Here is a 72,089-nt window from a genome sequence, read left to right as displayed (position 1 = left end):
ACAATTAATCTTATTCATATACTGAATATGGGGGAGTTATAAACACTTCTGAGTAAATACTTTGGTTTTCCTCTTGTCTGCACCCTTTAATGCTATTTTTCTATATATAAATAGAAGTAAAAATAGCAATTATTATTATCATAATTAGTAGCACATTTCTTAAATTGAGGGTACTTTGAACTATAAAAAAAAAAACCTTGAAACAGATGAAATTTTCTTTAAAAATCACAAAACAAGTGAATCTCATTTCTTAAAATGTTTGCTTTTGAGCTAAAAGCATAGTCAAGTTTAACTCAGAGCAAATCTCTACGGATGAGTTATATATCTCTAAATAACAATGTTTTTGATGAAAACAAGGCTAACTCAATGTGAACTGTAGCAGAGCAAATTGTGTCACTGTAACTGTAACTTAATGGAACACTGCAGAATACTGACAATCTTTTCTGATCATTGCTTAATTTATCAAAATCATATCATTTACAAGCACACTCTAAATGAGGAAAAAGAATTTGCAAGAATGTTGCAGAGATAATTATAAAAAGCACCAGCAGCAATGAGTAGGTAGAAGACTAAGTCGCAAGAGGAGAAAGCATTATTAGTCCCACTATAAATCTTGGATTTCAATGATTTTATCACCTATCTGCGTGATGGGAGATGGTGAAGAGAAGTGAGGATGGGGGTGGTTAGGTGAAGAGAAGGATACAAAACATGAGTGGAAATGGCTTTGTAACTGGTGGGTTAATAACATTATCTGCGTTGTTTCCTCCCTGGGTTATGGTACAATTACTGTATATGTAGGCATTTTTAATTGGAAGCTTGAGAGGCAATTAAGCAAATGAACAGCTAAAACCAAAGGGTCCAAAAATAAAAGGAAGGTTAACAAATTGTCTCTGAAGTAAATAGCACTCATCATTTGTGCAGTATTTTACATTTTCGAGGCATTGTACAAACATTGGCTAATGAAGCGTGGGTGTTTGTTGTTTTTGGTTTTTTTTTATTCTCTCTCGAGTTATAGAAATTAAGGTATCTACAAATAAGCAGGACCAAAGTGAATAGTGCATCTACCAAAGGTTATACTATGCCATAGCTAACTGCTAGATAGATGCATGGACAATACAAACCTACAGGGCCCCATTTGTCCGGGGCATTACCTGCTGCATTAACACTGTTTTTCTGCAGGTTCTCCCTCTCAAACAGGCACAGCACTGTGCTGGGACTAGAAATGTGCCTGAATCACCACACAGTGCACCAAGATGACTGCAGACCAAGGGATGGCATCCAAGAGGAGTTCACATAGGCTACAGGAAGTACCCATAACCACCACACTGACAGCATTGTTCTTTCCTCTACCTGAACTCAAACACAGTCCAGGCAAGAAGAGCAGATTCATGAAGTGAAAATCACTCTGAAGCCTAAGGCTGATGGAGTTCACCTGCTAAGGGAACATCCATGTTCTTGGATGTTAATTTTATGTTAAAAAGTCTTAGAATAAAAATGCATAAGCTACAGTGAGAATGGGGAAAGAAGCATTTGCTGGTGAATGCCCTTAACATAAGATGATATTTCAAGGGTTCCTTCCAGTCTCACAAACCAGTTTCAGCTGTAAAATGACCCAGTTTTAATCCTCCTTCTTTTTCCCTCCCAATCAAGAACCTCCCATAGTATCCAGCTTTAATGTGTCACCATCCTGTAAGCTCGATAAATGAAAATGCAGCAGTGGTTTCTCTGTTTCAAACTAAGACCAGTGTCCCATGAACTCACGGTCAGCATGAATTAAGTATGCCAAGAACAAACGTACTAAACCTGACTGCTCGGGGTTTTAGGTACAGACATGCCTTATGGATCCCAAAGGATCAGACTGATCTCACACTCAGCTGAGATGGTAGCAGCCCTGAAATGCACTTCAGTAGGACTGTCATGTCCAGGCAAAAGCACAAAGACTTACGTATTCACTTTTGCAGAGAGGTTAGGTACTTGTGGCTTTGTTCTAGAAGGTAGTGTTTGAAGCACCTAAGTGCCTTTTTAGGATCTTGGCATAAGTGCTGGAGATGGCATTCAAAGCACATAAATAAGAGTTCTACGCAGCCTGGATGGTCAAGTTCCAAGTCCTTGGTAGCAAATATGTACTGAGTCATGAAGGATGGATCACTGAAGGAGATGCTGAGAACATACAAGTCATTCTGTAACTGTGTAGAGTCTGCTGTAGCAAAGTATACATTTTCAAGTGTTTCCAGAACTACAGAAGTCTTGCAGCTGGTTCTGAGTCATTCTGAGCACTAGAAAAGGTGATGAACATTATAGGAAATGATCTCCAGTTACTTCTAAATATTATTCCGGAATGGAAACTTCTGTGAGCTATTTGCTCTGGGAGGTATTTTGCGGTTATTATGTTCATTTCTGTTCCATTTTTACGGAAATCTCCTGCCTCCTCCTGCCCAGGACTTTTCAATGACAGGCACAGCTGCATCCCATGAAGACCATCCAAACTATCTTTCAAAGGAAGCCAGTAAGCAAAGAAACAAACTGATGCTCATTCCGCAGATGTTGAAGATAGCTGCTCACGCTGGCACACAGTGGGGTTCTTGCTCCTTCTGCTACTGAGCATTCACCAAAACTCTCACAAATTAGAAACTACATCACCTCAGAGAACGAGCCCGTTATGATGAACTGAGCCAGCAGATCCACATAGCAGCATCACCACCGTTCTGCTGGTTGCTGCCAGTTCTCCTGTCTGTCTCCATGTTTCCAGAAGGATGATGACCTGTTCCTAGAGTGATGTGTTGTCTCAGCTGTTCAGCCAAGGGACAATACAATATGAACACGAGTTCTTACTGGTGTTGAAGAATGCCCTCAGATTAAGTAGCTGAGACCCACAGGCCAGCAGCTGGGACTACATGCTCACAGTAAATGCACTGAACACCAATCCTGCAAATTTTCAAACAAAATTTTCTTAACTCTGACTTCTATTCTGTTACAGCCTAGATTCTCAAAGGAAAAAGTAGAAGCTTCCTGACTTTAGTCTTTTAAGCCTTAATTGCTGAATAAAACTTAACAACATAGTCTGCAGTGAGCAGCTTTTCTTTGGCAAGAAGACAGGCTCATCATAAGGGCTTGCCCTCTTGTGCATCTATGATTTCTGACAGATTACAGTTAGCCAAGTAATTAAGGTAAAGAAAGTAGCTTAAATTGGGAACCTAAAACTGTGAGAAAGGAGAATGAATATAAACACTGCAGACTATATTAGAGGATTACAGTAAAAAGAAAAAAAAAATTCCTCTGGAGGATTAAAGTGTTAAACATTAGTTAAACTGCTGAGAGAGAGAGAATACAGTCTAATGTCTCTTTTTTCCCTTCTTCTTCTTTTTCTTTGTAATCCAGATTTAGCAGCAATTGTCAGATGTCTGATGCCCTGGTGTGTGAAAATTGGATGTATTTTCATGAGATTAATTTCCCCAGCAGGGATGGTGTCTGAGGAGGGAGTTCTGCAACTTTCCACCACCAGACAGATACTAGTACATTGGTGGAGGTCTTTCTTGATGCAGGTCTTAAGTCTTTCTTGGCTGAGAGAGAATGGTTGCAGGAGGGATGGTTGTGTTGTCTGGCTCAAGGTCAGCAGCAATGAGTACTACTGTTTACTTTGAGGGGGTAGAAGTGGCACAAAACAATGATTCCTTTCAGTATCTGGTGTCAACAGAAAAAAAAAAAAGCCATAAAAGAAAGAAACATAGAAGATTTGTCTGCAAGTGAAGCATAGATTTAACAGAGGGCACTCTATATGCCTCTGTGGAGTGGTAACCTGAAAAAAGATGGATTTCATCAGAAAGCAATTTAGGAGCACAGCTGATTTACAAGGTGAGTCACTGAAGCACATACTCCAATAGGAGGCAGAGCCCAGTAAAAATTGAGTACATGTGGCAAACCACACACTAGGCCTGCCTCGGCTTTGTCCATGCTGGCCCCACTCCCGGGTCTGGCCTACGTACCAAGCCTAACCCAGAGAAAGCTAATGCTCCTCTCAGGCTTGGCAATGGCTTAGGCAAGATTTTAGCGTAGATTCAGCTAATGTATATCAAGCTGTTTGCACTCTGTGCCTTTATCAGTTGAGTGAGGAGAAGAGACCAAGCTGAGATTCTGTGTTTAAATGTAATTTGGCCTGTCAAGCAAGAGTGCTCCCAGTTGGGGGTGTGTAAACGGGAATCAAAGCACTTGTTGTGAAACAGCAAGGTCAAAGATTCCCCTCTCCAATGTTCAGGCCCTTGCTCCAGCTCTGTTAAAGGCCTGTGGCAACAAGTGAGCCTCAGGGGGGAGACAGTGGAAGACCATAGAGCCATAGAACAAAAAATCATAGAATATCCTGAGCTGAAAGGGATCCATAAGGATCATCGAGTCCAACTCCTCGCTTCAGACAGCACCACCTAAAATTAAACTCTGTGTCTGAGAGTATCATACAAATGTTCCTTGAACTCCAGCAGCTAGTGGCCATGCCCACTGCCCTCTAGTGCAGAACCTGTCCCGAACCCCCACCTGCCCTTCCCCTGGCACAGCTCCATGCCGTTCCCTCGGGCCCTGTCACTGCCACAGAGAGCAGAGCTCAGCGCTGCCCCTCTGCTCCTTGTGAGGAGCTGCAGCCGCCTTGAGGCCTCCCCTCAGCTCCTCTGCTTTCAGCTAAGCAAAGAGGCTTCAGCTGCTCCTCACATGAGTTCCCCTGTAGACACTTCACCATCTTTGTAGCTCTCCTTTGGACGCTATCCAAAGTGTTTAGTGTCCTTCTTGTACTGAGGTGCCCAAAACTGCACACAGTACTTGAAGTGAGGCCAGCAATGTCGTGTTGATGCATCTCAAGATGGGAGGGCAGAGGATGTCCTACTATATGGCAGGAGCAGGCAGATGCCAGCTCCTGGATCTTGCTTCCATTCTTGTTCCTCCTCAGCTGCCACCTACCACCAGCAAGGTTGCCTGCCAGTTCAGGTGCATAGCTCCAAATTCAGCCACCTCCAGCAGTTTTTCTCACACTAGGACCCCATATTTGCTGCCCTGGGGAGGGAGATTTGCTCCCTTGCAGGCACAGGAAGGTCAGCAGTGCCACAGCAGCCACCTCTGCACATCCTGCTCACAGCAACCTACCTACGCTACCCCCTACAAAAAATCGTTCCAAGAAAAGCGCCTTCTTAAATTGTGGTGATATGGGTGATTTCAAGCTGTCACCACGCTGCCGCACAGATCTGCTCTCTGTGGCTGAAGTTTTCAGTACTGTCTTTCACTTCCCGTTAGTACTGATTCTTGTGGCTCCAGCTCTGTATTACTTTGAAAATTTGCCCGTATGTATCTTCTAAGATCTATCAGCTCAGTTTACTGACACAATCAAATCTTTACTGCTTTCAGTGCTGCAGAGTCAATATAGCTGAACAGCAAGTTATGTCTTCTTCTTGCTGCATCATCAAAATTGCCAGCCAAAGTTTGGTTTCTGATGCTTCATTACTGCCAGTCTGCCGGTGAAGATGTACAGGGCCAAAAAAAAAAAAAAAAAAAAAGATTTCATTTTGAGATACTCATATGATTGTCATTTAAGCAAACAAATCCCACTTCACTATCAAAAAAAAACCAAAAACAATTTTTCTTCCAGAGCAGTAAATGAGCATCTGAGAGCAAGAATGAATTGGATAAGGAAGAGCCAGCGTGACACTTTCTCACTTGAACTCCGTGATGGACTAAATTCTCAAAAACAACTGTCAGTATTATGATCATAAATTTTGGTACCCATGGCAGTTAATAGCTAGTAGTTAAGAGCAATTAAGAGCAGTTAATAGGCAGTTAAGCCCAGCATAGCCCACATTTCATCTTGCTTGCATTTAATTGAAAACACAAATAACCACAATGACACTTTTTGCTTGCAAAAGCCATGTGCACCAACAGTGGGTGCAAACTGTATGTAAACAGTGTGGGGCAACATAATGAATATCTGTTTTAAAAGTTCTGGTTTAAAAATAATTGAACAAATAAAGGAAAATGGATGTTTGATACCAAATGCACACAATACAAGAATAACCAAGAATCATAGAATATCCCAAGTTGGAAGGGACCTGTAAGGATCATCAAGTCCAACTCCTGGCTCCACACAGGACCACCCAAAAATCAGACCGTATGTCTGGGAGCATTGTCCACATGCTCCTTGAACTCCGGCAGCTTGGGACCATGTCCACTTCCTTGGGAAACTTCATGGTTAGGAAAAAGTTGATGTTTAAGGGTCACCTGTCTCTGCTGTAACCTTGGCTGGTTGACCTCAGCCTAGAAAGCAACAGCAACACAGATTTCCCCTCTGCCTGCCTGCACTGATCAACTTATCCTGCTTATGATTCAGAACAGGATGCCCTAGGCCTGTGGGAGGCTCTGGCAAGGGATAGCAGCAATAGGATTTGTCTTCCCATCTGGCCTAGTACCCTCCAATTCTATGTAGCAGCCACAAGTAGCGTAACATAGAGCTGGATGGGGAAAATGTAGACTCAAAAGCCACCATAGTCATCTGTTGTGTATTCTTCTACCTGAAGTTTGTAACTGCGGAAATGGCAGGATATCAGTGCTGGGTGAAGCGAATCCTGCACTGGGATTGCAAAGACCTTTGATTTAATAAAATAAGACATTATGGTCATTGTTGTTATTATTGTTATTATAGTCATTATTATTGTTTGTGCAGCACATCTTCCAGTTTTAAAGGCTTGGAGAAACCTGACAGCTGATATGAGGATTAATGTTGTCATTTGCTATGGTTACCAGCAAACCTTTCATTAAAGTCATTGCTGCAAGGTAAACTCTGTTTCCACATTCTCACTTGTTTTATGGCTGCAGCAAGCTGTTAAGGTAGAACTTGGCGTTTGGCAGTTGAAACAAAAATGTGGGCAACTGATTCATTGGCTGTTGTATTGTTTGGTGTATTCTTTTTCAGCACTTCAGATTAATGCATAAGCAGGTTTGCACTAACTCTTAGGGACCCTCAGTACAAAGCACTGATTCTGATCCATTTCTTGTCAATGATTCATTTTCATTTTATGTAGTTTAAGCACATTCTTCAACAACCAGATATTAAATGAAATGTATGCGGTCTAAACATATAAGTTGAAAATAAAGAGATGGAAATAAAAGGGCAACTGCATTGCAGTTATAAAATTAAGCAGTGTTGATATGCCCATTTCCACTAAAATATTGCGCGTTAAAGGTTACCAAAAAGGCCACGCTGCAGCAATAGCTTGATTTGTGCTTCTGTTCTCTATACGTTATATAAGCCCTGTCTTCATTTTGTCAGACAATATGCCAGCCTAAAAGAAGGTATGCAATTAAGAATGAAAAAAGCACAAATAAACAGTGCCATCTTTTGGGCACCGCTTAAACTCCATGATTATTAAATTCTAGACATATGTAATGTGTGAATACTATATAGGAATCCACATATACACCCTATCTTTGTGACAAGTGATTTTAGTATATTAGCGTTACCACTTCTTAAGAGGTAGCCATAGGGATTCAAACCTTAAATGCATGCATCCAGAGCTCTGCAGATGACCAGATTTCCCCCTGTGGCATCCCAGGCTCCTGCAGCACAGAGTGCAGCACGATGCCTGTTACTGAGGCTGCCTCATGGCACCTGCATGGTTTGATATAAGTTCTGTGAAGAAGTAGATGGATGAATGAGTATTTCTTGAGAATTTTTGTCTTTTGAAATTCGGGGAATTCAATATGAGAATAATGTGGAAATGTGGTGTTCTCATTTCTCATACAGGCAGAAAAGAGCTCTGTGCTCTCTTCTGCTGTAGCATGAAGCCCAGATGGATTACATGTAGTATCATACTCTGGGACAGGTTTGTGATTCAAAGCTGTGTGGGTAACTGTCCCCCTGACTATTACAGGCTTTCATGTTGTGACCCACACTACTGCTAGGCTCAAGACATCGCAGCACAACTGAGCCATGAGAAGAAGGTGGGCCTTATATGATCAAAACGAGTATCTCACCACCATCCCCATGCCCCTGGATCTGCGTTAACAGGTCAAGAGAGGTAATTCTGCCCCTCTACACTGGTGAGACCTTACCTGGTGTACTGCATCCAGATATGGAGTCCTCAGTACAGAAGAGATAAGGACCTGTTGGAGCATGTCCAGAGGAGAGCCACAAAAATGATCCAAGGGATGAAACACCTCTCCAATGAGGACAGGCTGAGAGAGCTGGGGCTGTTCAGCCTGGAGAAGAGAAGGCTGCAAGGCTGCCTAATAGCGGCCTTTCAGTATCTAAAGGGGAATTACAGGAAAGAAGGGGACATACTCTGTAGCATAATCTCTGGTGATAGAACAAAGATCCTTTGAGACACTCAAGGTCAGCCTGGAAGGGGCTCTGAGCAACCTAATTTAGCCATAGATGTCCCTGTTCTTTGCAGAGGAGTTGGACTAGACCTTTAAAAGTCCCATCCGATTCAAATTCTATGGTTCTATGAATTTCTGAATGCCACAACAAATGCCAAAACCATGTAGAGATTGTCAGGTGTACTTCTCCATTCAGTGCTCACTCAGCTAGGAGTTAGGTCATGAAAGCTCCTCTGAGAATCTAATTCTACCTTGAAAGGAAACTGAATGTTCAGTCACACTTTACTAACAAGGTAGCTATGGAAGGAGTTTATGCAAGGCTAGGGGCTAATTACAGAATGTTAGAAAAGTATTGCACTTATCAGGAAGACATGCATTACCTCAGTCACCACCATAGTATCGGACAGCATCATGGCTGATTGTAAGCAAACAATCAACACAGTGGACCATAATGAAGGACTAAGGAGTTCCTGAAATATCCAGAGGCTAAATGGCCAGGAAGGGAATATATAAGGAGATAAGGCACCAGTAGGTCTGCTCCAGTGTAAATGCAGAGTAGTAATTTGTACCTGACTTAGGTAGAGTGTATTTCTTCTCCAGCTTTGATCAAGTTTGAGTTTAGTCCTGAATAGCATAACCTTTCAGAGACTTAACACTTAGTGTTTCAGCATAACTTGTGCATGACACTGTGAAGACCAGAAGGCAGAAGTCTGACAAATTGTTCCCTGGTCTCACTCCCTGGAGATAAATCCTACAATGATGTACAGGTACTGGTGTGCACTTGAGACATATCCCAGACTCCACCAGGGTAAGTGCAGACATTAAGACACAATATTCAAAGGCAGAAGTCATCTTACATTTGAGAGAATAAATGATGCAATTAGGAGTTGCAGAAATACAGACAGGCAGACAAATCCTGAGCTCCAAAAGTGGAGAAAAACAAATTATTTTGTGGCACAGATTTTGAAAGATGTTTAGGCGCCTAAATCTTAAGAAATCAGTCAGGGTTGAGTTATCTGTAATATTCAGCTGTACAAAATTCCATGTGGCTCTTCATGTGCTGTCTCTGCACTCTCTCTTCTTTCTTTTCCTTGTACAAATCTATGATGGAAATGTGCTTGTACTCTTATATTACCAGCTAGAGGTACTATTATTTAACATCTCTCTCAGGAAGACCAACACAGAAAGAAATAGTCTGGGAGAAGGAGAATTAGACTACAAAGAACCATAACTTGGACAGGGATCCAAAACTAAAAGAGTTTCTCCGATTTTGACATCTCTAGACCCCCACTGCAATTCTTTACCTGAGCTGTGACCTGAGTGATGCGTCGCTCATCAGGATGTGGAGAACACCATAGCTTTCTCCATCTAACACTGTTCTGCTCTGGATTTTCCTTCTTAAAGTTCCCAGCTGCTGAATTTGTTAATATTTTCCCAATAATAGGGAGAATTTTGAAGACTTATGTAATGTCCTTATTTCTGTAAACTTATATGCTCTGTTTACTTGGAAGAGTTTGGCAGCAGTAGCCACAGCCCAGTTGTATGTATCACACAGTGCACGTTGTAGAGAGATCAGCATACAGATAGGACTACTCTGCTTACCAAGCATATCATTTGCTACTTTGCAAACAGCAAAAAGCTTGATTAAATTCAGATCTTGTGTGTTTGCCAACCGGGCTTGAAGTCATAGTGGTGGAATCAAAATCTCACTAGAACTGAACTGTACACTCAAGAATAAATCACTGTCTTTCTTCATCTGCAGACTCTTCATGTGGTATGTGCATTGTTTCTGTGTGCAAGGTCTTTTATTTGAATTGGTCCTCAGTAATAAAGGCTGTATCCCATTGCTTTCTGGTGACAAGAAGACATTGTTCAACACTGTATAGTTCAAATGCATTTCAGGTTGTTCTCACCTATATTGTTGTTCTGCTAAAGGCACAGGATCAGCAAGGATGCTGCAGTGGGCATCTGCTACACATTGCTTGGTCAAGAGGAGGCACCGGGTGACACCTTCGTTAAGCAAATGCATGACAAATCCTGGTGTCTGGCCCACGTTCTCAGGGGGGATTTTACCCACTCCAGCTTCTGCTGAAAGGGAAGCATGGTGGGGCTCAGGCAAGCCAAGAGATTTCTGGGATATGTTGAGGACAAATTTTGTACAGGCACTGGATACAACAACATCTTTTAGAGATTCACTCCACACAGATTTGTTGCTTCAGTTGATCATGTCAACCTTAGACCAATAACACAGAGACAGCTGGAATTATTTTAGTTGGAAAACAATGCTGTTCTCACAAAAAGGCCATTTTCCATGAGAAAATTTTCAATTTTGCTCAAAATCATTTTGATTTTCTGTCAAGCAAATGGAGCAGGCAGCAGCCCAGCTGCTGACTTGGAACGCTCTTTCAGCTGTGTTTCATGGTGGCAAAAAGTCAAATGGACAAAGGCCTGCTGAAGGGGAAACTAAAGGCCACATGCAGGCTTTCAGCTGGCTTATATCCCTTGCTTATGAGTGTCCAGCAGACCACTCCAAGATACAAGCTGTTGTCTGATCACAAGAATCCTACAGAAACTACTGAGCCCTCTCTGTGATTTTTGCCACTGTTGAAGGCAGGCTCCCATTTTCTGAGGAGTCCAGCAGCAGCCCATTTTCCCCTACCCTCAGCAACTCATCATCATGCCTGTGTTAGAAGGTTTCTGTGGGGTGGCCCCAGAAATGCAAGATCCATCCAGGATATCAAAAGCTGTTCTCATTGGGAGCAAACAAGTCCATCTGGATAGCTCTGGGTAGGTGCTTAAGTTTCCTAACTGGAAGTATCTAAAAATTTGATATCTAGCAGTTAATGCCAAACTGACTGCAGAGATTCCTTGTGCCAGCAGGAGGGATACCTCCATAGGCAGCTTCTTTCTACCTTTTACTGTGGCTTTTGTCCCCATCCAAGACACCTGTTGTCTCTATTGACCATCTGTAGAGACTAGATGGATACTTAGATTTCATGGTCTCCTTTAGACAGCTGAAAGAGAGGTGGTTTCAGTGCTAAGTTGGCATCTTACAACACTTTTCACTCTGTTAAAATACACCTTATTTTACGAGGTCAGCCCAAGGCCTTTTTGCCTCTCCACAACTCCTCTAACATCTCCTCATCTTGTTTATGCCTTTACAAAGGATTTAAACTATATTTCAGAAATCTAACCCTCATGGGAGGGGCACTCAAAAGGCCAAGGACAGTTGTGCCCTGCTGGTGGTTGTCCATTTTATCTATCCAATTAATGATAGCATTCTTCTGGCATCTATAGTGTTGAAGCCTTTATTAAGAGATCTCTCTTCTTAGATAGCACAAGAACATTATTGGACCTTTGCATTACCGTGGTTCCAGGAAACCAGAACAAACATTTAGGTTAGAAGCAAAATTTTTCATTTTCCATTATATATTTAGAAAATATGTAGAGGCATACATGTATATATGCATACATGTAAGTAGCTGTGTATATTTCATCATAAGCCTACTCTATAATTTACCTTGATACCTGTGCTTTTCAGCTCATAGATGAAAGCTAAAATGACATTTTGGAGAAATAACCCATATACGCATCTTCACATTTGCTAGAAGAATTAAAATGAATAGCTCCTCATCACAACTGAGCTGATTTCAAGGACTGGAAAGCACATGATGAATACTAGCATGTGCTGAGGTTATACCAGATAACAGCATCACTTGAAATTTTACCAGATAACCCATTTCCTGCTTTGGATTTTTATTGTGTATTTCAAGCGAAGAGGAAATTCTAGGTATTGCAGCTGCCTTGCTGTGCTGTATAACTCCAACCTGCCACTGGTTGATTTCTAGCACAGTTTTAGCCCAGCATATTTTGGCTCAGAGTGAGATAAGCAGCATAGGTCTTGGTTAATGCAGATACTTCCTTTGTTTCGGCAACTGCAGCCAAATCAGATACTGCAAATATCTCACTATCTACCCCTTGTTTGATGAGAATTAGCTGCCAGCGCATGAAGAAAGGGAAGGTCCCTAAATTTGGGCCCTTTATAACACACCAAGTTTGAAGAACATTGTATGAGTGGGAAGGAGATCAGAGGAAACAGAACAATGCTGAGATCTTGGAGGTATTCAGAGCCTGCATCCAAAATGAGTGTTGGTGGGGGTAAGTAAGATGCTCAGCAGGTGTAAAAGATGTCATTGCAGCAAAGATCATGTCTGTGCCAAATGTACGAGTGGCTCCCATGGACTGGGAAAGGGTAGGCTATAGAGAGGGTGAGCTAAGACTGTGTGGGAAAGGGGTGGAGAACAGAGGGCACATTAAGCAATGGAGCAACGGAGGTGCCACAAGGAGCAGGATATGAGGAAACAGTGCAGGGAGAGAAAACAGATGTGGCAAAAGTTGCTGGCATGCTTTCTCAAGCCTGCTGGCTGCAGAGCTTCCCCCAGACAAAAAAACAGTCTGTTGCCCTGCCATCAGAGAGGATTTCAAGTCAGGAGAGGTCCCCCCACACCAACCAGAGGCAGCAGGGACAGTACCGTTTGCAGGTGAACATGGCCCCATTTTCTCTCTTCACAGCAGCCATTCCAGTGTTGCTCAGCCTCCCTCACAGACAGCAGTTGAGATGCCTTCATTTCCACAGAGCAGGCAGGAAGATTTGGTTGAGAAAATCTTAATCTGGGTTTTTCTGAGCTACTGAAGGCATTTTAGTTCTCAGCTCTCAGCAAAATTAGCGGCTAAACCCCTGAGTTCAGGTTCAAAAACCTCAGCTAGATTGTTCATTGCTATTGCTATTCTGTACTCAGATACATTTGGCCAGGCATATTATTTATGATCCTAAACAATTAACGTCCCAGTTATTGTTTGCTACAACACCAAGGAAGGATGCAGTGGGAATGCTAAGAAGAACATGCAGATCGCAACCATTTCTTGCATGGAAATCTCTGCTCACAGGAATCAGAGATGTCAAAGTGTCAAAAGAGTTAGTTTTGGTCAATTAATTCCATGGACGTGGTAGGTATCTGAGGCTGTTTTTCCCATTAATGAGTCTGAAGAACCTATTGAGTATTCTCATTTTTGCTGTATAATTTCCCAGAGCTATCTCTTTGCTTGCTGTTGTGAGGTTTATTAGCACTAAGATGATTTGTTGATGATTTTAGAAAGTGATGTGCTAGATGTCTTCTCTGACCTCTGAGAACTCAAGTGACTTCTGAGTTTGGCACAGAAAACCTCCCCGTTACTTATGCAATTTATAGGAATGGACCCAGAAAAGACTGTGTCAAACATTCCTGCTCACAAAACTTTAAATGACTCAGTAGCAGCTCAAACCACATCAATGTTTGCACCATCAATTATTTTGAAAGGGAAATACATTTCCATTTTCATGAGGCGGAGGAAGATAAAGTGATGTTTTATGAACTTTCTCTTATGTGTCAAGCTGGCTCGGTTGAATTTTGGATAGCACTTAAACACATCGGGGCTTTTCCAGGAAATGATAATTTACAAGCTTTTGAAACTCATACTCCCCCTCTTCACTAGTCAGAAAGTATGACCTAGTTTGTGTTACAGCTTGAAGATGTGACCTAGTTTTACAGGTAGCCTGCACCCATTGTGCTCAACTCAGCATTGTAAAATTTGGAAAACTTCATGAAAAGTGAGCTGGACTGTCTCTTTGAATCATTACCCCATTTTATCTGGCCCCTGAAAAGGTAACAGTACTGCCTAATTTAGAAAGCTCATGACATAAAAAAAGAGAAAAAAAAAAGACAAATCTTTAGAAGCACTTGACCTCCTTGATTCAATTCCTCAGCAACACTTCTCGGCCTAGCTCCAATGATTGCAAAAAAAATCCAACCTGATCTCCTTCCATGATCTAGTGACCCACCTGGTGGATGAGGGAAAGGCTGTTGATGTGGTCTACCTAGACTTCAGCAAAGCTTTTAACACTGTCTCCCACAGTATTCTCCTGGAGAAGCTGGCAGCCCATGGCTTGGACAGGTGCACTCTTTGCTGGGTGAAGAACTGGCTGGAGAGCCGGGCCCAGAGAGTGGTGGTGAATGGAGTTAAATCCAGCTGGCAACTGGTCACGAGTGGTGTTGCCCAGGGGTCGGTGCTGGGGCCTGTCCTGTTCAATATCTTTATTGATGACCTGGATGAGGGCATTGAGAGCACCCTCAGTAAGTTTGCAGACAACACCAAGTTGGCCAAAGAGCTGATCTGCCTGGGGGGAGTGGGGCCCTACAGAGGGATCGGGACAGACTGGATTGCTGGGCTGAAGCCAATGGGATGAAGTTCAGCAAGACCAAGTGCCAGGTCCTGCACTTTGGCCACAACAACCCCAGGCAACGCTACAGGCTTGGGGCAGAGTGGCTGGAAGGCTGTGTAGAGGAAACAGACCTGGGGGTATTAGTCGATGCTCGGCTGAACATGAGCCAGCAGTGTGCCCAGGTGGCCAACAAGGCCATCTCCAGAAAGGATGGTCAGTGGAGGACTGCAGTTCAAGGCCACTCCAACTTTGAATGGATAGCCCGGTTGCGCAATGGGGAAGGAGCTCAGGCACAGAGAGTGGCTGGTGCTGCCAGCAAGGGGCAACATGGGAGAAACATGGTGGAACCATCAGGAAAGTACAGCAGCCATTTTTCCTTCTCACACAAAGTGTGAAATTACAGAGAAAAATGGTCCTTGTCTGTTCTCCGACTTCATGGCACCTCTAAACACAGAGTAAATGCAAAAAGAGCCTGGACTTGTTAATGGGCTTGGTATTATTATGATCCTTGGGGTCACTTCCAACCCAAGCCATTCTATGATTCTATGATTACAGTAAAACGGTAAAAGGCTTCCTTCCTGTGGGACATAAGGAAGAAGTGTGCTTTCTCTCCTCATCTATACCTGAGATAGGCAGGATTTGCTCAGGTGTGCCCAGTGCTAATCAGAAAAGTTTGCACCTTTACAAGGAAAAACAGACAGTGGCGGTATTTCTAGAACAGAAATGGTCTGGTGGGTTTTTTGAGTGCGCTTTTCCTCTCAAATGCTTTGATTCTAGTGAAGTATGTCAATTCTAGCAAAAGCATTAGAACCTTAATGAATGTTCAAATAGCAAATACCATCTGAGAGATCTCCGTAAGATCACTTACTAATTTTCCAGACTTTTCACTGCACTAAATAAGGATTTGTCCTAAAGTTCAAATAATGGAGAGCACTGTTTAGCATCACATTCAGACTGATGAACAAGAAAAGAAATAATGTTGAAGAGGAAACTTTTAAAAGTATTGCCTAACCAGGGAAAGAAATAAAATGGAGGTTTCTTTGTGTGGAAAGCTGTATGTGATCACATCCATTGTGTTAGAGCCATGAATCAGCATATTAAAAAGAAATTGCCAGCCTGGATCAGGCTCTGAGCAACCTGATCTAGCTGTAGGTGTCCCTGTTCATTGCAGGGGATTTGGACTAGATGGTCTTTAAAGGTCCCTTCCAACTGAAATGATTCTATGATTCTTTGAAATTCTTTACTCAGAGGGCAGTGAGGCACTGGCACAGGCTGCCCAGAGAAGCTGTGGGTATCCCATCCCCGGAGGCACTCAAGGCCAGGTTGGATGGGTCCCTGGGCAGCCTGAGCTAGTGGGTGACACTGCCCACAGCAGGGGATTTGGAACTGAATCAGCTTTGAGGGTCCTTCCAACCAAAACCATTCTGTGATTCTATGGTCTAATAAACAGCTCGTTTCTATGGCAGAAGACACATCAAAATGCGCTGCACTGAAGGGTAGCAGTGATGTATAACATGAGCCTTCAGAGGCATGTGCTGAGTTAATTTTCCTCCTAACAAAACATAATTGACCTACAAACATGACTGCTGGGGGGATTCATGGTGATGGTTACGCGTCATCTCCTTTGCACGCAAATAGGAACAGATGAGGTGAACGAGGTGTTGCAAGGGTTACTTGAACCACCTAAAACTAGGTCACATTAAGACATTCAAAGAAAACTTCTGAGTTTACTGATACATTTTTAGCAAGCAACACACTTCCGAGTATGCAGGAGACACAATAATATGAGAAATACCAGTATTCCATTCAGCTTGGCCTTTTCTCACTTTAAAATTACACCTGTGGTGAACTTTTGGGTAAAGATTATATAATGTGAAGCAAATAAGGAGGAAGGGCTTTGGTTGAGCCCAAACCCAGCTGCCTGTTTCCATTGCCTGAGGCAGCATGATGCTCACCTTCACCTTCGTTCCCATTTTACCCTCTGTGAAAACCCAGCTGGCATGTGCAAGGCTTGATGTCCAGCCCAAACTACTGACTCCAAACAATAGACCATGATGAAAGATAGCTCATCGGTAACCATTGGGCAGCATCAGCTATAATTACTTGGAAAGGAGGAGCTGGTATTAAACCCATGGTACATTCTTGGTGTTGGTCCTTATTTTAGTGGCTCTGACAGTCTGTTATTTTTTCCTCCCTCTAATGGCCAAGAGGGAGAGGAGATCCTGCCCTGGCAGCAGGAACTTGCTCCAGCAGACTCTTTGGTAACGGGCCCGTTCCCATTGTTGATTCAGACTGTCTCGTGTTGGGAGAAAACCCACATTCATAGATCTTTTTTTCCTCTGTCAGAACTTGAATTACTTTTCATTGAATGTGTCTGCAGCCCATAACAGCCATAAAGGCCATCTGTGCCTGGGTGTTTGGCAGAGGGCAGCAGATGCTGACCAGAGCCTCCTCTGCTCTTCATCGTTCAGTTTCACAAGTGTTAGTGATACCTGGGCAAAACCAAAGAAAATAAAACAAAAAAGCCTCCCTAACACTAACGCTGAATTTCTGCTTTGAGTCATGTCTCACAAACTTTGCACAAGTACATATGATAAGGCAAGATGAAAGCCCCTGGAAATCAGGCGTCACCTCTGTTCCCTCCAAGTTACGATGGAGCAACCAGGTACTCCTATTCCTGGCTGCCAGTCAGAGATGTTGGAAAGAGATGTGCTGTGTTGGACATTGGTAAGCAAATGCAGCATTGCCTATTCAGCTGTTAGCGATGTTGTCAAAGTCACTTGGCACCATCCTTTTAACACAGACAACAGAAATGCCAAAAAGAATTATAAACTTTGTGGCAGATCTCTCAAGAGGTACAAAGGAAAAATATGATACTACTGAGCAGACACTGAAGGGCAATATTATTCGCAGTTACATGTAGACTATATATATTATGTTTGAAATAGATACAGCTAGTGAAACCAGCTAGAAGAAACATCACTTGCATTGCTGCTACGTTTTAAAGCAGTTTACACAGCATAGAGTGACAAACACCAGTGCACATCGGAATAGCTACCTCTGAAAAAGGCTTAAAAAGAAATTGTCAAATACGAAACTATTTATAATACTAATCTTATTGCTGTCAGCAAAAAAACGTCCTTTGGTTTCAAAGTGAGAAGCTAAGCCCTTTCTTACCCGTACAATATTAACTGAGATTAATGAAACTGAATGAATTGTAACAAGCAATTTATGTATTTGGGGGGAATTTTTCGCATTCAGCAAGTCTCACAGCACAGCTGGGCCAATAGAGTTCTCAATTATCTTTTTTTATGCGAGCTGCTTTGTTTCACAATCTCACACATCAGCAGAATTCTGCAATGTACAGATGGCATATACCAGAGAACAAGAGCAAACTTGAGGAAATTTGTTTGGATGTTTTCAAATAAATCATGGGAGCATTTCTATTTGGTTTTTTTATTTGAAAAAAAAATTGTTTTTAAATGTCATTTTCAACTAAACTGAAAAAAACTAAAAAGAGCTGCTTACCAAAGCAGAAACTGAATAAAGCACTACTGATCCACAGGAAGCAAAACATGGGACTGCAATCCAAGGCAATCAATACTAATTTAATGTATTACTTTATATATTTATAACAAGGCTAATTAGGTTTCAATAAAGTGACCTTTTCTTATTCATAGTGGTATAACAGACCTTTTAGAGTTGGGATGAAATTCAGGGAAGTGGTGATTCAACAGTACAGTTATAGGTGACAAACAGACAGCTGTTTCAGGGATTAGTAAACAAATTAAAAATGTTTTCTGCTGCCACATTATTCCTGAATACATCACTCTCTGTTGAGGGTGATAAATCAAGAAGGCAGCAGGAGCTCAGGCCTGGACCTCCATTGCCCACCTGGGCTTGTTTTAGCTCTCTCACCAGGTTTTGACCTGCTCAGAGCAGCTCTCCCCACCAAGCCCCAAGGCACGCAGCACGTACTCTCAATTCCATGTAATCAGAAGATAACTTTGTGGGTTGAAACACTGCCCTTGCATTATTTCAAGCGGTTTCAGCTTAGAAACACAGAACAAAAGAGCTCAATGCAGAATCCTGTCGAGTCTTGGTAGGACTTGGTAGTATCTCTCAAGTACTAGTAGAGGCAGGCTTAAGTAGCAAGGCTGTTCTCTACTCAGTGTCTCCTAACTCTAGTCCTCGTCCAGTTAGCTGGACAGAAATCATAAATTTACAGAATGGCTTAGGTTAGAAGGGACCTTAAAACCATCCAGTTCCAACCCTTTGCTGTGTGCAGTGCCACCCACCAGCTCAGGCTGCCCAGGGCCCTCCAAACCGGCCTTGAGCGCCTTCAGGGATGGGGCATCCACAGCTCCTCTAGGCAACCTTGCCAGCACCTTACCACCCTCTGAGTAAAGAATTTCTCCATAACATGTAACCTACATCTTCCCTCTTTTAGTTTAAAGACATTTGCCCTTGTTCTATCACTATCACTCCTTCTAAAAAGTTGATGCCCTCCTGCTTATGAGCTCCCTTCAAGTACTGCAAGGCCACAGTGAGGTCTCTCCAGAGCCTTCTCTTCTCCAAGATGAACAAGCCCAGCTGCCCCAGCTTGTCCTCATAGGGAGAGATGTTCCACCCCTCAGATTGTCATGGCCCTGCTCTGGACCCACTCCAACAGCTCCGCAACCTTCTCGTACTTGGGCCCCCAGGTCCAGTTGCAGTACTCCAGATGGGGCCTCACAAGGGCAAAGCAGAGGGGGACAACCCCCTCCCTCTCCCTGCTGGCCACCCCTCTTTTGATGCAGCCCGGGGCACTGTTGGCCTTCTGGGCTGGAAGAACAACCTTACTATCCAAATTGTTTTTCCTCAGCAAAGATTTGGAGCTGTGATGAACAATCAATCATTAAATGAGAAGGACCTTATTTTCTTTAAGTTGCATTTGTGCACGTGATGTTGCACAGCAGAAAAACTTAGTGACACCAACATTGCACAATGCTGCAGGAAACCAGGAAACTGGTTAAACCCAGAAAGCAGATCATCTGGGAGATATTTATACAAAAAGGAAAGACAGTCTGCAAATGACTGGTAACTGTTTAGTGCCCAGAGAGCAAAATTATAATGGACAGGTTATGCCAGTTGCTAGACATTGGTTGCTCTGGATGTCAGCAGGTGGAGAATTTACACTGTGGCGCAGAGCAGGCAGGTGAACCTGTACCAGGCCAGCAGCAAAAATCTGCTCTACTCCATGCACTCATAGCCAGCATCTGGGGTGGACTGGTTTTAACTGTGTCCATGGAAAGTGGAGGTTCTAGGGTGCAATGCTTTTGTTGTTGTGGTGGTGGTAGTAATATTAAAGGAAAAAGAAAATAATTCCAGGCATTTCACTCAGTCCAATGACTATTAAATAGTAGGTTAAAATCTTTCAAACTGATGGGACATGATCTAAAGTCGTTCAGCACAAAGGAATATGTACACTTCCCAAATAATTACCTTCTGTGCAGGCTGTGGTTGTGTTTCAAGTGCTCCAAAATACATATCCTGTTGGGAAGGGGATGCTGTCTGTGAATCCACCCCTTACAGGGTAGGAGCCCCCCAGAATTGCCCATCAGGGCAATTACTCACACCTGGTAGTACAGTCTGGGGACTAGGGGAGCTCAGTACCTATAGAGTGAGGCAGCAGCTCCATCATGGCTATAAAGATAGGAGAGAACCTGAAACGTGAGCTCAGCTGCCAAAAAAGGATTCTGGCATCCTCTGCTAAATGGGCAACTGGGGATCTCTCACACGGTGAATGCATCGAGAACCAGAAGGTTTGAAAAATGAAAGGAATCTATCATTTTGTGGCTTGCAGCTTGTAAGGATCGGAAAGTAATTGGAGTCCGTGCTTGTCTTCTGTCACAGCCAAATGTAAACGGATTGGAGTTCGGCGATGTGCAGGCTGGGGAGAAGCAGCACCTCTCACAGGAGGGCAAAATGTTGCATGTGGTCATGTTTGTGAAGTTTCACTGGAGACTAATTTTGTAGTGGAAATGTACAAGCATGTGATAATGGTTTGGAGCCCTCTGAATCTGAGACATCAAACCAAGTTCAGTATGGACTGATCTGTGTGTCCAATCTGTCAGCTCCTAATTCCCCAACTACTTTTCTTTGTTCCCATGCAGCTCAGCCTTTGCATTAACGCCTCAAAAATCCTTTTGAGAAACATTGTTCTCATCTGCTGTCTGAAGACATAGTGAAGCCACTTGAAAGCAGGCAAAAGAGAGAGATGCTTTGATCTGACCTATAGCTGCTGCTGCTGCCAGGAAAAGAAGCCTTACGTCAGTGAGCAGGATGCTGACATCTGGAAGGAGCCAGAGAAAGGAAGAGGGATAGGCAGAAAAAGAAACACTCACTGGTTCAAGAGAGCTTGGGGAGGCTGGGGGGAGTCGTCCCCAGGTGCCAAAATATGCAGTTGTAAGCCCATGTATGAAAATCTACTTCTTCAGCAAGAATACAGTAGAAATACATGAATGATTACATACACACAAATACACAGAATTCCAAATAAAATATTTCCAAGTTAAATTTTTCTAACCTGGAATTTCAGCAAATAATCATTTTCTACCTACAGACCAAAATTACCTTTTGAAGATTATAAAGTGGGAATCATATTTACTCTTCTTAGCCAAGAAGACATCATCATCTTCTCAGTGTAACTCTCTTCATTAATTAATAAAGTCTACTTTTTGTTAACTGTGTCCCAACAAAGCAATTATTATAAATGAAGCAGACAAACTGACACATCTGGAGAAGGCTTAGTTGAGCAGGTGGTTTTGCTTTATCATCTGGGCTTTCACACACAGGCTGCCTTAAATGACCCTGCTCAAGCTTTCCAAACTGGGGCTGCTCAGTTATAAAATGCTAAATCAAACTGTACTAATAGCACTAGATTGAATTTCATGCTTCCTTTTAAATGCACACAGGAGACAGAAGGACCAAGCAAGATGTACAGATTAGGACCTCCATGCATTGCTACAGGCTTGGGAAAGTCTGGAAAGCTGCATGGAGGAAAAGCATCTGAGGCTGTTAGACAACAGCCAGATGAACATGAGCCTCCAGTGTGCCCAGGTGGCCAAGAAGGCCAATGGCATCCTGACTTGCATCAGAAATAGTGCAGCCAGCAGGAGCAGGGAGGTGATCACCCCTCTGTACTCAGAACTGGTGAGGCTGCACTTCAAGTACTGCGTTCAGTTTTGGGCTCCTCATTACAAGAAAGACATTGAGGCCCTGGAGCACGACCAGAGAAGGGCAACGAAGCTGTGAAGGATCTGGAGCACAAATCTCGTGAGGAACAGCTGCAGGAACTGGGATTGTTCAGTCTGGAGAAGAGGAGGCTCAGGGGAGACCTTATCATTCCCTACAGTGACCAGAAAGGAGGTTGTGGTGAGGCAGGAGTTGGCCTCTTCTCCCAAGTAATAATGATAGGACTAGAGGGAACAGCCTTAACTTGCGCTAGGGGAGGTTCAGGTGGGATATTAGGAAAAATTTCTTCTCAGAATGAGTGGTGATGCATTGGAACAGGCTGCCCAGGGAGGTGGTTGACTCTCCCATCCCTGGAGGCGTTCAAGAAACATGTAGCTGTGGTAACTGAGCGGGCAATACTAGTCCAACCATCCACCTACCACTAAATGATTTCAGTGGTCTTTTCCAACTTTTAATTCCACAATTTCATATTTGCTTATTATTTTGTGGAGGGCACAGCCAGAACAGTGCTTCTAATTACAATTCCAGGGTAGTCCCTGTAGCCCCTTGAGGAGTACTTTGTCACATCCTTCCCACCTGGTTCACAACATAGCTAGACAATTTGCATTCCAAGGATGCTTAGCTAAAAAAAATCATTTAGGTCCCAAAGTCATCACACAAGGGAAATTTAAAGCCCCATATTGCATTGCATTAGAAATTTCATGCACCTGCAGTATTACTAATCAGCACCAACGTGCTACGAGGAAGATTCTTGGAAAGTGACCTGTAGCTCTTGAAAATTTGTAAGAGGCCTGAATTCCTCAGCCAGTTCTGGTTTTGAACTGGTACTACATGGTGTGAAACCAAATTGAATCCATCATTTCCAGCTATATTTCCAACACCTGATCTTACCCTGCTTGAAAGTGGTAGACGCATGTGCCAAAGTTTGCAATCAGATCAAGAATCCATAAAAATTGGTGTAATTCTCAAAATAGTTGACTTGTGCTTCAGTTTTCTTAATGAGTTATACCGCACACCCAGCCTGCATATTCTGAAATATGAAGAAAACGATTGAAGCTGTATATGAACTGCAAGGGCACAGGAAAATAAAGAAACCACAAAGATGTGTTTTTTTCTTAGAAATATATTTTGTAAGAAAACAATATTAACATTAAAAAGAAATGTTTATTACACAGTATAAAATAATTGCTTGAATTCAAATCCATTAATTATAAAAAGAAGTCTGAGGATTTGTATGAAGCCTCATTGAGTCTTGTGCCTTCTGTGATTGATTCCTACTGCATCAAAGAATAGGTTTTCCCCACATCATCCTAAGAGTACCCAAACACTCCTAAAGCCTCTCCCAACGCCTCCTCAACAACTGTTGTTCCCTGCCCAGATGTACCCTAAACATCACTGGTAGTATTTGCAACTCAATCCCCATGCTCCCCATACCCACCCTCAGATTCCTACCACCTACCATTTTTAGCCAAGCAACTATACAAGAAACAACACATGTAGCGGCTAGCTAGAAGGTTCCCCATATTTATTTGTTGGCTAATACGAACAGTGGCCAGCCACTGACAAATCACGTAAAATGGCTGAGTTGTTCTCAGCTGTCAGTTCTCACAAAAAAAACTGTAAGAATACCTCTTAACACTGCCATTCATCTGCCACAGCTGGCAGAAAGGCACAGAGTTTCAAAAGCTACAAGGGGAGAAAAGGACAGGCAATGCAATGACATAAGCTTCACTTTTTTCAGGAAACTAGGCTAAAAAATGTCATTACAGAATGTATAACTTGCAGAATTTGTTGGAGGAAAATATGCCTGCATAGTAACTATAAATACCCCCAATATATTTCTGTGGCTTATGATGTTGTTGTTTTTTTTAAATGTAACACCATATTTGTAATGTTAATTACCCTCCAGGTTGGAAAGGCACCCAGTGACCAGCATTCTGGTGTGATTATTCATGACTTTGGTGTAAAATTCCCTCCCCTCCTCCCAGTAATACTGACAAGTTTAACAGAAATCTATTAAGTTAAAAAGAACAAAGATATATTACATTTGCTAATTGCAAACAACCTCTTTTAGCTGCAATTTTTCCCATTGGGATTAAAAAGTGCACTAGTTAAACGTGTCTGTACATTAAAAACAGTATAAAACATTAAATATACAAACAGCAAGAGAATTTAAATATCTCGTATCAAATACTATAGGACAATATAATTTACATTTTTTTCTTTACACGAAACATTACACCTGAAATATAACTTTAGATATTACAGAATATAAAAATACATACTTTTGTCTAAAAAATGTCTTTGCAGGTTCTGGCACAATGTAATACTTTAAAGGCATACCGTATTTTGGCAATCTGTATTTGCAATTAGCTGTGCAACAATAAGAATGACCTGTAATTAACCTTTTAGAACTGCAAGGCCAGAAGATCTTCCTCCTTCCTGGAATAGCCCTTTTAGTCAGATAAAAACTTAATTTGGACTGTTTAGGTGTTCCGTGCCAGGGCTTGAAGGCTCCAACCTTAATCCAGCAAAGCAAGAACATGCTTAACTAAACATGTGAAAAACCACATCAAATGCAATGGAATTAGTCATGCGTTCACAATCTTTGCTGTCTCAGGGTCAGAATGCTCAGCCCCAAGCAAAACTGAGCACCAAACACAATCTGGAAGCCAGTTTCTGCCCTGCCCTGTTTGTGCCAAAACTAGCAAGAGTAGCACAGGTTATGAAGTCTGGTCAGGATGTGGAAACAAATTCAGCAATATTAATTGTTCTACTTTCAGTTCAACCAATGTAAAATCAGAATGACTCTACCAAAGCCAAGGGAGACATATGAAGTAAAATCAGTCTAAGACTGAATCAGGCTATCTATATAATTATATCCTTGATTTATGGAACTGTTGCTAGAATCAGCACAGGGCAAAATGTGCCTTTGGAGATATATGTTTTATACAGATGCAATTGGGACGCAAAAGATTTTCAGCTCTGTCTTCAAGTTGTGTCTGGACTACAAACCCCCCACCCCCAAAATTTCAGCATACTAAAAGATTCAGTCTAAATCCCTTACTTTAAATGCCCCAAAGTAAGTTGCTTCTTGTGATGAATCCAGTAACAATGGGTTTGATACCTGGATACTTATCATATCACCAGATTTTAATTTTAAAAATCCTCCTATGTTTACAGAATAAAAATGAAATTCCGAATTCCCTGACCAGTATTTGGTGCTTCCTCCCTTCATCAACACATCAGAGCGCCTTATTTTAAGGTTTGTCTTAGTCATATACACCATCAGCTGAAGCCCTCTTTTAGTCAGGTTTCCTGAAGTTTCATGATGTCTAAAACAAATGTTGGCATAAAGGTAGTAAAATCCATCTTGATTAACGATCAGTTTCCCATCACTGAACGTCATATTTGATAAGTTTGCCTGGCCTTTGTCATGATGCCAGGATGTAAGGTTCACTTTGCGAGTTCCTGAAGAGAGGAGAGAAAAAAAAATAATTTATAAACATTTCACGAAAGTCAACATTTAAAAAGCTAATCTCAATTTTTTTTAAAATTAACACCAACTACTGTTATATAGGCTAAAGCAAAGTTTAAAGCTTCTGAGTATGAGTCAATTTGTGACAAAACCCCACCAGAAAATTCCTTTTTTCATCATCTGCTGCTATTTGCTATTTGCAATTGTCTGCCCTCCCATAGAACATCCACTGGAACTTGGTACAAAACATTTGCTTGGCCAGTAGTTTAATTATGTCCAGCAGTCGTACAAGCTCTGTACAGTCATAGCATGCCATCTAAAGCTTTATTCAGGTAACAAACACTTGAGAGGAATTTGAAATGAAAAACTGCTAACAAAAACAAAAGCAAATCTTGTTATGATACTTCAACTACAATTTGCAAGGAATAGCTAAACAGAACCTGAAAGGAACTTGAACTTATATTTCCCCAAATAGAAGTTTCTGAAACCTTCACAGTTCAAGTTCTTGAGACTACAGCAGTACCACTATAAGCATAGTTCCACTTGAGAACAAAAACCAATGAAACAAAAACATTTTACAACTGTGCATCTTTATAGCAAGGGGGTTGGATCTAGACGATCTTTGAAGTCCCTTCCAACCCAAACCATTCTATGATTCTATGAGTTTTAGTATACATTTGTTGGCTATACTTTATATATACTCTTATTATACTCTTTATATATACTCTTCAAGTATTTATGACAAGCGTTTCCATGCAAAAACAATGTTTGGATTTAATCTGATTTTTAGAATACACCAGAAAAAGGCTCTAAAATCTCATCTGTTCATATCTTAGTGCCCCCACAGCAGAATCCTGCTTCTGAACAAATATTTACAGTTGCCAATTACAGCTATTCAGGAGGTTTTATTCAGTTTTGTTCAGTTTTACTTTGTCTCATATCTAGAGGTAGGTCTTGGGATGACAGCTTCAGGAAGAAAAGCTTTGTTCTAGATGGTTTGCTTTTTTAAAAAAAAAAAACATATTTCAGATTCCCAACTAGAAACAATGAGCGGATATTCCACACTTGGAGAACAGTCCCCTTCAAATTATCTTAAGCTGGAGATCCACAAATTAGGAAAGAATATAACCGCTGTATTTTCTCCCTCTCTGTCCACAGAGCATCACATACATGAGAAACAAAATACACACATGGCAGTTACTGTTTGACCACCAAAAACAATTAATAGAGTACATCTAAACAAGCATTATTGAACTCCTTCTAGCAAGCACATATAACTCCTTTCTGCTCTGCCTGCATGATGAGAGGCTGGTCAACAAGTCCCTTATCTGTTAGAGTGACTGAATGTTCTGTAAAGAGAGTGAAAGAGTAGCTGAGACACTGGCAATGTTTAGATTTGTCAGCTCTGAACTGTCACAGAAAGCTAACTTCGTATACGCAGGTCCAAGTGTCTTCCCGGAACTCTGGTCTGACAGGCACTTCCTGGTTGCTGTCCTCAAGTAGCCACACTGTATCATCTTGTAAGAGGTTTCAAGTTGGTCAAGCCTCAGAGGTCATTTCATTTAGATCCTACTGTGCTAAGAGATGCCTTGATAGGAGGTCAGGCAGACTCAGAAAGAGCGTTTGAGTCTTCCTTTCAAACCTCGTCACATTTGACACCTCAGTTTGGTTTACTGTCACAGTGTTAAGCAGCAGTCTGCAACACAGCCCAGGTAGCACAGTTACTAAGGCATACCTATTATGCAGAGGTTTACCATGCTGCTCTAATGAGGAACACCTCCCATAGCACACACCTCGCATTCCCTTGCACCTCCTCATTTCCAGCACCATCCAGCACTCACCTCAGCTCTCAGAAAAACAGGAATGGGCAATAACAGGTGTAGAAGATCCAGTCAAGATCCATGAACATCTCCACACAGAGGAATATCAGCACCATTCTGAGAAAGCCACACAGGCCCTGACACTTCCTGGGATGCAGCGTGGAATGGAAGAGCCACTACAACCTACCATTTATTCACAAGACACATAATGCACTACACAACAGATGAAGGTTGGACAACTCGTTCTCCTAACCACTACCAACTTTCAAAGAAAAACCATTTCTGTTTACCCACAGCAGCAGACTTGCATAGGTACCAGAGGACCATAAATCTTTGGCTTCTAGTGCATCTACCTGCCTGATAGGAATATTTATTACTCTATCTTCTCCACATCAAACCAAAACAATCTATTCCCACTAAAGTTTCCAAGGCCACTTAGTGTCCTGTCCTCCAAGCATGTACCCAGGCATGCCCAGAGAACTGCCAGTGCTCACAAGCATCCTGGGGAACAGCCACAGGTACATTTGATTAAAGACATTTCCTGGATTTGTTTGTGCATAAATTAGAGAGTGTAAGTATGGACAGGGGAATTTGAGAGCTACGAGTCTCCCCTAATTGCCAAGGACAAGTGGCTTTTGCGTGTGAGAGGAATACTTTAATGGCAGTCCCGAACAAAAAAAAAAAAAAACAACCTTTCAGCCTTCCCACCCCTCCACAAAAACTTGTGCAAAGCACAGGCTTTAATAGCAGAACATAAATAGCTGCTCCCCTATGGCTCCAGTGTAGCCAAGTAGAAATTATCCAAGCAAATTCATACAGGAATAAGCCTTATTGTGTGTAGTACCTCTAAAAAATTCTGAAAACAGTCAACTAAGTCTCTTATCCTGGAATTATTCAACAGCAAAAGAATGCTGAGAAAGTGGTACCAAAGCACATCTCAGAAGCACTACTGGTAGCTGAAGAAGTTGTAGGACTTCTTTTACACAGTGTTAAGTCTGCCAGAAATACTGCTCCAAGAAACTTGGGCTACCCTGAAAAGGAGGAGGACAGGTGAGAAAATAGGGCCTACATTAGTGCTTGGACTGGCAAAGGACAGAGGTACATCAGAGATCTGGGCAGAAAGGTATACATATGACCAAGCAGAAAGGCATGCCAGCATACTGTGACTGACTGGTGACACACCGAGGAGTTTACAGGCAGATTTTATTCACCTGCCAATAAACTTTGTAGTTGCCAGACTCAATAACCAAGTAGCAATTCTGAAGAAATCCTCAGGAAAAATGCATGGTTTGCTGAAGGGGGGAGATGGAAAATAGGTGCCACAGTCACTTGTATTTGCGATGCTGAAAGTGACTATGGGTGAAATTTGTTCACACTTCGGTGCTGAGAGCAATACATATCATTCATCCATGGTTAGGTGGAGAGGCAGACCAAGAGATGGAGGATGATCTTATCTACTGATTTAATTAGACCTGTTTTGAGCAGGAGATTAGCCTAGATGACCTCTAGAAGCCCCTTTCAACCCAGATTATAATGCTATGACTAAGTAAACCAATGTAGATGGATGTTTTGCAACAATTCAAAGCTTGAAGAGGTTTGCCACAGCCAGTGACACAGCACAAAGATACATGCAATGTTTAAGCAGGCTCTCAGGGCTTCAGGTGGTTACACATCCAAATCTGGAGACACCAAAACAATAAATATCCCAAAAGACATGCAGAGGAGAAAGCTGGAGCACACAAGTGCAAAGTTAGCTGCGACTGAAACTCTAAAACATAATAACCCATGTTATGGGACAGTCAAAAGTGCTGTAATACAGTATCTTTTGAGAGAAAATTCATAATGGAGCCATGGAAAAAATAACATAAGGCAAGTTATGTTGACAGAAAAGGAAGAAGTCAGAGATAATGACTAAGGTAACCTTCCAGACACGGTAACAAGGATTAAAAAAGATAATTCACAGTCTTTCTGGTAACTCAAGACAAATCTAAATGTCTTAGATGTTTGCAAGCATGAACTGAGACTAATACAATTTCAGGTATTCAGGTATTTGAAGAGAGCAATTGAGTTCCAGTAAAATTAATTAGTAAGAAAGAAGATGATGGGAAGGTAACAGAAGAAAGAAACCCAGTGTTTATTACTCTTCTGCACTGCAGCAGCATTCAGGTATAAATAAAGCCTGAGGAAAGGGCTAAAGTGCTGTCTGCTCTGAAAAACCTCCACTGGAGGCAAAGGGCAGTGAAGCCAAAACTGTAGCTGTAAATAGCTCAAAATACTACAGTGTTTCTTTAGACAGTTAAAGGTACCAATTCACATCCCAAATTATATATTTAACATTTACATCTATTTCTGTTTGTGCTCTTCTCCTTTAAACTACGACAAATTTCTGTAATCAATTTATAAACCAAAATTCACTGCTTTCGTTTAAAACTTAGGTAGGGTTTAAAGTAAGCTCTTGTAAGAAGCAACCAGCAAGCATCAAGCTTAAACCTAAGGCAACAAACCTAGAAAATACACACAACAAACAAAACCACTACGGCTTCTGCAGTCAAATGATGGGTGGGACACCAAGACGTAAGAAGGGTTATTTCCACTCCCTTCCCTGCCATTCCCCAACTGCAGAAGTCCATTTGGGGTTTTTAATTATTGTGAACCAGGTGAATGGAAAATACTCGGTGTCTATTTGTGGTGGGCTTTCACTTGCAAGCTACTCAACCCTGCCCGATGGTTACAAAACTGATTCTTTTTCCTGACATTGTTTATTCTGGGTCAGTGATGACAGCAGAGAACTTGTAATGCTGACAACAAATCTGCTAAGACTCATAGATGGTATAAAATAATTTAGAAGACATGTAGGGCAAGGAAGCATGGGAAGAAAATAGAAATTTGTAGTCAAAGAAAACAGGATAGGAAAGAACAACCCCTAGTGACCCACAGGGAAATTCTTCATCCTTTATGCCTGTCATGAACCTCTATGCCTCCCAGTCAAGTGGGTAGTGCCTCACACCAGTGATAAGACAGCAAAGTGCCTTACAATCAGTAGTAGGTTCATGGTTCCAGCTATCCATAAGGATGTAGTCCCTTACTAATGCAGTGCTCACAGGATCCACAGAAGCCGTCCTTGTGATTAATGTCTGACAACACTCTTCCAATCAAGGGACATATAACCCATGTGCCAGAAATGGAAGGAATAAGCTCAACTCATTGCAATGGTAAGGGGTTGATTTGCACAAAGGAGAAACAAGGTAGTTTTACTACTTGCACTACATTTCTAAGAGCTCCTACAGTCTGTGCTGGAAAAAAAAGCCAGCGAAGAGAACAAGAGCAGTGCTTCCCCTGCTATCACCTACAGACATGCTAACTCATTCCCTAGAAAGTTAATGCAGTGATACACATCACCCAAAGTCATCAACTGCTGGTCCTGGTAAAACACATTTTACAGAGTAACATCCAGACAGCAAATCAAGACCCTAAAACTACCACAGGTAGTTTTCACAAAGTGTGACATGCTCCAGTTCTGTGGATGTATATAACCATCTCTATGACTATGAAATTATCTGAATCTTCCAAAAACAAAATGCTAAGACAAGCTTACTGGTACTTTATCCTCTATGATGGACCTATGTCAACAGCCAAAATCTGACTCAAACAGAAGGTTGTTAGGAGGCATCTGAGCTAGTAAGATAGCTTGTAGAAGTTCTGACTGCAATTTCACAAGTTGCTTAGGCTCTCTGTTTATAAAGCTCTAGATTTGGGTGGTAACAATGCACCTGGAGGGATAAAGAATCCCATCCCTCCAGGCAAAAACCTAACTCCTGGAGTGCAGAAGTGTTTTGTCCCTAGAGAAGACTGCTGAAAACCTCAGGTTTTGGATCTCAACAGAGCCTTCCCGTTTGGTTTGGTTGCATAAAGAAGAAAAGCAATGCACTTAACAACAAAAAATTGAGCACGTTTATAGTAGCGTTAGAAGTATTACTTAAAACTAAACTTACCAGTTGGAATATTCTTATCATCAATAATGAGATGGGCAAAAGGTTGCTTCTCGGGCTTATTTCTCCTGTACAGTTCCATTCCTATTGCCTCCATTGCAGCTGGAATAAAAAGACTTTCATTACCTCAGAAAAAAATAAGTTTAGAACTAAAATCTTATTTCTTATTCATAAACCAGCACCTACCTTTTTCTGGTCTTGGTGGCTCTTTTCCCAGAATACGCTGGACTTCCTAAAAGAAAAAAAGCCATTGCTTTGATGTTGACTTTTTTTTCCTCTGATGTTATGCATTGTAGATTGTACAATTAGAACATAGTGCCATAGGAATGCTGGCTTGCAAGATCACTGCACCATTTATTGGAATAGTGATTAGAGGATTGACAACTATTTCCAGTTACTGAACTTGTTTCACTAACTATAATGTAACAATGATTGCTAAGAACATATCCCATAAAACCATGGAACTTATGAATTGACTTAATTACTCGCAGTTGAAAGGTAATGAAAGAGGCAGCTCTATATCAGGACTAGTGTGTAATCACACAGCTGAGAAAAGCTAAGCACTGCATTTCATTGATGAAGTAAACGAAACCTCCACCCCTTATGCTTGACCACTAACAGGAGAGCTTTCAAGACTAGTAGGTCTTGCAGCCAAGCCTCACTTACAACAAGGTATACAGAAACTGAAGAATTTAGCATTTTCCCTTTTGTTCTGGGCCAAATGGACTGGGTGCCAGAGTCTGGAAGTGCATATTCTCCAAAACTGCAGATTAATTTTAACATGAATGAAACCCACGTAACCCAAAACGAAGAACAGCACAACTAACAGGTATCAGGCACCACAGAAAGCCTTGCTTTTAACAATCCACTCCTGTTTTCTTCATGAGAAAACTTACAGACAGCAGTTTTCAAAAATCTGAGCAACAATCTCTTGTTAGAAGCCTTGTATTGTTAGGTTTATTCCTCAGTTCTGTCCTGTTTCCCCATTACTCGCCCTATCTGTTTCTTATAAAATAACGTTCTTGCTATTGAGATTACCTCATACCATGCAACCATCATGAAGATGGTTAGTAGAAGGAAGCATTTTACTGCAGACAAAAAAAATCCTATTCTTACCACTGAAACCACTACCACTGAAGTGTGGTCCTGCGTTTTGTCTTCATGTCTCATGTATTGTTGGTTGTCTAATTCAACCACGTGTATATACAGTACACCTCAGATTTGGCCAGATCAGCAATATTCCACATATTGTCTATCGCTGTAGTGCTTTAGAATTTGAAACCTTGCTTTGAAAACATCTGAAGTTCTGCTTTTACATAATTCTGAAGCCACCGAGATATCTGTACCACCTTTGCTGTACATTTATGTACTCTCACCTTTCAGTAGGTGTCTAAATGTTAAACCAAAATGGAAAGCCACAGCAGCATGAAAGTTGTAGTATGACTATCAAAGCATAGTACCTCAGCAGAGATATGCTGATTTTGTAGATATGAATCATTAAAAATGCTTTTTACTGTAGAGACGAGAAGAAAAGCAGAAGAATCGCAACTTCAGAAGCGGCAAAACCCACATTCATCTCCACCCCACTTAGATTCACTTCCCCTCTCTGAGCTTCTTACTGAAACATCAGTTCTAGCAGCATGAAAATAAAGCTCAGTTCTAGGAGCTGTGCACCAGCATCAGCTTCTAACCACACCTGATCTCTAACTTCTAATGAAGTAGTAAGAAGAAAAATTGCAAGTGCTAGGTACTAAGGTGATAAAATCATAGAATCAAAAAATGGCTTAGGTTGGAAAGGACCTTAAAGATCATTCAGTACAAACCCCCATGCCATGAGCAGGGTTGCCACCCACTAGGTCAGGCTACCCAGAGCCCCATCCAACCTGGCTTTGGAATGCTTCCAGAGATGGGGCACCCACAGCCTCTCCAGGCAACCTGTTCCAGTGCCTCACCACTCCCTGAGTACAGAATTTCTTTCCAACATCTATCCTAAATTTCCCATCGCTTAAAGTCATTCTCCCTGATGGTCCATCTTGGGATGGTGCTCTTCAGCATCTTTATCAAGAGGACAGTGGGATCAAGTGTACCCTCAGCAAGTTTGCTGATGACACCAAGCTGAACGGTGCAGCTAACACAACAGAAGGAAGCCGTCCAGAGAGACCTGGATAGGCTCAAAAACTGGGCACATGAGAACCTAGTGAGGTTCAAGAAGGCCAAGTGCAAGGCGTTGCACTTGGGTCAGGGCAATCCTGACTGTGAGAAGAACTCCCTTGAGATCAGCCCTGCAGAGAAGGACTTGGGGATCCTCGTAGACAAGAAACTGGAAATGAGGTGACAGCATACGCTTGCAGCCTGCAAGGCCAACAGTATCCTAGGCTGCATCAAAAGAGGGGTGGCCAGCAGAGCAAGGGAGATGATTGTTCCCATCTACTGTGCCCTTTTAAGGCCTCATCTGGAGAAAAGAAAATAAAGAAGTGAAAGACTGGGAGACAGACAAGACTCTCAGAAATTACTGCTCTATAAGTGCCCCAAAACCTTCCCCAGAAAGGGATACTCCTTTGTTTCCTTCCTTTCTTTATGGAAACATTTTGGATGTGGAATCTACTTAAGGATCCTTTATTTCTGGGAGATGCGATAATACACTTGCCTGGAGAGATTGTTGTGCAGATCCAAGAATAGCTATGTACATTTGAATCTCCTAGTATCTGAAATGGTACTAAATGAAATCCCATACCTAGTAACTGCACAGCCCTTGAAGTCCCTGAACTAGCCAGTTGCTATCCTCCTTGCAACTTTTTTTTTTTTTTTTAGGAACCTAGAGTTCTGCTTCTGCATGTTTCCAAAGATGCTGTGGCTTGAACAGCTGGGTACTTCTACCTTCTGAGATCAAACAGTCTGACTCAGCATATTTTCCGTGCAGAAAGGCTGCAGTCCTCATGAAATGCAGTTTGAGCTTTCTTTCTAACTAGTGGTGGTGCTTTTCATCTGCAATGTCACTATTTGGTGAGCAGAACAGCTACCTAGGAAGATCGGAGTCCACTGTTTTCCTCATCTTAATGGTCTTCAACCTACCTATTGCTCTATCACCAAGCTGTAGACTGGACTTGATGGGAACACTCTCAGGTACTCCTCTTGAAGCTAGGCTACTATGCAATGAAAGATGCAAGAATCATCCTGGAATACAGGAAGTTCGATAAGAACATTGAAAAAAACCTTCTTTAATTTGAGGGTGATGGATCACTTGAACAAATTGCCCAGAGATGTCTTAGAGTCTCCTCTGGAGATATTACAAATCCACCTGGATGCTTTCCTGGGCAATCTACTCTAGTGACCATGCCTTAGCAGGGGGGTTGGACTAGATGATCTCCTGAGAACACTTCCAAACCCTACAACTCTGTGATTATGGCAGTAAAAGGAGAGATAAGAATGAGTTCAACACTAACACACTTAAGAAGAATCTGAGTCTGGCTCATGTTGAATGAATCTTCTGTGTGCTTGTCAGTGGATTACAAATAGTTAGCCTGTGGCCAGAAAATGAAAATCCTCCATCAGCTGAGTTCTCCAAACCCTGCACTAGTGTCAAGTTCTTTACTTGATTCTGAACACCCCCACAAAACTCTAGAATTCTTCCCAGTTGCCTAGGCATCCAAAAAGAAACTGGGAGAAATAAATGAACTAGTTTGTAAAGAACAAGGATGGAGCTGTGGGTTTCCTCATGAAGAACATGTATTTCAAAATTGTTCTTGACTTTTTTTTTTTAAAAAAAAAGACTTCACCTGTTTTTACGGTTCCGAGACACTGATACACAACCTGCCTTAGAAGAACTAAACCTGTACTTGCTTCTTGTGATCCTGAAGGGTGTAAGGACTATGCTACCTGGATGTCTAAAGATGCCCTCTTAGTGGGCTTATAACTACATTTTTAAGCACCTGAACATCTTTAAGTACCTCATACTTTCTCACAATGCACACTACCATTAAGAAAGCAGAAACAGCTCAACAGATTTTATAACTAAGACATAACTAAGACTACAAGAGCATGAGAACTCTTAACAAAATATTACCAGTGATTCCCTTTAGACTTCGAACCACACAGCAAAGCGTGCTACCAAACTTATTTTTAGAACAAGTATTTGCAAAAAAAAAATCACACCACACATTGTCTTCCAATAAGCTGCACTTGTACACCTTTGCATCATTTGCTCACTGTCCACCATGTCAACTCTGCTGGTCTGCTTCCCATATTCCAACCTTTTTCATACAATCACTGTTCAAACAACAGACATGCAGTCAGTCACAAAAATAAAAAGTACTTCTTCCTTACTTCAAAAAAATTAAAAAGCCATCAGGAAGCTGCAAAACTTCCATATTTTGAAAGCTAAAACCACGCTTCAAGTGTCTGAAGAGTTTGGAACTGCTCTTTCCTCATGCAAAGCAGGATGCAGGTTTTAACCCTTAGGCAACCATCAGACCTATTGCCACACCAGCATCTCAGGTCTTCAAAACACAAGTCCTACCCTTCAAGTTAAGTCCAACCTTGGACCAGGCCACATTAGAACAAGTAACACTTGTGAATGGTTTTTCCTCCTCTTTGATTATACAATATCTCATGATCTACTCTGAGTAGGTACAAGTAGCCTTCTGAGACTAACCACAAGAGAATCTTAATACATTCACATATTGAGGAAGTTGTGACTAAGGCTAAGGCTCCCCTAGATACGTTTCTTTTTCTTTTCTCAGTGTTTTAAATCCAGTTAATAACAAGAAGTAGTATCTTGTCAGAAACGCAGCACAAGAATGCTAATCAGAAAGGAAGTGAAATAGAAAGTACATATTCTTCAGAAGATTGAAATTAGCTCTGCAGTCTCTATTCAAATGAGAACTCTACTGCCTGCAGAAAAAAGGCATGTAAGGTTGTAGTATGGAAATGGAAGTTTTGACAATTTAAAATAGTCATCCATAAAACCTTCAGTTTGTCCCTAACCACACGCACTTAAAATGTCTGCTAAAAATATAGATCTCTTTATAAGTTCTGCCCTGGAGGTCTACCAACAAAGTACTTTGTTGCCATGTAGGGGACTAGTTTATGCCTGAACTCCCCAAGAAGCTAGAAGCTGGGAATATTGCCAAAAAAAGACACTCATGAACTGACCCAAGATATGTTTGCAGTCCTTTCTACTTCAGACTCATAACAGACTTCATAAGAAATGTGGTTAGTGCATCTGGGTTGCCAAAGGGTTTTTAGGGTTATATGCAAAAAAAATAAGCAAACAGAAAGACTAGGAAAGTATATTATTTGTCTGCTTGAAAGTTTATATACAATAATATTGCATGTGTGTTTTCTACTGAGTAAGCTGCTCCCTCAACAGTATTTTTGTTCTGGAACATGTTTTAATCAGGAGACACATGTTTCTAGATCTGACCTTGCAGCACTACTACACTGGTTTTTGTAACAGTACTGGCAACATCAATCTCTGCTTTAAATTTAAACATTCGTCTACAGGTGTGCAAAGAAAACAGATGAGAGTCAGTGTAGTAAGCTAAAAGCTGTAACCAGACTATAAAATTAAGCAAAAAAAAAAGTTGTCTGTTTTCATTTCCTGAACAGTTTGAATTGCAAAAGTCAAACAATTAAAAAAAATCACAAAACTATTTTTGAAGTGCTCCATTTCAGCCACTTAATGTACTGCCAATGCAAATAAGGACACTTAAAACACAGGTTAGATTCTCTTTTAGGAAAGTGAACTAAGTAGAGAAAATAGGAAACAACTTTCCAGTCATATAGGCTACATTCCACACGAAGGACTGGCCATACTGGAGGAAACATCCAGCTACACCTCTGTCCTTCAGTATAACAGAACCAATGAAAGAGCATAGCTTACAGAACACAACCAAGGATAATTTTACTTTAACAGTATTTCTTTCATTCCTAAGATAAAAATGGAAAAGATGCAAACGTAGCCCCAGGCAAACATTTGTCTATCTTTATTTTTCTGTCATCAGTGTGTGATGACAAAGCATCCAGAACACTGACCCAGCTACTTAATACATTATGTTGCATTCAAAAATTCCAGTCCGATTACTTTGGCAGGGGAAACGTTATTGTTCTCAAACTAATGGTCGTTGACCAAAAAAATTATCCTACTCACTACTTATCTTGGCCACTGACATTGCAGCATTTAACCTCTATGCTGAAAGGCAGGATATACAGCCTCCACTGAAGTCAATGCCTTTGTTGAGTAACCAGAATCAAATGACCAGAACACAGAGCTTCCCATTCACTTACAGTAACAAGCTCCTTACTGTCAAGAGAACTGCTTGAAAGAGCACTCTAGTACCAATGCACAGAAAACATAAGTGGGGTAGAGTCAGAGCCTAAAAAATGCTGAAAGGATGAACAAATCCTACTGAGCTAGCCCACTGTTTCTGAGTTTTTAGAGAAGGTGGGAAGCTCCCATCTTTCCTAAAGTTTTGTTCTGGGAAGGATCTGTCACTATTCAGGGTACTCTGCCATCAAGAACACACAAAGAGATCAAAGGCAGTAACTGCAGCAAGGGGCGTCTGGGTCAGCTCTTCTAGGGTTCTTCATTAAGGCAAATTTACTTTTATTATTTGAGTTTGGAAAACATGCTGTCATTCTCCTCTGCTGGGCAGAAACTGCCTAGTTATCATACTATGGCAAAGCAACTCTTCCATCACAGTGAGAATGGCCTGCACACAACAGATGATTGGACAAGTGAACAAAAAAGGAAGGAGACATCCTTCATTCTGGGTAGTCAAAACTAATATACTACAGTAAGATTAAGAAACAAGAGCAAATGAGAACAAATACTGTCCCTTCCACCTTCCAGACAACATATTGCTTGCAAATGATCTTGGCTTGGAGAATCCTCTCAGGAAGGGTCAGGAAGATCAGTTTAGGGGGAAAAAGAGTGGAACCACCCTTCTTAATGACTACCACTCAGGACCCCCCCCCCAAAAGTCAGAATGGCCAATCAACTGTGATTAGTTTTCTCAGCGTGTATTCAATACTTCCTTAAGCAGAACTAAAACCTGTTTGAATTAGTAAACCAGCAACAGTTTCATAAGCACATTAGGATCTGAGATACAATATCAGATATCACTCAAAGAACAAAACACTGTCTAGAACTTACCTCTGTACGCAGATGTTGGAAAATGTGCTACATTTAATAAGAGCACAAAATAAAGGAAAACGCTATCTGCCACTTACCTTCTGCACAGCTCTCTGGAGAGCCTGCTTCATCCTTCTGCATGATTCTGGCATTAACTTCACTTCTTGATTTTCAAAGGGCGAGTCTTCCAAGTCCATACTTTCTTGAGATCTGAAAAGCATTCTGACACAGTGTGCATCTTCTTTTGAAATTCTACTAGGATCCATCTGAAACAAGAACAGAAGCACAGCCACACTTTTAAAAGTCTGTTTAATAGACAATAAGAACATTTAAGTCAGGCAGAATTTTCAAACATCTAAAATTCTGGCAATTGGCTAAGTTTATTATCTAGAGATTCATTCTAAGAAATGAAGATAGAAAACGTTTCCCATAGGAAGGTTTACTTCATCCAACAGGTGTTAAGATAGAAGAATAAATTATATTCTGGAGCCACCTAGCTCATTAGCTTAGACTTAGACTGGATACCTGACTTTTCAAAGGTTAAAGAATAGTCCTACCTTCAGAATAAAAATTAATAATTCTGAGTTCCATGTTTAGACCACTCAACACAGTACCAAAATTACTTTAGCAGGCAACACACAGCCATCCTACCTGTAAATACTAGTTTGTAAGATGACGCACAGATGTCAAGAGCAGCACTTGCGGAATGTATGTACACCATCTAACACATCCTTTTCAACAGGAGAAACAGAAGTACAGAAACCATCTACCAAAACCTATTTTGCAGGCAAGATGTACTGCTTCATGAAACAGTTGCTGAGATGGTACAAACTCAGGAAGACCAGAAGACAAGGAAACTGTACTACAAAACACCTCTTCATTGGACAACGTTTAGTAGATCTTAAATATATGCAAGATATTTGTATCAATTAACCCTTGTAACTGAATCAAATATACTTTTAACTGTAAGCTTAATGCTCCTGGGTTTTACCAGTTAAATGATTTAGAAGGATATTCCAAGGATCAAGATTGTGCCTTGGCAGAGTTCAATTGCACAAACTATTTAAGCCATTTCACCCTTTCTCTCCCTTTCCATACACCTTACATGTAATGGATATTAAGCAATTTTGTTCAGAGCTAGCCTAAGCCTTTCAGTAACTGATCTTGGCATGTATTCTGATTTTACATCAGAAGAGTTTGCACACTTTAAACTTGCTCTGAGTTCTCTAACTGTATCTGCCAGTCTAATAAGAACATATACTTCTGCTGTTTTCCATAACGTAGGAGCAAAGCACAAGTTTACAACTAAGTATTACAATATTGCAGATAACCACGATGAGGGAATATTATCCATTAAGGATAACATCAAACCAGCAATCGCTTTCCTTTAACATACCATTGAACAAAGCAGAGCACCGAAAGGAACTTTCACAAATTCACAACAGCCACAATGAATCAGATTCGTTATATCGATTGGATGTGATGAACAGGAATTACATTTCCTAAGCCCCAAAATAAAACCAAACTGACTTAAAACCATAAGGCAGGATTACAAAGGTTAACTTGAGTCTACAGCAGGCAGCAATCAATCCAACAGGCACACGTGGTGAATAAACATTTGTTGCACAGTCAGCAGCATCAAGAGCAAGTTGCCTTCTCCATCACCATCCTCTCCCTGAAAGCTTCTCAAGAGCTGCCTCATTCATTCAAACCAACACCAGCCTCCACAAGATGGTTTAGCTGTCTCACTTATCTCTGGAGATTTGAAAATGAACAGGTCAGAAAAAGTTCCCCTGAAGATCAGCAGATGCCACAGCTTTGAGTAAAACAGCTGAAATGAGTTACAGCATGGCTTGGAGACAGTAACATCTTCCTGGGGTGGCCTGACACAGTTGAATACAAAAGGAAATCTATTTATAGCTATTACAACTCTAGCGAGCACTAAAAACTAAGAAGCCAGCTAGTGCGGCCCCATTAACTGTTTAAGTAGTTCTAAAAGAGCATCTCCGTGCCCTCACCTTCTTCACAATGAAATCCTGCTTCTGGCTCTCAATCTTCTCTTTAAACCAGTACCAGGGATGAATTCCTGCTGATCTAGTTTCCTGAAGAATGAGCACCCAGAAGCCGCCTCCTGCAAGTGTCAGACAAGCATCAGAGCCAACACAGGCACAGGCATGAAGGAGCAGGTGGGCAGCATGAGCGTCGACGACCATAAAAGCGCAACCTAAAACTATCTCTCCCTGTAGGCTCTGCAAGTATTCAGAAGCTGAGATTCAAAAGCAAATGGAGCAGGGAGGGGGGAAAAACAATGACCACTATCAGCTGTTAAAAGGCAGTCAATACAGAATGACCTGGGTTGGACAGTAACTTGGAAAGGTGCCTGGTTCAGTCCCTTGTTTGAAGCATGACCACTTGTAACTTAAGGCAGATTGCTTGAGGCCTTGCCTAGTCAAGCTTTACCGCATTTCCCCTTCAATCTCTTCAGGCAAAGTGCTCTACAATTTAACCTCTTCTATTGTGTAAAATTGTAAAATGATGAGCAGTTGGAATTCTCCTTCCTGCAGTTTATAACTGCGCCTCTTAGTTTTGCTCTGCACTTCCAGAGAGCCTGCCTCCACCTTTTATACAATCCCACTTCAGCTAGCCAGAAACAGTGATTAGACTCCATCTCAGTCTGTTCTTCATATTGAAAGAATCCAGCTCCACATTTCTGATATGCTACAGCCCCTACCTATCCCAGCAGTCATCTGATAGACGCTCTCCAGTTTGTTGATACGCCTCCTGTGTTGAGGCATCCAAATAGGATTCACACCCCAGATGTATCCTCCTCTGTTGCTGTTATCAAAGACCTGAGGGAATTAGTGTCTTCAACGTGATGTTGATAAATTTAAGTCTTCTCCCATCCACACACACCACTGGACAGTAGATAGAGAGCCATAATGGATAACTGCCAGTAGATACTCTCTTTCATCAGTAATACTACTAGTGAAAAGGTATTACACAACTTTCTGAATTTATTTAAAGACATCTTCTGAAAAGTAGACAAGAAAACTAGGTTTTAAAGCGGAGATTATGAAAGATCATTTTTCACAAGGGCATGAGCATCCAGCATGACAAACTGCACATCGAACAGACATTCAGCTATCACCCAACCGTTATCAGTCAAACACATCTCACAATGCTGCACCAGGACAGCAGCAGCAGCTTGTACAGAGGCACTTATTCAGATTACAGCTTATCTGCTGAAGGCTTAAGACAGAAAACCAACATCTCTGCACCTCCAGTTACAAGACTGAAGGTTTAATGGAAACACTGATAGCTTCAGCAACCTAAATTGAAGCTGTGTAACCCATCCTGACGAGTTATGAGTTTCCAGAGATTGTGTGCCTTGATAAGGCAAAGCTCTGATCATGGGACTAGCTAGCCTACCCTGGAGGTCCTTACCATTTTCAAAGAATACTCAAGTCTCCACAACTTAACCATGGAAATTAGCTCGCTTGTCTGAACAGATACTCTCAGCAATCCTGCCACTGAGCTGCCATAGATGTAAACAGCAATACCAAGCACCAAGACCATTGCTGTGGGCAGTAAGTAATGAACAAAAAAAACTTTCAAGGACACATTCTGAGGAGATCTTCCAAAGAGCCAAAATGAAATACCAGAATGGTCTACTGAGAGCAGCTTGCTAGCTCACAAGGCACAGAAGAGTAGCCTTTGAACAGAGACCTTCAGCACAAAGTCCTAAAGATTTCAAACTTGGAAGCATCAAGACACAATCAACAGTATTGGAGAAAGGTTTACAACACATTAAGGAAACTAAATATCCTAGACATACTATGGCCTTTTAAGAGAACATCTATTATTTTAACTGTGTTACTATTGTGTGTACTATCTACAATGTCTGACCTCGAAATGAGATCACACCATTCAATGCCCTCTGATATCAACATTTTCCAGGATCTCTCATCATTTTAGTTGCATCTCTGGACTCCTTTCAGATCAATCAGGGCAGTCAAAATAAACTCCAATACTGTGGGTGAGACCAGAGGAATTTCTAGAATTAAGAGCCAATCTTATGACAATAAAAAGTCCACTCTGATTTTAAAAGACAATACAATCCAGCCAATCTAGTAACACATTGCCTTTTTTTTTTAAACAGTATGACATTCTGTACTTCCTCCTTAAAATAAGCCATTTATACTGTACTTGTTTTCAAACCTAAACCAAATTCCAGCTTAATCATATCAGTTTACACTTCGTTATTTTTCTTAACTACCAAGAAGAGGCTCTTCCAGACTTCCAGAAAGTGCTGGTGACCTCTAGCAAGTGGTTTGCTGTTAGTCACTGCCAACAGATTTTAGATGAAGCCTGAAAGGAGACTGTTTAAAAACGCTGCAGCAAAAGTCAGAATTCCACAGATGTATGAAATGGTAATAAAAATCTGTCTTCCAGATCCCCATTTATCTAAATGTGACTGGTACAGTAGAATACTCAACACCTGTACAGACTATTTTCTCAAATGGAGAAAAATAAATAAGCTTGGAATTTCAGGTTAGACTACAAAAGCTTGACATCCAACCTCCACATCTAGCTTTGAGCGCTTCCAGCTTGTTTCAGTGCTCACTGGTTCAGACAGCATTAAACCAAATTCATAATGTTTTATGACCTGAGTACAGTAAGGAAACGGACCAGAATGAAGAATGTAAAAGGAGAGCTTCTGAAGACTGTATTTTGTCACCTAGCAATGAAAATTAAGTAAAATACTCAGCACTCCCACCTTGTGCTGTGCCTGAGTCTCCATCATCTCCAGCTGTATGGAGTATCTAACTCAATTTTGACTGCTTTTTCATCATCCATGAGCAAATATTTCCCACAAAGCATAACCAAAAAGAAATACCAAGAGCAACACATTTTGTTAGCATTTAATGTCTTGGGTTCAGAACTTTGCACAAGATGCTCCAAAAAGAAAAGCCTTTATCTTTTTACAGTTCAGAACGTCATTACTGGAATACTGAATGGTAGCATTCAACTCCTAGCTTTTTCTTTTTTAAGCAAATATACCAGCTCCTTGTCTCATTCACATTGTGCTACGTTATTTCTTGGCCACAAACATGTTTACTCATGAAAATCTGGTGTCAGCCTTAGTTTTGTGTCTTGTGAAATTCCAAATGCTCAAGCCACAAAATAAACAAAACTAAGGAAAAACCAAAACCTCAGTTATTGTCTCAGCTCATATTGTGTCATGATCCAGCCCAAATGATTTTATGCAAATGAAAATAAAGAAGCGTATGGTAAAATTGAGTCAGAGTTTACTCAGCCTCTTAAGAGTTTTAAGGAGCTTGTATAACAGTCACATTTAATTGTATAAATTCTTAGTATGAGCATACAAAGTCAAATCTTGCTAATTCACATTTGGTTGTCCAGTAGCCAATTCATATCTTGTGAAGTACTACTTCTACTATTAACTTCTCATTATTTTTTTTAATCAAAATACTCCACAGTTCTTTAGTTCTGTTATTAAAAAAGTATGAATTTAGATAATTAAATTTAAGAGCAGATAGATTAATGCAATTAAATTTGACAGCAAATTTTTCAAACAAAGCAGACATAGTGCCCCACACAAATATAACAATTTGCAAGGCAGTTAAGTAAGATTTAACTTCTAGAAGATCTACTGCATTTTTTTCTCCCATTTGTGATATTACACAATAAGAAACTGGTGAACAAATACGGATTATCATATGTTATTATTGTGAATTACCTACTTTAAAAGTATGCTTATTAGTCTATTTTTCTGTGATGGCAAAGATGACATGTTTACTATTAGAAAATTCTCAGGCAAGGTTTCAGTCAAGTCTACATCTAACTACGTCACATCTTTTAGTCCTTTCAGAACTTCACGTTTTCGAAGGACTCCATCCAACAGCACTACTCCAAAACTACAGGAACCAGAAACTGGAAAGAGACTGCCAAAAGCAGAATTACACCAGACTATGTAAATTTTAAAATAAAGGAAGCAAAACAAGAATAGCTTTTATGGTAAGAAAATTTTTTTTACACTTTGTTGGGCACATGTGAAGCACTGACATGAACCTATCAGAAAGAGCCCAGAATAAGGGAAGGGAGGGGAGAAAGAGAGTGGGAATACAGTGTTTAAAAAAGTGTACTCGTATTAACTATTTTGATTGCAATGGCTCTCTAGTACATCAATGTGCAGCTGCGCACTTCTATGAGCTGTATTTTGACAAAGATGTCTTCACTAGTTTGTGCACACCTGGAGCGAAAAGCACTTTGCCATATGTTGAAGTAGGCATTAATTTGTGACACTGTCAGGCAAACAAGTAGCTGTAAGCTACTTTACAATGAGTCTCGGGAATTAAACGTCACTCCTCTGAAGCGTATGGGATACAATCAGTTAAGTATCATACTACTGCTCCAAGAGCACATATATTTTGCTTTTGTAAAAGCAACAAATGAAGCCATCACAGGTAACAATATATGAATTACACCACAAAATAAGCGACCAGTACCATTATTGTCTATTTGACAACTGTTCAACTGTTTAAGTGAGGACGCACTTGTGCAACAGCTATTTTCAGAGTGCACTTTGTTAAGAAATCCAGCCTGCCTTTGCCACATCAAGATCAAGCACATCTACCTAGAAAGTCAACCGGAAGAAACAGGTTTCCACTCCCACTAACTTCAAACAGAAAGCACAAACAACACCAGCAATACTTCTACGAAGGCCACCAGATCTGCGTTAACAGAACTAGCGAACCATCGATAAGAAGCCAAGCAGGCAGCTACAACCTGGCCCTGAGAAGCAAACTCCCTACAGCCCCCCACTTCCTCTGGGGAGGCCAAGTAGCATAGGGCAAATGGATGCAGGCAGCCAGCCCAGCTGTTTCCAAGAAGCAGGCTCCTTTTCTCTCCAAAACCCTAGCCACTCAGCAGCTCTTCACCCTGCAGCAGCATCTCCCTGTGCCCTCCGAGGCACTGCCTACCTCTCAGATAGACCTGCAGCATGGCTGGGCTTCTCTACAGGCACACAGGAGACCCCGCTCCTAGGTGACTCAGCCCAGGATGAGGGCCACACCACCCCAGATATGGTGTTTTTCTGTTTGTTTTCCACCTCCAAGAAGCTTCTTGTGCTGGTGAAACCCATATGACAGGCGAAGACCTCAACCACGTGAAACCTCCAACCAAAAACTGATCATCAATAACCAAAGGCCCCCAAGGCTGGAGGGGAAGCCTTCACAACCAAAGTCCACTAAGGCTGGAGGGAAAGCCGCTGAGCTACCACCGGCCCTGAGGACCCCTCACACCTGGCCACGCAACCCTATGCATCCTACCTCAGGCCGAGCACCTCCAGCCACCAGGACGACACACAGCCCTCCATCCTGACGACCGCTCTAACCTGGGCCAACTTCAAAGCCAGACCAGGTCTCTGGCTTCCTTTATTATCACGCTTCTTATTCTCGGCGAGCGAGAGGCGCCGCTTACCTGAGCTCGGAAATAGAGGAAGAGGGCGACGCTGCAGACCACCTGTCCCAGCCCCAGCAGGACGAGGGCGGCCAGGAGGGAGCGGGAGGCGGTCGGCGGGTGCGGGTGTGCCGGCAGCGGCGCCACTGGCGGCGGCGGCGGGGCGCTGTCGTGGGCGGCGCCGCTGCCCACCTCCTCGGAGCCGCGCAAGTACTTGGTGTAGTCTCGGCTGGCTCGCCGCATGGCGCCGCGGGCACTCCGCTGGGTCGGCTCCACACACGGCTCCACGGAGCACCCCGGCCTCGACAAACAGCCCCGCCGCCCCGGCCGGGAGCTTCTTATAAACTGGGCGGCCAATCAGCCCCAGGCGGTGCGACCCGCCCTCCCGCCGCCGCCACCCCTCCTCACCGCCCCCTTCCCTCCCCGAGCTCGCTCTGTACCCGCCCCGAACCCGGACCCCGGCCTCCTCTGCACTATCGCTCAACTGTCTCTCTGATGGTCAGGTTGCCCAGTTCAGCGTGTGGCGCGAAGGGCTGTCAGCTTCTACAGTGTCTTAACTCACCCTTCAATCAGGCCAGGTTAAAATGAACGCAAACTCTGTTGGCTTGCTCTGTCCAAAGCAGGCAAGGAAGTCCTAAAGTTCTCCTGAATCCTGTAGAACTGCTTGTTATAAAGGGAATTCAGATATACAACGGCTGCTCCAAAAGTTATTCTATTTTGATGGCCCACAGTGTCAAATGTTGGTAGTATGAAAATAGAGGCTGAACCTTCCCACCAGTATTCCATTACACGTTGTTGCTGTGTGACAGATGGCAGCAGAGGAGCACTCTGACAGAATGGTGCCTGACATGGAAGTGTGGATGAAGAAAAGGTGTGACACTGAATTCCTCCATGCAGAAGAACTGGCACCCACTGACATTCATGAACGCTTGCTGAACATTTATGGAGACCAAGCAGTGGATGTGAACACAGTGGGGCGCTGGGTGGTACATTTCAGCTGAGGAGCATGCAAAAGTGGTGATGACTGCATTGAAAAATAACGTTTTATAGCTGAGATTTTGCTCTATCAAATAGTGTGCTCATTGTATCTGTTGTAGTTTCCATGGAAATATATAGAAGGCACGACTTTTGGAGCAAGCTACGTATATTTGCAGCCCTACGGGGAAATGCTCTGGACATAAAAGCAAGTAATTTGAAGTCCAAATCAGGCACTGGTGAACATGGAAGAATAACACAGATCCATGTAAGTCATTTGTACTGTAAAAAAAGCGGTTTATTTTTTGGCTCTTGCTACATGACAGAATATCCTGTTTAGGTCTGCATGTTAAGAAACTGAGAAACTTCACCTCCTGAAGAGGCTGATGGAAGCAGACATGATTACATGCTCCAAGAAATTAAAAGAAAACTGTCCAAAATATACTAAACCACCAAGCAACAAATTACTATCAAAATAAGCTGACATCATTTAACACTGTGTTAAATATTGCAGGAACAATTACTTCACCAACAATGAGACACATCTGAGAAATGATGGTGACAGCACCTGTTTCCCAACATCACCCCCCAGGAAGTCATGGAGCAATAGCCCAACCTTGAGTGGCCTCCTCTATCTCTTCTATCTCTTCTTTCCAAATGTTTTCACTTATGCTCAGAAACATTGCTAGCGTTGTGGTCTGTAGGACCACATGAGAAAATGTTTCTCTACATGTGTCTCAAAGAACTTCTCTGAAAACAAAAGGAACATAATCTAGCTACCATCCCCTGCAAAATGACTTTAAAAATAATCTCAAATTATACTCATCTGGACAGCCCATACTGGATGAATCTTGTCTTAGTCTACATTAACTGTTGTGTTGTTTTTTCCTTAATGAGAGAAATAACAGCGAAATATTTTTTTGAAAGTTGTACCTTTTTTTTTTTAAGAGTCTATGTTGTTTTTAAGATCCCGTTGCCAATAAGTCACTAAATGATTGATAAAGTGGAAGTTAGAAAAACATAAGTGATGGTAATAGATCATTTTTTTCATATTTTTCTATGAGAAAGAACTCAGGAAAGGTCTCTGTTCTTTTCACCTTGGAGCTCAATTCTCTTCCTAATGAAGAAGAAAAATACTAATTGCTTCTATTACAACCTTAAGACTTCCATATGGTTTTCTAGATTATTACAGAAGGAAATTCAAGGAGACTTCCACTGAGAAGATATGAGGATCTTCTGACACCATCTTTAAACAGGTTGTTGTATACGAAAACAGTTTTCTTCATAATCACTTCTCCAGGATCGCTGTGTCATAATCTTCTTTCCAGCACCACATTTTGTGTTATCATCATTAACTGTGCTACAACAGGAAGGTGACTTGTAGTGATGCCAGCCTTTTAACTGTCATAAACATTAATGTCATCTATTTCTTCATCTACGATGAGTTCATCCTCACCAAACTACAGATGCAAGTACAAGGAACCAAGTGCTTGTGTCCAAGCATGAGGATATCAGGCTATTCATGAGTCATCTCAAGAAAAAGACTTTAAATAACCATCCCACCAAAACAGTGTGGGTTCCTAGGATACACTAGAATACATAGATGACATCTGGACTGAAAACTTGATTCCCTCATTGATTTCTACCACAGATTTAACAGCCAGAATTGTCCATTAAACTATCTCTGGAAAACTCTTACATCAGCATCAACTTTCTAGACACCACGGTCAACATAAAAAATAGCAACCTACAAACTACCATATGCAGAAAATCCACAGACCAACACACCTCCTTCCACAAACCATCAGCTATCCAAAACAAAGTAGAAAAACTGTGATATAGTACCAGCCCACAAACATCACCTCATTTGCTCTGAGGAGAACGTTCATAGCACACCCTCAGAAAGCAACAGATGATGTCCATCCAATAGTGACACTCCTTTATGATCACATATTTGAAGAAGCCTCCTAAACCTTGTACAAACTTACTACAATACAGAGAAAATCCCTCACTGGTTATCATGCACCACAGTATGCAAGAAATATATACTGGAAAATATTAACAATCTGCAACTTATATTTGAAGAAAATCATACCTCTAAATCATTTTTCCTAAAACCATCCCTCTTTCCCTTCCAGCAACACTCAGCATCATTAGCTCCATCACTGAAAGCAAATTTTTGGCAGACCAGCATACATTGGCTAGAACTAGATGACTACAGAAAATCAGGTCCAAATTTTGCCACAACCTGTATAATAAATGCCTGCTATGCCAGAGCCACCAAAATCCATAGATACTGCATATGCACATCCTGTGATGCATTGTGTGATGCATTCAGTGCTCTCAGGAAACTGTGGCTGAAACCACACTACCACTGGGTACTACGTAATTAGGAAAGGACAGTGACACTAGTTGGAAAGTGATCTTCCCAAAACAACTACTCTTACTCCAAACTTGCTGGCCTGACCCTGAAAGATTAAAGGTAGGCCAGAGAACAAAAATTTGTAACTCTATGGATACCAGATACTATATCAGATGAATTCAAGACAGACCTGTGATTTTCTCCGTATCTCAAATCTTGATGATCTTCAGTAGGAATTTCCTACCATTTTCTCTGGTCATCTAGTTTCTGTCACCTCTTGAAGCCTTAGCAGAGCCAGGATTACCCTCCACATTCAAAAAAGCAAATGCTTTTCTCTCAAATGTTCAACTGATTAACAAAATTAAGTGCAATTCAGAGCAATCAGCTATAAATACCTTCACATTTTCTGTGTTTCAGACCCAACAGGTCATTCATCCACCTGAAAGTGTGTATGCTTTACCTAATATCTGCTTTACCTCACAGTATATATTGACTTAATAAAAGATATTCTCTTCCAAAAAAAAAAAAGTTGCTTTTTTTGAATAGCAACATAAGGAAAAGCTCCTGTGAGTAAAGCCCTGACTCTATAATGCAAGTTCTTGGACATCAAAAAGAAGTAGCTCTGCTATTGTCTGCAACTCCTTGAGTTGCAGGAGATTTGATTATAAATACCTGTTGTGATAAGACTGCTTAACTGTCAAGATTTCTTTATCATTTTGCTTTGAAGCAAAACAGGAAGTATAGTGTTTACATAAAAGACTGTGTTGAAAGTAGGTTCTCATTGCAAAGTTGAAAGTCTTGAAAAATCTGCAAGTCAAACAATGCAAAAATACCATGCTTTAGTTTAGTTTGTTCTCCTTCAAAATAAGGAGAACCACTAAAAAAATTCTCACAGTCTACAATTCCAGTAAGGCATCATTTATTATCTCAAGAGAGACTCTGTAACTGAAATATTCCATTTTAGTAAATCAGTAAGTACATCCTTCTGACTGCACAATTTTTTAGCAGGCATTGTTAAATAACTGTCACACTCTTCCACCAGTTAGCTTTTATTCTGCGTAAAGATGTTCACCATTCTCTTCTCTGCTGTAACTACTGGTTGGAATATTGCTGGCAAAATGTTTCATCAGCAAAACGTTGCTTTGGACATGGCACAAATGTTTCACTGAGATGTATCTGTTTTGAGCATGTTTTGGACAGTAGAGTCATAGAATGGCTTAGGTTAGAGGGGACATTAGAAATCATCTAGCTCCAACCCCCCTGCCATGGGCAGGGCTGCCATCCACCAGCTCAGGCTGTCCAGGATCCCTCCAACCTGGCCTTGAATGCCTTCAAGGATGGAGCATCCTCTACCTCTCTGGGTAACCTCCAAGCACTTCACCACCCTCTGATTAAAAAATTCCTCCCTAACATCTAACTTAAGTCTCCCCTCTTTTAGTTTAAAGTGATTCCCTCTTGTCCCATCACTGTCATACCATGTAAAAAGTTGGTCCCCTCCTACTTGTAAGCTCCCTTCGAGTACTGGAAGGCCACAGTGAGATCTCCCTAGAACCTTCTCTTCTCCCAGCTAAACAAGCCCAACTGCCAGTCTGACCAGCAGGTCCTTGCTCAGCCATGTCAGTTTCCTTCTTTGTCTGCCTGATTTCTTGTTCTGGGAGTTGGAGCGCTCTTATGCCCTCAGAAAGACATCCTTAAAGTGCAAGCCAGCTCTGTTTTTTTCCTTTGTCCCTAAGGCCTGTTTCCCAGGGGATCTCATCCAACAATTCCTTAAAGAGCCTGAAATTCACTCTCCTGAAGTTCAGGATTCTGCTGCTGCTCTTTGCCAGGCCCATGTTCCTCAAGATCACAAACTTGACCAGGGAATGGTCACTGCAGCCCAGGCTGCCTCTCATCTTAACCTCTTTAATAATCTCCTCAGCACTGGTGAGCGCCAGGCCCAGCAACGCTTCACCTCTGATGGGTCTGTCCAATACCTAAACCAGAAAGTTTTTGTCAACGGACTCCAGAAGTCTTCTTGACTGCTTGCAGCTCATCATGTTGTTTTCCCAGCACGTATCTGAGTGGTTGAAATCTCCTATCAGGATGAGAGCTTGCAAGCACAATGCCTCCTGCAGCTGAAGTGAGAAGGCCTCATCAGAAGGCTCCCCTTGATCAGGTGGCCTGTAGCAGACCCTAACCACCAGATGGCCTTTATTGGTCTGGTCCCTAATTTTAACTCACAAGCTCTTGACCTGTTCATGACTGTTTCTCAGAGGCAGCTCTTCTCAGTCTGTCTGCTTCTTAACATAGAGGGCAACTCCTCCACCCCTCCTATCTTACCTATCCTTTCTAAAAAGCTTATAGCCCTCAATCATAGTATTCCAGTTTTGTGAATCATCCCACCATGTTTCCGTGATAGTAATAAGATTGCAGTTTTCCAATTGCACCATGGTTTCCTGTTCCTCCTGCTTATTTCCCATGCTGTGTGCAGTGGTGTAGAGGGACTTCAGCTGGGCTTTCAGATGCATTACACTTTTGGAGGAGCCCTCACAAAATATTCTGGGGCAAATCTGAGGTTTTCCCCTGCTGCTTTCTGAAGTGACAGTGTTTCCTGGCTCTTCTGTCACTCAGCAGTACATTCCCTTCCCCCTTCAAATCTAGTTTAAAGCCCTGGTGATGAGCCCAGCCAGCTTGCTGCCCAGGATATTCTTGCCCCTCCTGGCCAGTTGTGTACCATCCCACATCAACCTTCCTGGTTTATCAAAGGAGCATCCTAGATCACAGAAGCCGATGTCCAGGGTGTGACGCCATCCATGTGTCCTCCTCCTGCCTGGATCTCAGTCTCCAACCAGGGAGATTGAGGAGAACATGACCTGTGCTCCCGATCCCTTCAGCAGACTCCCAAGTGACATAAAGTCTTTTTTGATATTTTTGAATTTCCTAGTTGCAGCCTCATGTGATGCAGTTTTAAGTCCAGGAGTGGATACTACTCCTCCGGCTTTATCATACCTGGTATCCTCTTCCTGATATCCCGAATGCGGGCCCCTGGCAGGCAGCAAACTTCTATAGGGAGGTTATCCAGACTGCAGATGGTGCCTCCGTGCCTCTCAGCAGTCTCCCATTACCAAGTCCCTTTGCCTTTTTTTAGTGGCACTGATTGTGACTCACATTCTCAGTTGAACGTTCTTAATGTGGTTGCCCTTTTCTGGTTTTGAACTATCACACCCTTTTCTCTTTCCATCCTCAGAGCTTCATAGGGGGACTTTGGGGCCAAGGAGGAGGTTTATTCTTCTGCCCCGAGCAGAGACGAGGCTACAGCCTCCCTCATCCTGCATGTGCTTGCCCTCTGTCAGGTTGGAAGCCTTCTTGTCTTCTTCCCCTTGCTGGGACGGAAGACAGGGCTATCGGTCTGCCTGTGCCACCGCATGGTACCAGTCATCAGTCTCTCTCTCTGACTGCTGGATACATCTCAGCCTGATGACTTCCTCTTGCCGCCTGGTCAGCTGCTCAAAAAGATCATCAAGATGGGTGCACTTGCACCCACAAAACCCCCCACTTACCTTGGACGACTTCCAGATTCTGGAGCTCCCCACAACCAGAGGTCCAGGCAGCTCTGACACTCGTCAGGAGGTCCATCTGGGTGCATGTGTCAGCCCACGGAGGTTGTGGCCCCTCTGTTGCTGCCTCAGCCCAGCTGTTGTGGCCAGTGGGCACCATGTTAGTTTCAATAGGGTGCTGCATCCCCACTTTTCTAGGTGAGAGAAGTAGCCAGCCTAATGCCTTCTCTTTGTGAACTGCTGTGCAAACCGACTTGCTACACGTTAGGAGAAAATTAAATTCCACAGACTCAGAAACTGTAATGAAATTAAGTAACTTTTTTTTTTTTTAACTTACTTCTCTATTTGCTGCATGGAGCCCTGGGCAGCCTGATCTCATGGGTGGCAAACTTGCCCATGGCAAGGGGTTGGAACTGGATTGTCTTTAAGGTCCCTTCCAACACAAGCCATTCTATGATTCTATACAGCGTTGAATATAAGTAAATGTTTAAATGTAAAAAGAAAGGTGGCAAAATGTGGCCAATGGCCTAGAATGTCTCACTGAAAACTTCTGCTTTTATTTAGAACTGTCTTCTAGAAAAGGCTGGGAAACAGCAATTGATATAACAGGAAATAATTGTTATATTTCAAAACAGTGGAAAAATGTATTAAAATGTCACTTAAGTTTCCCAGTGAATTGCTGTTCTGCTTCTTTCTAGTCCAGTAGATTTGACAAGGTCATAACAATAAAGCTGATTTTGAAATCTCATCAGAAATAGTATTAAAGTCTCATATTATTATGATAAGTCTCATATTATCACGGAAAAAAATCTCAAATTAAGGTAATGAAATACATATTTTTTCCTGTTCAGGAAAAATTACTTGAGATTAATTTAGAGCAATGGTCTTACACTGTTTTGGAAATGAAGTCAGTAAAATGGTGTTATGCAAAATACTGGGCAGTAAGTAGGAGAAGAGTTGGTGTTTGTCTACACTAGGTGAAGGCAAAAGAACACAATGGTTGCCAGTAGTTAAAGCAGAGGTTGTTAAAAAGCTCAGAGAAATTGACAAATATGTCTTCAGAATTTTCATAGGTTTTGGACCAGGCCTCCCCAGTCTTCAGGCTTGAAGTCACTTCATATTAATTTGCACCACTGTATTGCCTTTACACACAGGACTATATCATCTAAAGGCTGCTTGTGCAGAAAAGGAACCTTCTGCATATGTAAGCAGGAATGTTCTGCCAGACATGCAGAATCATTTCTGAACAGAGTCCTTTTGAATCACTTGGCTGTCATATCACATCTCTGCGTAATCCCAAAGTTCCAAATATCCTCAGTTAGAAAGGATTCATGACTGAGTTACAGGTGACGTGTGGAGCTGTGAGTCCCTGATGCTTCATGAAGTGGAGTCAGAGGGGAAGTCCATCCTGGGGTTATAATCCATCCCAGGAGAACAGGCACTGAAGCACTGTAGTCAGAGGAGCTCCATGTTGAATAAAGTCACTCTGGTTCAAACTATAGATGCTAAGTGTTTCGATTTTGATTTTCCAAATAAACAAAACAAAACAAATAGATTAAATCAAAGGAATGCAGAAAAAGTATTTTCAATTAAATCATATTGTTGGAATTAGATGAACATTCTCTTTCTAGTTTCACAGAGCAGCCTTTCCTTCTCCATGACTTTATGATGAAATGCACGTAGCCCTAAGTTTTTATTAAGATCATCTACCCAAACTTTATGATTTCAGTCAATAATCCAGTTAGGAGCTGTATAATTTTCAGTTCTTGTGGCCATCCTCCAAGCAGCAACTACTTGTCTACTGCTTTCATTACTGCCCAGAAATGCTGGAATTACATTGATGCCAAGGAAGAACCTGTGGCTGGCATTACTGTTATCAGTTCAGATTTAGTTAAGATACATGCAATTGAAAAGAAATCATTTGTTGATAGTATTAGTGCAGAGAGTCTGTTTTCTCACACAGGAGAATGAGAGCAGCAGCATTGAGTCAGATGGAGATCAATTGAGCACACAGTTGTCTGTGTGGGTGGCAGCTGCTACAGAATAGGAGCTGCAATATCCAGCTGTGGAGAGCCATGTGGCCAGCCCAAGCCCTGCTCTTTGGAAAGCAGACTGCAGTTCCCCAGGGACTGTACTCCACTTTGTTAATCAAGTGGAGTCTGGAGCTCCAACCACCACAGCAGCATTTTGTGGACTGAGACTCTTGAACTGGATGGAAAAACAGCACCCAGGATCATGTCCTAGTACCACCTTCCTTTCACCGTCCATAGTAACAGGGAGTAAAATACTTGCACAGCTCATTCAATATCCAGGCTCTCAAGAGCTGCCCAAGAAACAAACAGCTGCAAAATCAATTGTGAGTAAATCCTGCTAAGACAAGAGGATAATGTTCTGATTTCAGAAGTAATAGTGGCCAACAGCATATGCCTAGGAAAAAAATAAAAGAGCAAGGCAGGCATGTAATTAGGCTTCCCAGTGCACTTGAGCAGCTTGTGGCTCAGAGCTGTCCCAAAGCCTGTGGTGATGTTTTTTATGTTTAAGGCTGTGCCTGAAGATGCCTGAAGATTGTGATGGTGTGTGGACATGTGATGGAGCCTTGGTGGGAGCTGAGTCTTGGACGGGGCACAGGCAAGTGGCTGTGACACAAAAAGAAAAGACAAAACACAACAGTAATTACAACAGAGAATATGAGTCAGAATCTGTCAGAGACCTAGCAGGGCTTGTGGCTCACAAGAGGGACACAGAGTACCAGATGATGTAGCAAAGATCCCTCAGAGATTGTACTGAACAGAGAATACCTGGAAATATGAAGGAGTGGCTGAAGAGACATGGGACCAGAGCAAGACTAAACCACTGGAGGTCTGCAGAATGTGGAAGCTTTTTCTTAAATTGTAATATGCCACTGTTAATACAATATATAAAGTGGGATGTGAAAGGAAATCAACTGAAATAAATTAACTGTCTACTTGATGTAGACTAATTTTTATCTCACAAAGGAGGCATGGCATTCCTAGGAAATATGGGGGGAGGAGAAGAGAAAATGTTCTGCCCCTACTCTTCTCACTTTCCAGTTTAGACAGTATTCTCATCTAATCCTATCAAATTTCACAAACTATATTCTCTCTGCCCATCCCACGGGCACCAACTGCATCTGTAGGTGGTCTCTGAATACTGGACTGGGTTTGACAAGTGGTTTGCCATTTGGAGGAGATGCTGGACACTCCCACAGGTACTTGATTTATCTATCGGGTCATAGACTAGAGCACTCCACAGGATGTGGGAGATTTGCCTTCACATTCTTCTTTTGCCAGTGGGATCGAATCCCACACATATTCCAGGATCCCCAGGAAGAAATTCTAACCACATATCTGTGTGCTGCCTGAGGAATATACTCTCCCATTTTGCATGGCAGTATTAAGGATTTGGAAGAGGAAGGGAAAAGGGAGAAAGAGTATATTTGTGTGTGTATGAGTGTTCCAATATATAACATGATCTGCCTCAGAAAATATCTGTTTATCTAGGGTATCTGTCTTCATCTGTCACTTCTTCTTCTATCCATATATTTCAGTGGTTAAGGCATGAGACGGGAGCCTATGGATGCAATACTAAAGAAATGCTCAGAAGCATGTTCCACTTCCCTGGAGAAAGGCACAATCATCATGCTATTCTGGCATTTACCCTGTCTCACCTGAGCTGATCCATGTTGCTTGGAATAACTAGAAGAACATCAATTCTTTGTTAGTTGGTAACTTAGTCTTAATTACAGCTTGAAATGTTCGCTGTGTAGATGAGGGAAGAGCAGAGGATGCTGTGTACCTTGACTTTAGCAAAGCTTTTGATGCTGTCTCCCATAACATCCTTGTAGATAAGCTTAGGAAGTTTGGGATAGATGAGTAGACAGTGAGGTGGATTGAGAACTGTCTGACTGGTAAAACTCAGAGGGTTGTGATCATCAGTACAGAGACTAGTTGGAGGTCTATAGATAGCAGTGTTCCGAGTGGCCACTACTGGGTCCAGTCTTGTTCAAAATGTTCATCAGTGACCTGGATGAGGGGATGCAATGTACCCGCTTCAAGTTTGCTGATGATATGAAGCTAGAAGGAGTAGCTGACACATCTGAATACTGCCATTTACCAAGACCTGGACAGGCTGGAGAGTTGGGTGGAGAGGAACCTGGTGAGGTTCAGCAAGGGCAGTTGTAGAGTCCTACACATGAGGAAGAATAATCACATACATCAGTACAGGTTTGAGACTGACCTTCTGGAAAGGAACTTGGTGGAGAAGGATCTGGGTGTTCTGGTGGACCACAGGTTGGACATGAGCCAGCAGTGTGCCCTTGTGGCCAAGAAGGCCAGTGTTATCCTGGAGTGTATTAAATGAGCATGGCCAGCAAGTCAAGGGAGATGATCTTCCCCCTCTTCTCTGCCCTGGTGAGGCCACATGTGTAATACTGTGTCCAGTTCTGGGCTCCTCAGTTCGAGAAAGACAGAACTTTTAAAAAGTCCAGTGTAAAGCCACAAAGATGATGAGGGGCCTGGAGCATGTCCCTTATGAGGAAAGGCTGAATGACTTGGGAGACTTCAGTGTGGAGAAGACTGAGAGGGGATCTTATCAATGCTTATAAATATCAAATGTTCAGGAGTCATGAACCCAACCTGCTGTAGGGAGCTGCTTTAGCAGGCAAGTTGGACTAGATGATCCCCTGAGGTCCCTTCTACCCCCTACAGTTCTGTGATTGTGTGAATTGCAATGCTCTTGTTCTAGTTCTGCTTCCACAGGGGCAGGGTTAAGGCTCCAGTGAGATCTCACACTGTCCCACATTCAAGAAAAATAATTTCAAACTGAAAGAAGTATAGAGAAAAACTACAAGAGTGTCAGAAGGATGGAGAGCTTTCTGTCTGTAAAGTCATGGCCTGTTTGGCCTCTCAGAACCAAGGCTGGAGGGGTATAATTGCTGACCATAAATGCATTAGGGATGCCAGGAAGAAAAAGAGGTCATTTAAATTAAAAGGTTACAGATAAATAAATGAGTATAAACTGACAAGGAACATATTTAAGCAGGAAATCAGAAGAAAGGTTTTAAACAGAGAAGTTCTGAAGTAACCCATCAGAATCAAAGGAGCAGGGAACTTCTCTAGATACTTCATTAGATAGACTTTACTCAATTTGTGAAAATAATTATTTAAGTTATTTTATTTCAAAACATTCTTACAGTAGCAGGGGTTTGTCTCAGCTAGGATGTCTTTTCCAGCCCTTCAGTTGTGTTGAATTCTTCTGGATGTCAAAGACTACCTTATCCTTAAGGGGAAGATAATGCTCTGCTTATGCAAGGTGCATGTACCCTAAAGCACTGCAGACTTACATGATTTCTATCTTAGGGGAGTAAAGAACGTGAATCTACACAATAACACTATGCTTTATGTCATTTTTAGAAGTATAGGCAGAAAGAATTTGCACTGAACCAGTGCTCAACATCTAAGATGTACTGCACATCCTCGGACTGTATATACAGGTGATTATTTAATCTTGCTCTTTTTCAGAACAGTGCCTTTTCCTGAAAGAAATGGAAAAGGCTTAACTAGCCTAGTTTTTTTAACTTATTTTTTTCTTTCCAGACATCTTTTGATGGAAAAAAAACACTTTGGTCCAAGGTTTGCTTCTAGTTACAAGACTCACCATTAATTAAATGGCAGTTTTTCAATCCCATCACCGCATTTATGGACAGCAGAGTTCAAGAAGTTCATGAACTGGTTCCCCACAGTTATCTTGAACATGAACTCACTGTTTAGTCAATGGCTTAGAAAAACAAGGCTGGACAGCTGGTCTCTGTGCTACTTACCACAGTCTCAGGGCAGGGACAGAGGAAATTTAGAGAATATTTCCAAACACAGTCTGCCAGATTATTCAAAATCTACAACACATCCACATAGATGTTTGCTATTATTTGCTCTCAAATTTAGCAGACAATGTAATATGCTCTATTTTATGAGGTGTGAAGGCTGACATCTGAAATGATTGCTCTGTCTTTGCCTGATATCCAGTTGCTACATCTGGCTGTGTCTTGTAGTCTGGGGAAGTGCCCTACCGCAAGGACTTGACCCACAGAGGATGGTGAGACAGCTGAAGCTAGATGATCTTTTTTATGTCCATGAGGGTCAGTCTTTCAACACCAAGAACTAAAACAAATAAACAGAAGTGGGACACGCTGTAATTAATGGCTCCAGAACACAATAAATCCGAACAGCTTCTTATTTTCAAACTGTGGCTCACTTCAGGCTAATACAAAAGTTTAGAAGTGGAAAAAAAAAAGCATAACTTAGTCATTTCTTTCTTTTTAACTGTTGAATTGGATCCTTCTGACAGAAACACTTTCAGGCTAAATATGCACATAGAGCATTCTCCACATCTGTATGTATGCATGTGTGTGCAAGTCATTTGATAGGCTTCTTCCTCTTCCAGCATTTCCTCATCCTAAGTAAACACTGTCTCCTCACGCTATAACTGGAGAGCAGCATTTTCAAGATGTTGCCACACAGACTTAGATACCCAATACAATTTGATCCTGCTTTGGTGTTTTGTATGCTGCAGAGATCTAAACTGATTTTCATTTTTAAGTCCTTAAATGTCAGCCTCGAGGAAGAGATGGAACATGTCTGCAAAGATTATTTTCAGTGTATTTTCAGATTCACACACACATCCACTGTAGGTCTGTAGTATGACAACATTTGCCTTATGGGAAACTAAAGATGAGCCCAAAAGCTTGATATGTACATGCACCCATCAAAATTTTAGAGCAGAGTCAATAATCACTTAAATCTTCCTCAGCATACAACTTTGAGTCTCACTGTGGTGCATGCAGTTTGCTTTTTAGTTTGTTAAGTACAACAGGCCTAATTCAAAGCACTGAAGCCAATGAAATATTTCCATTTAGAAATATTCTATGCCTTCTCCTCTCTCACTCCCTAACCTCTGACACACCAAGGCATCGTCCTCACTCATTCTCTTTGTCTTAGCTCTGGGGAGAGAAGGGAGGAAAAGTGGGACCAAGGTAAGATGACCAAGATGAAATCCATGAGGAAGGCCATCATGTGTGCAGGCTTCGTGCCTGATGTCTGTTCAGATCAACCCTGTGATTCAGCGCTCTCACTGCTAAATATATACTGATTGATTTGAAGAAAAGCTTCCAGTTAAATATCATATCTTGAGGCTGGCTCTTTAGTACTGCATTTTTAGCATCTGATTTGGAAGTAGTCTGTCTCTTTTCATTAAGAACGTTCAGGCAGGACCTCTCTGTAAGACATATTACATCCCTCTCATCCTTATTTATTTTATTTTTTTTTTTGTTCCCCTTATTTTGAAGTGCTCCACACATGTGGACTGTCAGTGTGCCAGCCCTTGTTGCAAATAGCACACTGTCCTTCTGTGCCCTGGGCCTCCTGGTTGGTCTGGGAAATGCAGTGTGCTAGGAGTTTCTGGCCTCCTTTGGGGTTAGGTATGATGGTCTCCGTTGTGCGTAAGCAAGTGGTTTCAATCTTTAATTGCAATGGGGAAGTGGTCAGACAACATACAGTCCTGGCAGGATAATGGTAAAATGTCTTGGAGGAAAACCAGAAAATAACAAATACGTTACATATGAAATGAATATGTATTTCTAACATAACCTGGAAAATGTGTAACATATAGGAAAGCAAAATACACATTTATTTTTCTTCACAGTGCTTACTTGAATCTTGAGCACTGTCTCATGCTATTCCTTTATTCTTCTTTACAGAAATTAAAGTGGACTAAACATTTTATTCTCACCTCACTATTACACAATTCCAAACATTTATTCTGAAGAAATGGATGTGGGTTTTGACTGTAATTATGAATTTGCAGTGAGCTGTCAGTCATCAGTAGCGAAGCACGGAATTACAGGATTTTGCTGTTCTGTGCAAGAGGAAGAATTGCTTCATGACAGCAAAAACTGTGAAGTAGACAGCTCACCTCTTCCAAAGAGACAAAAAATCTTTCTCAATATCAGCTACATCCTTCTCAGATATGTTTTACTTTACTCACTTTACAGAGGATTAAGCAGAGACATGGAAAACTTAGCAGCTGTATGTCTCTCTGTAATTCAACATGACAGCTGGGAATTACTCCCAGGAACCTTGTTTCCATTGCTTTCTTACAACCACTTTAGTGATTCTCTTGAAGACATGCTGGCTTGGATAAAATTTAGCTCACTCTCCGAGTCTTGTTTGTGAAGATGATCATCTGAATAAACAGCAGTCATCAGGCACATTCCCAAAGGAAAAAAAGGACTGATCCCCGAGGGACTGATTTTGTGCAGGTGTGGATGGATGCTGATTTCAGTTTGTATCCACCATCACTTTACACTACAGACGTTAGTGTGCCAGGATATTGTATGTATAAGTTAATATAGATAATAGCACTGAAGATCTAGGTGTCTCCCCCAGCTCTCCCCCATGTACCTCTAAGTACATTTCTAAGCACATGAGCATTTTTCTACTTATCTCACAGACTAGGGAATTGGAGCATGGTCACTTCAGAGCGGTCAGGAGACAGTCTCAAATCTACAAAGAAGCAGGGGGATGAAATGATAGAAGGTCTTTGCTGCAAAATCCCATAAACATTGGGCAGCACTGTCTGCTCTTAGCCAGTGTAAGACTTTGAGAGCTAAGCCAATGCTATCTCAATACAATGCATCAAGAATGTGTATGCAAATACTAATAATACATCAAGACACTAATTAACCCTCTGAAGTGAAACACAGAAGCCTTGTTATCATCCCACCTCTACCACACGTTTTTTTTTTTTTTTTTTGCCTTTTACTGAGTGGAACCCGTAAACACACGTGAAAAATTGTGCATCCATGGGATGCACCCCTGGTTTTAGATCACAGGCTTCCCTGGTCTTGTAATAAATGCTCTGGCATGTTCAGTAAAAGCCAAAGCCTATCACTGGTTTTATGTGAGAAATACACAAATAATAGTAACTCCTACTTGATTCCAGCCCAAAATAAAATATTGCTTGGAAGATAATTCTTAAAGACTCTTTTCATAGCAGAAACGATTCATTTATTGCCGTAGAATAGATGCACAGAAGAAAAAGCACTAGGGTTGTAGCCTAATCCAGCAAGAAATGTATTAGCTTACATCACCTGAGAAGTAGTGGCAGTAATTCTTAGACAGCTGGTCAAAATCTTCTCCTAAATCATTTCTGCCTCAGAAATGAGGTAGTTGGTACTTGGTGCCAGTGGGACTGTGAGGTCATCTTGCATGTCTGTAGGACATGTGTTACTCCAAATCTACCTTGATTCTAGTGCACATGTGGATGTTCTCTGTAGCTGAAAAAATATTTATAGTACCCTGTGTCTATGCCAGCTGCCTGTTTAGCTTTGACAACAAGCACAGCATATCCTGAAACACCCATCAAGGCTCCTGATTTACTCCAGGAGAAGCTAAAACCCCCGAACGACTTTCCTTAGTTAGCCTGGCATTGGGAAAAGAGTTCTTCCAGACTTCCTACAAGTCAACACTAAGATATTATATTACCTTGCACATTTGGAAACAGCTACTGCAGGGCAGGTTTGGAGCTTTTGCTCATTTTCTGTATGCACCTAAAGTTTATGATTCACCTGAAGTGCACAAGTTTGCTAGCAACTTGGTCACCACTGCGTGGAGAGAGAGGAAATATCCTTCCAAAAAGTTATTAGGCTCCATACCTGCCAGTCCAAATGCTTTTGCTGATATTGAAGACCTTGTACCTGGAGTCTCTGCTCAATCTGGCCAAAGAGTGGCAACTGAATGGATTGAAAATGTGGGTGCTATTTTCTGTATATTTTATGAAGGAAAGGAGAACAGAGAAGAGGTGAGGAGAGCTGAGCAAAGATGAGGAGAGGGAAAGGAAGGAGAGAATGTTATATTACTCAGGATTGTATTTCCGAATTAAATATACAGTATTTTTATGAGAATTCTTCTAGAAAAATCTATGTATTGGGGAGAAAAAAAGAGCAAAAGAGCATTTGTACTGAGGACACTGTTTCAGTTGTTTATAATCAGAGCACTTTTTTTCTCTTCTCCCATGGGTTTAACCAAGTACAGTACATAAAAATATCTTGGGGAAATGTCACTGCCATTTTTCAATACATTAGAATGGTTTCAGATGGCTAGAGAAAACTGCAAAGACATTTTCCACTCAAGATGACATTCAGAGCTCTGAAGCATAAGTGAAAACAGCAAATTGGTTTGTGCAGTTTCCATTTGCTCATTTCGCTTGCTTGCAATCCACTTTTTTCAGTATTAGATCTCAGTACCTGGGGAGCTAGTTATCACAAAACAAGCATAGCTCTCCATTCTGCTAAAAGTTTACCAAAGGCCAAGTGTTGTTCTCTCTAGAACAGTGTTAAAATTTAAGTTTCAGGAAAGTTTTTTACAGCTTGCATCATATGGTGCAATGTATATATATGTATAGGTGTCACTATAATTTGAATGTTTTTGAGGGAAGAGGTGGATGAAGCCTGATATTAACCAAGGTAAAGTCAAAGTATAAAAAATTAAAAAATAATAAAAATAAATAGGGTGGTCAATTCATATTCTCTGATACATTTTTAATCACCAAAATGCAGATAACTAACAGCATCCAGCAGATGATTTAGAACTCTTCAACAAGGTCATGCTAGTAGGGGGATATCTTCTTAGTTGGTTTCCCAGCTATCTGATCAAGAGAGTATATGAGAACAATGCTGAAAGAAAAATCTAAAGGAAAACTCAAAGATGTTGGCATCATGTTTTATTAGCTAAATTATTTGCAACTCTATTTTCTATTCTGTAATCAATTTCTTACCCTTTTACTAGATTAACAGAATTTTCATTACTAACCTTGTCTAGTAAAAGCAAAAGCATAGTCGTAGAAGCAGGTTTCTCTGTAACAACTAATCTACTTAGAGGATACATTGGCAAGTATTGAATCTACAGCCCAGTATATCTTGCAATACAACTACAGGAGTCAGTTTAAAAATAGCTGATATCAGGGAGGAATTATGCAGAGGAAAACTATTTTCCAAGCACATACCATCACCCTGTGGACAAAAAGAGGGTGGTAAGACTACAGCTGATTGCCTAAAATCCTCATACATAGATTTCCTTCTAGATCACACTATCTATGATTTTGCTGGCTTATAGGGCAACAGGGAGAAATCAGCTTTGTCTACAGTAAACCATGCAAGCACAGCCAAAGACCTGGAGAATAATACATGAAGCCTACTACTCAGGCTGCAATTTTCTGGCTCTCCAAATAGAGTAAATGTCAAGTTCGATCTCTGAAATCTGCTTTGTTAACACCTTCTCAGTCATATCTCATTCACTTGAACTCATAAACTATGGTAGTTTCAATACCAAAGTAAGGCAGCTCTACCGAGAAATATGACTATGATCTAGCCTCACCACCAACATTTCTGGAATCCGGTTTTAGATACGTTGCAACAAATAGGAAAGAATTCAAAAGAATAGAAGTGACGAAGATCAAATGAAAAAGATGAGATTTTGAGATTGAGATTTTGCACAAAGTGACATCCTTGTGACCTAATCTTGAATTTGGGAATGTATTTGGTTTGGTTTTCTGACCTAGGTAGTTCTGCCTAATCTTGTTCAACAGTTTAAAGCTATAACGTTCTAATTTAGCTTCTTAAGAGTCAGTAGTTCTTTAGTTCTCCAGGTTGAAACTGTTGATGAGTGGATACTCATTACCTTGCAGATGACTCTTTAAAAATAATCTACTCAAAAACATCCAGTTTGTACATGCTCAGTAACATATTGGTAGCTGGCAGCCAAGAAATCTTCTTTCACTACAGATGTTTCAGTATCTGACTGTGAAGGGATTTTCCCTGCAATTACATTGAATTACCCACAAACTCAGTTTCTCCCTTAGTTCAAATTGCAGAAGACCATGTACTGGATCAAAATGTTACAGTCCCTCAAATTCACATTGCACAATACTGCCAAGCTCTGGAACTTCAATCTTTTCAGTTTTCTTTTTTAAAGTTCTAGGAAGGAGACACAAATGTATTAAGAGTATAGAAAGATGGCAAAGTTAGGAAATGTAATATTTGTATATATTTATGATACTTCCTGTATATATCAGAATCATTTACTATTTCATATACTATTTTTGTAGAGAGATTTTTTATTATTTATTTTCTAGCGAACCTTATTTGGAGACATAAATGCTTTGAGAAGGCATCAAAGAATTGAGCATTGTGCAGAACTGGCCAAACTATCGGTAAAGCCTCAAGCAATTCAAGAATAGGTCCCACAATGAAAGTATGTTCTGTGACCCCTTGGAAGTGGGCAGAAACGTGCACCCTCAAGTCTTTTAATCCCCAAAACCATTGAGGGGGGAGGGGGTCCTTTGGGTCACAGCTGTATCCCCAGCCCAATGTATGGTGAGGTGGAAGATCCCTGAATATCTCCTGACCCTGAACTTCTAGAGGTCCTATCTGTCTGTCTTTCTAAGGTCTGTGGTACTGGCCTATCTATCTTTCTGTTGTCTGTGGTGAACATCCTGTGGCTATCAGCCTGATGAAGCTTTTGGTGTGTGGTTCTGTGTGGGGTCAGGAGTGTCAGCAATCCCCGCTGTAATGCTTGTGTGGCTACAGCAGCAGTGCAGTCAAGGATAACTTGCTGCCCCCACATTGTGGCACAGCTGGTTACAATAGAAACTTTCACATTTTTATGATGTTACTCCAGTGCCTGTTTTTGTAGTTGGCCAGCTTGCCAACTTGCAGGTGAGCTGAAGGAAGCACTCAGAACCAAGCAAGCTGGCCAAAATTCCTGACTTTATCTGCCATATTCCAACATCTCCATGTGCACAAAAGCCTCAAGGTATGAGTGATATATGTCTGCAGGAGCCCTAGCTCCTTCACAAGCAGGAGATGCAATGATTTCCCAGCTGCACCACTGGAGGATGAGACAGCCTGGGGCTGCACACTTGCATCAGGATGGCTATCATTCAGTGCTGGCTCCCACTAGCTCTCTTTTCCCCCATAAGGTGGGGGTTGGATTACCAGCAGCTACAACAGCACATGTGGACTTCATGGCCCCAGAAAGACAGCACAGGACTCATGTTCCATCCCTGACAAGGGTCATCAAAAAGCAAAGATGTACAGACCCAATAAATGGGAATACATACTTGTGAAGGATTGTAGGACAGTTTCTGGAATAGCAGAGTCTTAAAGACAGTACCAGCTCCTGTGCATGGGACTGTGCATGGGCTGACTATCTGCTGGATGAAGTCCATGAGTAGAAATTTGTTTTTAAACCATGAATTTTTGTCATTTTTGACATTATTTTTTGAATTCTGCCATTTTTTCTTTCTTGCCCTTTGGTGTCTTAGAAGAGTTAAGGGCCAAATGTGAATTTGCTGGTGAATTCTGGAGGTTGCAATGACCAATTTAAATATTTCTTTTCATTATCAGTGGCTTACTTCTTTAGTTAAAGGGCTGAAAGTATCTCTCCTTTTATGTTTTCTACTACATTTTACTTAAAATCAATATAAAGATGGGTTTTGTTTGTACCAATTCTCCTAACACTCTTTTTTTTTTTTGTCTCAGCATATATTGTATCCAAGTGGAATGCGATTCCAAGAGAAGACAGATGAATGGCAAAGGGGAATATGTATTCCCATGGCCAGAGGGACAGGACTAAAGATTGAGTGGGAAAGGAAAAAAGAGTGGAGGATGAGAGAGAGTGATGGCATTTGTTTTCTCAGATGAAAAGCTATTGTCCTTTGAGACTGCTTAACGTATTTATCTTTTAGGGGAAGAAAAGAATTCCCACTAGATAGACTGAAAATTTGACAAAGGTCTGAGAAATAGGATCTTCTCAGGCTTTGTCTGTAGGTGGGTAAAGTCATAATAGCTCTGTTTTTCTTGGTTTTCTTTACATGAGAAAAACTGAGTAAGAATGCCTTACTATGCATAATTGTAAGGATATTCATTTCTCTGAAAATTTTTACACTGCATCTCAGTCAACTGAAAGGTCAATTTAGTTATTCTTCCCTCCCTCACATCCTATACTAAGGAGAAAAAAAAAAAACACCAAAACATGTAGACAGGTCTTTCAGATTTCAATGAAAATAACAGATGTTACCCATCAAAACAGCTTCTACCGAGAGCGAGGATGACATAACTACAGAGTGACTGAGATTTTCCTTCCAATAGACAGAGCTCTATCTCAGACAGAGCCAGGCAGCACTCTGTTTAACAGAAACAACTGTCATAATTTCACTGTAGAACATCCTCCGCTTTGGGATGGAAAGGAAACTTTGATCTAGTTGCATCTAGCAAGTTATCATACAGATGATGGAGCATATTGATGGTAAAACTCATCACACTCAGCATTTGTTTGTTTGGGATGGAGCATGCAGAGCATATTTTGGTCAGAAGTAGTTTTTGAATTCCTTCCATGCTGCCTGATCCTTCTGCTGGGAAGACCACCAATCATTTGGGTGGACTCTGGAATAGACCTTTATTTCCCAGTATAATTAAATTCAGGGCATGAAGTTGTTGTAACACAACCACAAAAGCAGTGGAGTTTACCAACTAGAACCTCTTCTCCAGTGGCTTAGAAGTAGTTATAGCATAATACAAAGCAAGCACATATGGTTTAACAAGGATTTGGTTTCTGCCCTAAATCAGAGAGTAGCTGGGAAGATTGTCACTTCACATGTGTACCAAACTGCAGGCCAAGCATGGATCCAGTGCAGCAGCAATCTCAAATTCAGTAAATGTTCAATCTGACTGAAACTAAGCTCCTGCTCAAACAACTTTAGAGCACAACAAAAAAGTTTGAACCCTATCTTCCCCTGTGAACACATCCAATCAGATAAGCTGGTAACAAGCTCGGTCTTCCATACTGACCTTGGTCCATTGGCACATGGCTCTTAAGGAGCACGTCAGAATAACAGAACAACAAAGGGCAGAGAAGATATGGCTCATCCCTAGGTGGGGTACCTGATCTCAGTTGGGTGTGCACTCCCAAGGAGCAGGTCATTCATGGATCCTGGGATGCTTTTGACTGCTCCTATGCTCCATTACTCAAACCATCTATAGTGGAAAATATATTTAATGAGAAGCCTCCACCTACAGGTTGTGAAGGACACATACTGCGTTTCCCAGTGACACTCAGACCCACTGTCTCTAGGTCAGGAGACAGTAATGAATGGTACAAGAACCACAAAAGATATTCAGTTTTAGTTAATTAATGGAAGTAGAACACTCAAGAAAAAATCTAGCTCTAACTGGACATGCTCAGCATGTTTGAAATTGGTTTCAAGATTATCAAGACCAACATGTTCCTACTTCAAGCTGTTGTGATAATAAGGAGAAACAAGGCCAGCCATGAGAAAGGACTTTTGCCTGTGTTAAAAGGCTCCATCAGTGCTAACTTTTTCTCCAGCTTACAGCCTCTGACAACTTTTGCTGCAGCCCTCAGCAAGCTCCTTGCTCATTTGGGTGCTGGAGGGTACTGCAGTGCTCTGCCTCTGCCCCTGAGCAGAGCAGCTCCCAGCAGAACTCACGCCACAGTGGCTGAGCAGCTTCCACTAACGGAGCTCTACACACAAGGGTTTGGTTTGCAGGGGTAATGCTGTGGCTTTTTACATTGTCTGCAAGTATGCAGAGCTGCTGTGTGTTACCAGTACTTCTCAAGAGACCTGTTAGCTACTTTTTAATATTTCAACCTCTGACCTGCGTGTTAATGTGTTGTTATAATTGGAAAAGTCACTCTCCCTTACTCAGCAGTTTAACTCCATGTGTGTGTTCCAAGTCCTACTTGCTGACTTTATTGACCCACGTAATAAATTTAATACTTCTCCTCTTGCTGAACACTATTATTGCCAAGTCCCAGGCATGCAATCTTTAGTCCTAATGGTGATGCATAAGCCAGAAAAGGACATAGTTTGGTATTTTTTTTTTTTATGTCCAGGGCTAAGGATGCAAAGGTGTCAGGTAACAAAAAGAGGGATAAGAATGAATCTTTCCAGTGGAAGAAAAAAAACACATTAATCTGGTCCAGTAATCCTGTCAGTACAGCTTGGAAGAATGCTTGTTCTTAGTTTGTCTCTGGCAATGAGGACTATTTGTTCACCATCAGCATAATATCTGCCTATCCCTTACTTGTTTAATACTGTATTTGAATGTCTGTTTATTTATTCTTTCCAACTTTGTCCACAGAAGCCGGAAACAGAGCTATTCCTTGGCCTGGAGTTAGACCATACTAATTTCTGCTGAAGTGTGGCCAAAGGTACCAAACTGTTTTAGAGCATTTTATTTGAACTTTAAGCTTAAGATGAGCAGAGTTGTCTTGGATAAAATGACAGTTAACCAAAAAAAAAAAAAAAAAAAAAAAAAAAAAAAAAAAAAAAAAGAAGAAGAAGAAGAAGAAAGAAAGAGGGAAATAACAGGAGAATAAATATAAAGAGTGAGAACCTTCTCATCTACGGGAAAAGTAGAGATTTCCTAACACCAAACAGAGAACACTAACTTGAGAAGGATGGGTTCAGTAATAAGGAACTGAATTAATACAAAAAGTTAGCACATCCTTATACACATAACTACTACTGATTGTCATCTTCATATTAATTATGGTTATTTATATGTTTTTTTCTTTTTCTACTTTTTTTAGGATGGCCACAGAATTACTTCAACATCAGCTTAAGTCTTTCAGCAGAGTATAGGAAACTGAAGTTTGGGAGATGGGAGCTGACAGTAAAGATAACACTAGGACCAAGTCAAAGTCAAGACAGTCCTGTCACCCCACCGACAGGGACGACCTGTGCTAAAGGGGCACAAGTTGGTATATTCTTGCATGGCCAGATCTGTGGCTTGAGTTATTGCTGAGGAGAAGTGAGAAGTAAGCGGAGGAGCTACTTGTATGGCGTTCAGCAATATCAGAAGTTGCTACACATCGTGCCTCAGCAGGATGCGTGCCTTTCTGGCACTATTAGAGACGGCGTTGAGGAGAATATTGCTTCAGGAAGCTGTTGTCTCTGCCTATGTCTGAAATCAGGCCTGTCATGCTAAATTGGATATAGCTGAAATCACAGCACAAATTCCATTTATCCTCATTGAACACACTCATGGACATTCGCCTCACCCATCTTGTTTTGCGAATTGTGCTCAGGGAATGATGCCCCACCAGCTCAGTCTGCAGTGATCCATGTGTGTTCCCTGTGATCTCTGTGACCTCTGCACTGGTTTGTGGGCCATATCTAGCTAGGATGAATAGGTTTGTTGGGATTTTGTTTGGTTAATTTTGGGTGGGTTAGATTTTAGCTATCTGATCTTTCTGAATTTACTTGCCACATGTACACCTTCATTAGCACCAGCACAGGAAACAGATGGGAAGGGATGTTCAGCAAAAGGGGAACTGGATCATATCATCTTCAGCTTGAATGAGCTTCAGTTATTACAGAACCACAGTGTGAGAGCTGTGGTACAGGAGAAAGCTCTGAGCAAGGCTCACACTTAAATCACCATCTCCAAATATATTATCAGGCTGTGATAGATAGATAGATTAGATGAATCTAATCTACTGAAAGAAGTGCTTGCATAGCAATTATTATGACAAGGCACAACTTTTAAACAATTAATTTCATGCCACGCTCAGCTACAGCGGTAAGAACCTCAAATAACTCTCAGGGTTTCATTTCCTCTGTGTGGTCATGGATTTTCCAGATGAGCTCAGCACCTTTGTGTGCAGACCATTCAAACAGTCCCATTGCATGAAAATCCCGCAGCAGTGATTGACATTGTCAGCTCCCTCAAGGTCAGCTCCCATTTGTACAAAGATGGATTTGAGGTGTTGTTTATAAACAGTAAGTGAATCCTTCAGCTCGCTGTGTCCTTGCAATAACCAGCAGCATAATCCCACAGTACAGACAAGTACTGCGTACTGAGTCATCGTAGTACAGCTGCTCCTATAAAAACATTCTGAGCTTAGCTGGACAGCCTGTGGGAGACAGCCATATTACCTTCTGCTTGTACAGTTTTGACAATAATAAGAGAAAAATATTCAGATATCCTGTGGGAATGTGGATATCTGGTCTCAGATGTGAATGAATGCAATCACTCATTGTATCCCTTAATGAGGAACTGCATGAACTGTGTCATTTTATGGTATTGCTTGAAGGGCTAGAGAGCTTTGTTACACTCCTTCAACTCAGATCCGGTGCATAAGAATTTTTCTGTGCAAGTACACACCTTAGCAAAAAGAATAAATCTATTGGAAAGTGCTGTTATTTATTATGAGTATTCCTGTGAACTTGAGACATTCCCAAATGGCAACATCTGCTTCTGAAAACCTTGAGAAATTGAATTATTAGCAAGAACAATAGTACCAGACTCAAAGCAGCAGGTACTGGTCTTGAAACAGTTGTCTTTTTATTTTGAGAATATGTTAGCAGTTGGCAAATGCCCTGTTGGTAAGCCAGGTGACTCAGTTCTCTCTCTCCCTTTTTTTTTGTTTGTTTGTTTGTTTGTTTGTTTGGTAAAGCAAAGTACCATGGTTTTTCTGAATGCAGATGAATAGAAACAGAAATATCTACCTTTAATACTTGGAATATTTAATCTTAAGAACAAATTCAAGGTCTGGTTGATTAAGGCTTTTAAAAAATATATTTTTGTGATAGGAACTATTTGTGTTGTAAACATTTTAGTTACCATGGCAAAAATAAAAGGGGCAAAAAATATACTTTCCTATTATTTCAGATGCACAGTTTGCCCTACCCTGGTGTGAGAAGATTTATTTTAATCACCAGAGTATGCCAGATTTTGGATATTTATCCAACTCCCAAGGTATCAGATGGTGGTCTGCCTACTTCCTGTTCTCAACTGTTGCACAGCAAAAAGGAATAGCACACTCCAGGCCTCTTCCTCCACCGATGGCAAGCTGGAGGTTGTTGCTAAGCCAGGCAGCACAGAAGTGAAATCATCTGAATCATAGAGTCATAGAGTGGTTTGAGTTGGAAGGGACCTTTAAAGGTCATCTAGTCCAACTCCCCTGTGATGAGCAGGGACACCAACAGCTAGACCAGGTGCTCAGAGCCCTGTCCAGCCTGACCTTGAGCATCTCCAGGGATGGAGCATCCACCACCTCTGTGGGCTGAGCACAGCAGGCTCTGCCTCTGAAGAAGATGTCACGGCTATCCCCCTGAAGACTGAAAGTGGTGTCTTGCTGCAAGGGGGAAAAGGCTGGAGGAAGTAGAAAACTTTGGAGTCAGTAGCTCTTTGCTGGGTGGAGACTGCTGTGTGGGAAGGGATGATGCTGGTGAGAAAAATTTGCCCACTCCTCAGCATGGAAGTTTCCAGCTAAAAGAAGTCATCAGTTAAGGGAAGTAGCTAGATGCTTCATGTTTCTGGAAGTGTCCTTGGGGCTGAGGAATATTTTGCTCTCCCCTTCTGGAGGGTGCAGAT

At 41.5% G+C, this 72,089-nt stretch overlaps 1 protein-coding gene across 2 annotated transcripts; it reads right to left on the bottom strand.

The window, feature by feature from the left end:
* Window positions 23,353-45,985, bottom strand: TNFSF11 (TNF superfamily member 11). Of its 2 annotated transcripts, none has more exons than XM_021375159.1 (5): window positions 45,764-45,985; window positions 38,359-38,526; window positions 31,315-31,360; window positions 31,132-31,230; window positions 23,353-25,312 (listed from the first exon to the last, which is right to left on the bottom strand). In XM_021375159.1, the coding sequence occupies exons 1-5, from the start codon at window positions 45,983-45,985 to the stop codon at window positions 24,891-24,893; spliced, it is 957 nt and encodes a 318-aa protein (XP_021230834.1). In that variant the 3' UTR covers window positions 23,353-24,890. The 2 variants fall into 2 exon arrangements, with proteins under 2 accessions (XP_021230834.1, XP_021230840.1); XM_021375165.1 differs by lacking the exon at window positions 45,764-45,985 and adding an exon at window positions 45,613-45,690 and having other exon boundaries at window positions 24,891-25,312.

Source organism: Numida meleagris, chromosome 1, assembly GCF_002078875.1.
Source record: "Numida meleagris isolate 19003 breed g44 Domestic line chromosome 1, NumMel1.0, whole genome shotgun sequence".
NCBI lineage: Eukaryota > Metazoa > Chordata > Aves > Galliformes > Numididae > Numida > Numida meleagris.
The sequence above is the reverse complement of the archived record's forward strand: the minus strand, read 5'-3'. Positions and strand labels throughout refer to the sequence as shown.

Bases quoted from the DNA above. Each gene is read 5' to 3' on its own strand.
- TNFSF11 (XM_021375159.1), bottom strand. From the start codon at position 45,985: ATGCGGCGAGCCAGCCGAGACTACACCAAGTACTTGCGCGGCTCCGAG. The intron at 38,527-45,763 runs GTAAGCGGCGCC...TTCTTGTTTCAG, and splicing joins TCCTCTATTTCCGAGCTCAG to ATGGATCCTAGTAGAATTTC. The intron at 31,231-31,314 runs GTAGGTGCTGGT...TTTTTATTCCAG, and splicing joins GCCACCAAGACCAGAAAAAG to CTGCAATGGAGGCAATAGGA.